Genomic DNA, 70,633 nt, shown 5'->3' with positions numbered 1-70,633 from the left:
GCATTCATGGTATTGACTATGATGAGACCTTTTCTCCGATGGCGATGTTTAAGTCCATTCGAATCATGTTTGCTATTGCAACCTACCATGACTATGAGATATGACGGATGGATGTCAAAACCGCGTTTCGAATGAAACCTGCTCGAGGATATGTACATGACACAACCGAGGGTTTTGTAGATCCACATCATACTGGTAAGCAGCATAGGTCCATTTATGGACTAAAGCAAGCTTCTCGGGTGGAATCTTTGATTCGATGATGCAATCAAACAGTTTGGTTTCATCGAAGCGAAGATGAGCCTTGTGTCTACAAGAAGGTTGTAGGGGATATAGTTGTCTTCCTCATATTGTATGTGGATGACATACTACTCATTGGGAAGGACATCCCTATGCTTGATCTGTCAACACGGCTAGGGAGTTGCTTCTCAATGAAGGACTTAGTTGAGGCATCCGCATTCTAGAAATACAGATCTATAGAGATAGATCTAAGAGATTGCTTGGCCTAAGTCGAGTACATACATTGACAAGGTACTCCTTGGTTTGCCATGCAGAATTCCAAGAAGGGATTTCTGCCGATGTCACATGGCGTGAGTCTTCGAAGACTCAAGGTCCCTCTTCTAGAGGAGAGACCGCATGGATCGGATCCCTTATGCCTCGGCCATAGGATCGATCATATACGCCATGCTATGCACTCGACCTGATGTCTCGTACGCTTGACGAGCAGATACCGGTCAGATCCGGTGAAAGTCCTTTGGATAGCGGTCAAGAATATTCTTAAGTACTTAAGAAGGACTAAAGAATATTTCTTGATATATGGAAGCAATGATGAGCTAGGCGTAAAGGGTTCATGATGCTAGCTTCGAGCGAGATGACTATAGATTCAAGATCGGGGTTCGTATTTTGCATTAATGGTGGTCTTGTGGTGGAAGAGTTGAGCGGGACACGATGGTGATTCTCTGACGGTAGAGTATATTCTTGCATTAGAGCGTGAAAGCGATTTGGATTAATAAGTTCATCATCGAACTTGGGGTGGTTCCTAGCATTCGACCCTATTGAGCTCTATTGTGACAACAATGGAGCTATATCATGACGAAGGAACCTCGCTCACACCTGTGGACCAAACACATACTACGGCCTTCCATCTCATTCGAGAGATCATCAAGAGAGGAGATGTGAAGATTTGCAGTACCACAGAGGCTAACATAGCAGATCCCTTGACCAAGACTTTGGCACAGAGGAAGCATGATGGTCACACTAGGTCATTTGGGCTTAGAGCCTACACTGATTGGCACTAGTGCTAGTGGGAGATTGTTAGCTAGAGCCCTAGAGCCAATCATTTGATGATTGTATTTTTGGACTTATTGTATCATATTCTATATAAATAAAGACATTTGGATTTTGGTTATTATACTTACTTGTATTGGTGCCAAATAAACTAAGTATAATAATGTCCTTGAGTAGATGGTTCTCACCTATATCAATCGGTTAGTTGAACCGATAGTGAGATGATATAGGGAACACTACTCTTAATCATTCCTAGTCGAGTATTAACATTGAGGGACAATGTTAATGCAATAAGACTAGCATGTAGGTCAACTCGATGACTTGATCTCACAAGTTATGGATATAGAGATATCAAGTTGACACATGAGTATACATTAGAGAATGCATACCGAATGACCCGCCATGAGAAAGTATCATGAATCGTTATATGAGTGTCATATACTTTCTCATGTGGCTATTAGTATGACTACTAGTCCTTAGACCTGAAGTCACCATAGATCCCTACATAAGGAGTTATGTACTTTGGTTTCGTCAAATGTCACCCGTAACTGGGTGGACTATAAAGGCGATTACTGGGTATATAACAAATTATGCAAAGGGATGTGAGTGATGTAGATGAGATCTATCCCTCCTATATGACGGGAGAGACATCGGTATTCTTGATAGAGTGAGACCACGAAGTGCATGGTCATGCCCAAATGAGTCAATATAGGATATTGAGCTCATTTGATTTAGTGAGTCTACTTGGAGTTCAAGATTTAGATTGGTCAGAGGATGACACGATCTATGCCTCACATTGATCAATCTAGATGTCTAGGATAGAAGGACACTTGTCATATTTTGTGAGGAGTCACAATTAGTAGTCACAAGGTGATGTCGGATCTCGACATTCTTGTAACTTGGGTAGTAATGATGTGTTGCTAGATACCGCTCATTACTTATGCTCCTAAATGGGTTTAGGGCATTGCCAACGTTACAAGAACCTATAGGGTCACACACTAAGGACAATTAGATGGAGATTAGGTTCATATGATGAACCAAGAGGATTAGATTCATTTGATGAATCAAATTGGATTAAGAATAATCATAATTGGGCTAACTTGAGTTGGACTCAAGTTGATTCATGTGTTCAATGAGTCTAATTTAGATTATGACTCATTGAATCAATTTAATTTAATGAATTAGATTTATTATATATTAAATTGGCTTGAATCAAATGGTTAGATTAGATCAACCATGGAAGAGATTTGGTCAAGTTTGACTTGACTTGAGAGGAAGATTAAAAGTCTAATTTGACTTGATTTTATGCCACCTCATTGGTGAGTTGGTATTGATGTGGACTAATGATGTTACTCCACATCATCATGGTTGCCACCTCATGGGAGTTACTAGTGAGTGCCACCTCATGGAGGTTACATTCTCTCCTTGATGACAACTTAATGCATTAATGAGGGGAGTTACACATGAGAAAGGTGGCCGGCCACATTTTGAATGGGGTGTGAATTGATTTTCATTATTTCATTCAAGTGTGAAATTTTGCATCTTCTTCCTCTCAAGCTCTCTCTCTCCTCCTTCCTTGGCCGAACCACATAGGTGCTAGCACACCTTGGTTTTTGGTCACCTCCACCTAGTGTGTTCGTGTGGATACGTGTAGAGAGTTGTCTACATTGACAACTTCGAGATCCGGCGTACCGAGGACGAGCGGGATACGCAAAAGGGCACGCAACAAGGGTAAAGATCTTTATCATGTAGATCTAGAAGTTTTGTAACTCGTCCTCGTATGTTTTCAAATTTTTCTTCACACGAGATCCGTTGACTAGGGTGATTCAGGATTTCCACGACGTGAAAAAGTGATTTTCGCGGCCCGAAAAATCCAACAGTTTGAAATATTCCATAATATAACGAGTGCAAGGTGCCTTGTTTCGTTGCTAGGTGCAATTTTTTAGGTGAAATTTTGTAATCAGGTCGACAATCACAGTGAACATATGTGAATCGATTCTGATTTAATTAATTCTTTTCGGTTATTCTGATTTTAATAATTATGTGGTTGCGTTATAATTCAATTGCTAACTAAAAGTCGGGTTACCTTACCGGATTCGATACAACCGTAAGATATACATGTCCAGCTTGGAATCAGATCCGATTCGCTAAGCAAAATCCAGCAACACCCATTCTGATTCCCAATTATCTCGTTTCTTTGGCAACTCGGCCCAAGCAGAGCCCATCACAAATCCAATAATAACTTGGTACGAATTAGAGCGGTATTTGTGGGTACAAATCCAACCTTTTCGTGGAAGAAGTTCGCGGCCGCCTCCGTGTCGGAACAATCTTTGTTCGCCCCTCTTCCGCTATATTAACAAAAGCACCGCCTCAGCCTTCGTGTCTTCGAGGAAGAGTCGTCGCCGTCGTCGGAATCCTCGACGACACTGCTCAGGTCTGTTTCCCCGGCGCTCCCTCCCACCTACTACCTTAACGTCCGGTTCCTTCTCAGTCGGCGCTTGTTCGTCGTTAGATTCATTGACTCTTCTGGGCTGTTCGCCCTATTTTCGATTTCTTGGAGCCGAATCTAGTTATATCTTGATTTTGTGAGATATATTAGGGGGTTTCTGATTCGACCCTCTAGGTTTTCTCGTTGTCTTTGCCCCTTTTGTGGATCTAGGGTTTCGTGGTCAACACCCGATTTTTAGGGTTTCTTTGGCCCCTGGTCTATGGCAGCTGGTCGACATAGTAGGTACCGAGATTATGAGTTCAGGGATCGCGAGACGCATGCGAAGCTCTCTAGGAGGAAGGATTATTACCGAGATCGAATACATGATGGTGGTTTCGATAGGGGCCGCGACCACCCCCACCATGATTTGCGTGATAGGATTGGGGTTGCTCAAGGAGACATCCAGAGGAGGGGAGTGATTAACGGTTTCTATCGCTCCCCCCTTTCTAGCAGTTCTAGCGGAGGAAGCAAGAATAGTCAGAAATTGAACCACCTTTCTGGCAAAGACGTGGATCGCGAGACTGGGGAGTTGTCCAGTGGCAGCGGATCAGATGATGCGGAAGCACCGATTTCAAAGATAAAAGATAATGGAACTACAATTCATGAGAATGGGAACTCTTACATGGATAACAGGAAGAGAAAACTCTCTCCAATCATTTGGGATAGGAATGATAGTAAGCGGTCTGCTGTTGTCACTTCCAGCAGTAAGAGCACCATGATTGAGAATGATACCCTGCCTCCACCACCTCCACAGCCTCTGGGATTTGTTCCATCACATTCTATTGACACAGTTCAACGATCTGGTACAAATACATCGCCTTCAGATGTGGATATCTCAGTTGAATCACCTCAACCACTGTTGGCAAGTAATTATCAGGAGGTAAAATTGTTGGATGATTTTGAAGATGAACCTGCTCCTGCTAGGAGTATTTCCTTCTCCAGATGGGCAGACAGGAATATTGATTCTGACGATGAGGATGAAAGTCTCAAGGTGGATGTAGTACCCAAAAATAAAAAAAATACCCCATTATCTGGTCCATCAGGGCAGCATTTGCATAAGAAAACAGTTAGTCCTGAGCTGGGTGATGTTATCATGGCAGAAAATTCTGGAGGTAATTTTTCCAAATCTTACTCAGGAGAGCATGAATATGATGGTTTAGATGCTGAGTTGGATAGGAATGATCATATGAGTGCTGCTGGTGGTGAGACTAGTACAAGTGATCAAAGTTTTGACACTGATGCTGAGGATGAAGATGGTAGGTCTAAGACACCAGAACCAGCACAACCACCTAAAAGATGTATAAACATGCTGCAAGGTTGTAGAAGTGTTGATGAGTTTGAGAGGCTTAATAAAATAGATGAAGGTACCTATGGGGTTGTCTATAGAGCAAAGGATAAAAAGACGGGGGAGATAGTGGCATTGAAAAAAGTTAAAATGGAAAAGGAGAAGGAGAAGGAGGAGGGCTTTCCTCTTACCTCGCTTAGGGAGATAAATATTTTATTATCTTTTCATCATCCTTCAATTGTAGATGTTAAGGAAGTTGTAGTAGGTAGTGATTTTGACAAGATTTTTATGGTTTTGGAGTATATGGAACATGATCTAAAAGCACTGATGGAGACTATGAAACAACCATTTAGTCAGAGTGAGGTAAAATGCTTGATGTTGCAGCTGCTTTCAGGTGTCAAGTACCTTCATGACAACTGGGTACTCCATAGGTATTCTCAAATTTCAATCTTTATGATGAGTTGATATTTCTGTCTCCATATCACTAGTAATATAGCATTGCATAAAGTTCAATGAAAGGATCGGGGCAAAATCCATGTAGCTAACCCTAATAGTTGGGACAAATATGATGTATATTACCCTCTTGTTTTTTTTCATTTAATGTATCAATTACCATTCTTTCAGGGATTTGAAGTCATCAAATATTCTTTTAAACAATCACGGAGAGCTAAAGATATGCGACTTTGGTTTGTCTCGCCAATATGGAAGTCCATTGAAACCTTACACTCCGTTGGTGGTTACATTGTGGTACAGGTATGTCGCATGTGATCTTTAACCTCTGCTTATTTTTTTCATCTAGTCTTCTTGCTGTTTTCTTTTGTGTTTGGTATTATTCTCTTTCTATGTGAATCAGACAACATCATTTCTTTTATATTGTGCATTTATGGTTCCTAATGTCCTTAATTGTTTTCTTGACAGAGCACCTGAACTTCTACTGGGGGCTAAAGAATATTCTACTGCTATTGACATGTGGTCTTTAGGGTGCATAATGGCAGAACTCCTATCAAAGGAACCATTATTCAGTGGGAAATCTGAGCGTGATCAACTTGACAAGGTCTATGTTCAAAACAACCTTGTACAGTTTTAGCTTTATGTTAATATGTTTATCTTCATTAATATAGTAATGCTTACAGATATTCAGGACACTTGGTACCCCTAACCAAAGCATCTGGCCTGGATTTGCTAAATTACCTGGTGTTAAAGTAAACTTTGTCAAGCAACCGTAAGTATTGTGTTTCTATTCTTGTATTCATTTGGTTGTTCCTTGAATCTTCAAAATGTATGCTTTTGTATGCTTCATCTTGACACCATTCTTTTCCAGGCCTAGAGTTATGGTTGATTATGCATAAGCTACATGTCTTACTTTGTTGGCTCTCAATTAGGTGAAGTGTTCTTTATTGTCTTAGTTAATTTTTCAAATTATTTTTTTTTCAGGTATAATAAGCTACGTGAAAAGTTTCCTTCCACGTCCTTTATTGGAGGTCCAACCCTTTCTGAAGCTGGTTTTGATTTATTAAACAGACTTTTGACATACAACCCTGATAAGGTAAATCCTGAAATAACGTGTATATTTTGACCAAGGCAATTCTATTACCTCATGCCACTATTACCCTGTTTGCAATATTAACTTGTCTGCTCTGGATGCAGCGAATAACTGCAGAAGCTGCTCTAAATCATCCGTGGTTCCAAGAGGTTCCTTTACCAAAGTCAAAAGAATTCATGCCTACTTTTCCTGCTCAACATGCCCAAGATCGGTGTGTAAAGCCGTTCAACAAAAATAAGCTTAACAACTGCTTCCATAGTTTTTTCTATATGTGACCTATTCATGAGTTTCATACTAATTTCAGACGTCTAAGAAGAATAATGAAGAGCTCAGACCCACTGACAGAGCAGCAGCAGAAGGAACTGCAGCAAGGTGATCTTGGTCTTTTTACCCTATTTGGATAGAGAATACTTGCAAGGCATTGCAGTAGTTCACCTATGTCTTTCTATCTGATTTGGCTAGAAGACACCTAAACAACATTTATTCGGTAATACCATATGCGTCTCGTGACATTGTGCGACTTAATGTCAGACAGCGATTGATAATCTTGTTTAGCAGGCACTTGATAAAGGAAAGTGTCTCCTTTACCCACCAAAACAACAATAGTCATGTCAAGGCCCTTTTTTCCAGCACCAACTATATAAAGTGCATCTTTAAGGTGGGATGTATTTAACTTAAACACTTTGATTAATTCCCTATGACATATAGCTCAACATTTGTCTGGAAAATTGTAACAGCTGCTTCTTAAAATTCATAATATCAAGCATTTATTGATGTTGATCATATTTCATTCCGATATTTTTGATTTTTTGTACTGTGTTTGCAAGAGTTGACTAGTCAGATGCGGTGGGTCATTGTTTGCTTCTGGTGCACGAGTGCTCTATACCTCTATTCTCAGAAAGGTAATTTAATTCACTCACTGATGCTTAAGATCAGGAGAGCGTATCACTTTTGCTACAATAGCCCAAGCTCCTTTACTTATGTTTCTTGTAGTCTGGTACTTGAAAGGTTTTATCTAAGCTTCCGTCAGTGGTCCTCTACCAGGGTCTAGTGTGTATGCAAGTATTACTGATAAAAAGATATTATTTATAACATGCAAGCTCTCATCTTGGGCAGAAAACTGATATCTTCTATGGTTATGGACTTTGGCGTTATGGAGTTTGACCTTGTGGTAGGTCGTTTATCATTGATAAATTCACAACTAATGATATTTTTTTGTTGGAATTCGACCTCGTCTAAGAAGAAATGACGCATTGAGCAAAATCTCAGTTTTTTGAGGCTGTTATTGCTGTGTGAATGCATTTTCCCTTGTTTGGAAAGCAATATATCAAATTACATGTTCCTTGATCTATTAACTGCACCAACATAATTATCAGACATTATGCAATGAACCTCATGGTCTGGTTGAAAATTCTTCAAGACTGACTACCGCAGAACTTGTTCAGCAGGAATATTAGGAGAATTTTTAGAGACTTCTGCAGAACTTGTTCAGCAGGAATTTCAGCAAAAAGGAGTACGAGGTAGCTTGCAAATAAGGTATTGCTTCATGCCCCCTTGATGATCATGTCTTTTTGGCCACCTCGGCATTGCAAAAGAATCAACGCAGATTCTCAAACCAATCTGAAAGGATACTTGGTTAGCATTCATGTTTTTCTTTTTGTTGATATTTAGTTCTATCATTTTATCTTTTTTTGATTCAATAGGCAAGTTTTCTGTCTTATGATGGATGTATCCATGCTGGCTCCTACGTCCATTTGCGGCAGGTTGTTTTAATTTTAGTTGGATCACGGAATTTATTATCCGATGTTCATTTAATTAGAGGGTTAAGATAATGGTGAAAATTTCATTTTCATTATGCTAATTAGTTTCACCTTCAGGTGGTGTCATTTTTTTTTTCATCTAGTTATGTTGTAATTGTAAAATTTTTATTCTTAAAGTTTTGATTGACGATGATCTTTGTGAGCCTTTTAACTTCTTTAACGTATGTTATGTTGGAGAAATACATTCAATTTAGCATATGTTTTTTTATAAAAATAATCGAAGTTTGGATGCCGGCCAATAAATTAAAAAGCAAAACAAAATGGATAATGGATGGAAACAACTCGATGATGTGTTTCTTAGAAAGGATGGGGCCAAGCGGATATAGTTCATGAATTTGTTCTCTCGCCGCTGGTATGGAATAAACGGAAACAGTTATGGGTTGTAGTTGTCTACGAGTCTGTAGAGGCATGAAGGACATTTTTTTCCTCATGGATGATTTAAAAATGTAAATCAAAGGTCAAATGTCAAAATAGAATTTGGTTGACCAAATAGAGAGGTTTGAAAACTTGGCAAAGATATTTTTCAACCCAATCATTTTTGCTTCAAACAATCCGATCAACAACGGAGGCGTCCCTTCATCACCTGGTGGTCAAAGTACTGACCGCGGAATGATTCTTGTAATTTTGCGTGTAATGATTCTTGTAATTTTGCGTGTTAGAATAAATCAAAAGCAAATTAATTATTAATCAATCTTAATTCAAAAGACTCTCTTTTTTAATTATTACTTTTGAAAATTTTGAAGTTCGGAAATAGCTTTGAAAAATGTTGATTTTTTAAGACATTTTTTGTTTTAATAATAATTTCTTTAACATTTCTATCAAAAATAGAAAGAGTAAAGATAAAAATTGAAAATATCTAAACCCTGAAAGAGAGCCGCAATGCTCTTCGAACTTAGTATCTGAAGAGACGAATAGTCTAAAATTGTTCTTTAAAGGGATGTAAATGTCAATTTGAAGAAGATGGCAGGGCTGATAAAAAGAAACTACGCAGAAAGAAGGAAAGAGTGAGAAAGTCCACGCTTGCCATTTTTTTTCATTTCGATCTCGCGACGCCTTGTTTTTCTTTCCCTTAATGTCGGCATCCATGATGAGCTAATCCACCTCTCTCCTTAATTATTCCGCAAGATAAGAATCCCTTAGAAGGCAAGGAAAAACTTCTTCCCCATCCCTCTCTGAGGCGTAAAGGTGAGACCTTTGCGTCTGATATCTATGCTTTGAAACCTGCCGTATTAGGGAAATTGGAATCCTTAATTACTGCGTGGTTGTTTTGGATTTGATCTGGTTTTCTATTTGGATACAAAACTGCCATTTTAGGGTCCGGCAAAGATTTTTTTTTTTTTTTTTAACCAATTTTCGGTTTTTGTATTCGTATTGATGGGTGTTACTGAGATTTTTTGAGCATCGGCGGTGGACTATTGCAGGTAAAGTTGCGATGACTTCGGCTGCGGCGTGTGCGGAGCGAGCGACAAGCGACAAGTTGATCGGCCCGGACTGGGCGATCAATTTGGAGTTATGCGACATTCTCAATATGGATCCTGGGTAGGGTTTTGGTTTGCTATTGCTTCCTTGGTTGTGTTTGTAATAGAACAAACTTCACTTTGATTCTGTATCATAGCGAACATACATGTATTTGAACATGGCTTCTACCTGTTGAACCTCCAAAGCAGTTGCTCTGATGTGTTAATGAAACGAATTGGGTAATATTAAATACTTAAACATTGTCTGTGAAGGTAGGATGTTTATGGTACCTTAGGCAATCGAAGACTGCATAATTACTTTGGCTATAATTTTCCAAGTTAATTAAGTTGATATAAATTGTCGGGATCCAAGTTTTTGGTACATGAGAAATTCTAGTTTCTACCGATATGATTCTAGGAGTAAGGTTTTATGCACATTAATTAATCTTATCTGCAAAACATTTATTCTCTACGTAAGATCACCTTGAATCTTAACAAATATGCTTGATTCGTTGCAAATTAAGAAAGACAAACAGCAAGGATATACAAGCTTACATGACATGACACTCAATATATTATCAATACATTGAGCACAATTTCTTGACCCTACTTTGTTATTTCTTTATTGCACTACTTTTACTCCTGGAAAAACTTTGTTTCATTTCCATGTGCTTTATTATAGTTCTCTTTTGATGTTGTTTGGTTCCTATGAGTGAAAATTTTAATTTTCTTCCAACCTCTCTTGTGAGGAGTAGGCAAACAAAGGAGGCATTGAAAGTACTTAAAAAGCGTCTTGGAAGCAAAAGTCCAAATGTTCAACTTCTGACACTTTCTGTAAGCACATTTTTTTTTGTTTTCTTTCAGCTTAACATTGTCACATCTTAAAAAGGTTTATCTTCAACTATTGATGCTCAAGTTTAAGCAGTTCTTTGTTGATATTCTCTGCTGAAACTATATATAGTTTTTCTCCATGCCACTTGGTTTTGTTCTGATAAAATGACAAATTCTTCTAGAGCTTTATGTCTATAGTATAAAACTGAGCACTGTTAACCTTAATCTACCAGTCATGTTTGTGCAATGTATGTATTCAAAATTATTGAAGAACGACTAGTATCAGCTTTGCACTTGAGATAAATTGCTGAAGCAAGTCTATTTAATGATAGTTTGAGAAGAAACTGTATAATTAATTCATGGAAGAAATTATACTTACTAATAAGTAAATAGATGGTAGAACAGATTATGATGAAGCTTAATATGAATATATTTTGTAGCCATATTAATGCATGTTTGCCGATAACTAAATAAACTTGCGATGAACTATGTTTTCATGAAACATTAAGTTCATGTATTTTGGTTTATTTATCTTTTTCATAGAAAAGTATCCATATCTAGGTAATATCATGTACTACTTATGCTCATGATGATAACAATATTGAAAATTCCAATTAGGTGCTGGAGACTCTAAGTAAAAATTGTGGAGACACTGTTCACCAACAAATTGTTGAGAGGGATATTTTGCATGAAATGGTTAAAATTGTAAAGAAAAAAGTAAGTATCAGTGGGAAGATATACTTTTATCAATTATTATGGCATTATTACACTTTTGCTTCATGATGCTAATTCTATTTCTAAATCATGTTGGCAGCCTGCTCTAAATGTAAGAGAGAAGATATTAGTTTTGATAGATACCTGGCAGGATGCTTTTGGAGAATCAGGAGGACGACATCCTCAATATCATGCTGCATACCAAGAACTTAGGGTATGTTTTTTTGCCTATATGACACATGGTTATTCTTAATGTCCTAACTTGTATGACAAATCATTCCCTGATTTGTTAGTTTCCATCTTTTGTCTTTATTATATATTTACTTTGATGAAAAACTTGAAATTAATCTATGTTCGACGATTCCTTATAATCTTTTAGCTCTCAAATTTCTTAAAAAATGAATCCCTTCTTAGAATTTATTTGAATGTTAACTATACTCATGTTCCAAAAAAAACCCGTAAGACAACATTCTATTTTTTGTTAATAAAGTATTTTTCTCAATATAATAATAAATTTTCATGCCCTCGTTTGAGAATTAATAATTAATAAATTCTTGTTACCATTAAGATAATTCCATTGATTCACATGCTTTGCGCATCTCAGGTTTGCTAAGTAATTTTAAATTTTGGAAAATTGTTGTTATACGAGTTTTGATTACTATTGAACTACATATTTCTTCGATTTTCTTGCATTTTTGTGCTGTATCTTTTGGGCTTGGAATGGGATATGTTTTTGTTTTTTCTTTCTATCACCAATTCCTGTCCGCTAACAAATTTTCTCACGTATGGTTAGCTTATATTATCAATAATTCAATTCCTTGCACATTTTACTTTTTTTATTGAGATAACTTATCAGTTGTGATTTCCATCAATGGAAGGTTTTTCAAAGAATCTTTCTTTTTGTTTACGTAGGCTGCTGGAGTTGAGTTTCCACCCCGTATAGAAAATGTTGTTCCATTGTTCACCCCTCCTCAGACACACCCTGTAGTGCATCAACCATCAGCATATGAAACCGCTTTAGAAGCTTCACTTCAGTCAGAAGTTTCTTCTCTCAGGTTTTTGGTTTACCTTTTCTTATCGTCTACCATTATACTGTTTAAGCTGTCTTAACCCTTCTACATGGGTGATAGTGTTCTGAATTTTTTTTTGTCGTTTATCTTTTAGATTGGTTGGAACTAAGGAGGACATTTACACACTGTTAGTTATACAAATCATTATTTCTACTTTGGAACTCCAACATTTAGTTCCATCGAAGCCCTACAGATCAAACATACAACTATTCCTGCGAATAGTTTTCGGACCCAGGCTACACAGCTGGGCCAACAGAAAATCCATGTTAATGGCTCCAACTGGTTTGGTTACTTCACATGTCAAAATTATGATAAGCCTAGGTTGACCTGGATAGTTGGTTGGAATGACTAATTAAGATAGTGACCTGAAACTATTCGTATAACTATCGTCAAACAGTTGGGATCTATGGATGTGCTGTCTTTTGGTTTCAGGAATTAGTAGGAGCTAATTAGGGAACTGGCTATTGTCTTTGTTGAAAGCAAGTCATGCCTTGATGAATTAAATTATAAAATTTGACACATGAACAAGTAAAACCTAATCAGGAAAAATGTCACCAGCCAAGAATTACAATAGCTAATGTATATACCGTGTTTTTCTAGATCATGAGCATGCAACATAATTTATTTATCAATTAGCCTTATGATACAATATTACATGGACCACTATCAACTAAAACTGCTTCAACCTTCCTCGTATCTATAATATTCAAGTTTGTTGAGTTCTATGTTTTAGAGGTAACCTATGTTCTTCATGCAGCTTGCAAGACATTCAGAATGCTCGAGGAATAGCAGATGTGTTATCTGAGATGCTTAATGCATTGGATCCCAAAAACCAAGAGGTGAGAGTTTCACTTGTAACTCTTTCTAAATCGAAGTTAGGATAATATAAACATCTTTTTTGAAACTATGTCATATTGTGCACCTTCCTTATTCTCCAAGAAAGAAAGAGGAAAGTTAAGACCTGTGGTTTTACTTATAGTGGCAATGATATAGATCATATATTATGAACATAATTTTTAATACCATAGGATGATGTATTCTCATTGCTCAGGCTAGAATGTAGAAGCTTTAAAGGTGCTTGCTTAATGAACTGTAGGAACTTGTGGAGTTGGTTTGTGGGTTAACTGCCAAATTTTAGTGGTGTTAATTTTTCAGATATTTCTTTTGTCCTCATGATATCTTACTCTTTATTGAAATCTCCAAGTTCTAAAAGAAGTTAGGCATCACAGATGAATAAATCCTTATGAATCAAATACTTTTGCATGACAGGGCATAAAGCAAGAAGCTATCGTTGACCTTGTTGAGCAATGCAATTCTTATAAAAAGCGTGTCATGGTTCTTGCGAATAATACTCGGTATGTCTATCATTGCAAAAATCAGCGAATGTATTATTCAGTGGAGAGTCCTATGAACTGGTAATGTTATTTTAATATTTTAATTGTTACAGAGATGAAGAACTTCTTTGTCAAGGTCTGACACTTAATGATGAGCTTGAGCGTGTACTTCAACGACATGATGATATCATCAAGGGAACTTCTCCCAGTGGTGTACCTCCAGTTGCTTCATCTCTGCCTTTTATTAATGTAAATCACGAGGATGATGAGCTGGAGGATGATTTCTCCCTGCAGTTGTCTCTCAGGTATCATTTATGAAGGTTTTGCATTCCTCTCTTATGCCTATCTTTCTGCATCTAGTTTTACATCAACTGTGAGTTATCTACATCATATACTATAAATTATGTTCAAATAGTTTTTATGTTTGGCTCAATTAGGACTTTTAGCTTTAAAATGAATAGTAGATTTTATAATGTCATGTATAATCCAACTATTGCTGATGTAAATACTTTTTAAGTGGATTTTGCAAATTAAATATTATGCTATTGTCCTATCAATAGTAGACTTGAGAGTTTTCACTTCTCTTTCTTGTTTCATCTCCACCACGTGGCTTTCCACCATTCCAATCTAAATGGAAGTTGCAATACTCCAAACATCAAGTTGATTATTATTGCCTTCATGTTTATGTAGTTTAGGTAAAGTTTATTTTTTTTTCTCAAATTTAAATATTTTTAACCATACCTATGTTGAAGGAACTAATATGTTTCCATCTTTTGGGATACATTTTGTTTCTGTTTTCCATTGGCACCTGCATGCTCCTTATTCCTTGTGATTCTTCACCTCGAGAAGTTGCAGATTATGATGAAAATGTGGTCTTTGTTTAGCTACTGATTGCATTTTGATGTCTTAGAGAATCTGTAGTCCATTGAGTTACTTGTAGACACATTCAAGTTAAATTAAAATGACCTCCCAAACCAAGGACTGTCATGCTGAATTGTTGCTAGCCAGGCAGGTTTACGTTAATGCAAAATGATTATTCATTTGGGTGGAGTTGCCCTCCATTTTATTAACACATGGTTTTCTATGCGCTAGCACTACTTAGGAATACCAATTATTCAGTTACAGATTAAGAGTTTGATTGTTGTGAATAATGTTTCGCTCTGATCACGCATGTACTGTTTGTCTTTCAGTTTTGGTTGGAGTAGATACTGCCTGTCTGTAAAGAATTCAATGTCACATTTCTGGTTGCTACAGTGAAAGAATGTGAAGCAAACCATCTCCTTCTTGACAATAGCTGAGACATTCTCACGTGGTTCTCTGTTTGAAAATAGCTTGATATTTCTTCCTGTTTGAGGACAGATAAACCATCTCTACATTCTGTAGAAAATGCAAAGTAAGAAAGTAAACAAACACTTCTTAATAACGTGGCCTAAAGCTCAGTACTTCTAAGATTAAATTGTGCAATTATACTAAACACATGAAACAATTTAGCTTGTTATTGATATATGTTTAAAATAGAATGATGATTCATCAACTTGGTGGACACTCTTGCTTGACTAGGATGAAGTTGTTATCTTTTTCACTGGGTTCATTTATTATCATCATATGTACAACCAGATCTGCGATTTAAACATATACTGCATGCAATTTTTGTAGCTCATTTTTAGCTTCTTAGTATCAACAGATACCTCTCTGACCAATATGCATCTTATATCATTGACAATTTTGAAAATTTATTATCAAGCAAAGTTAGATTAGGTTGTTTGAGAATTTCAATTTCCAATAACTGTTGGTTCTAACTCTACCAATGTCGATCTACAATTTATCTCCAGGGGTCCAAGGTACAATGCTACTGGGAATGGTAGTTCCAAACCACCAAGCACCCTTCTCCACCCACCTCCTCCAATAGGCAAGGAGGACTATCTGAGTGGTGATGCTTACAGATCAGAACAATCATTTGGTGCTCCTGTTAACCCACCGCTGCAACCTACTTCACCTCTGCTCAAATCTTCCGATCCAGCACCATTTCTGGAGTCTTCTCGCTTGCCCAGATATGATGAGCCTGTTCAAGCAGAGAGATCCACCGTCGAACTACCGAAGGCTCCTTGGGAATCCCAGACTCTTGGTCCCCTGCCACCCTCAGTACTGGATTATAGCCAAAGAGAGCAGGGTTTTGACCCCCCTCAGAAGCATGGCTCATCAGGTGGGGTGCCGATAACACATTATCAGAATCCCTCTTTCACTCACGATGCTTCAAGTTTGGATCCACATCATAACCAACGAAGCTTTAGAAGCCAGGACGTGGCACCGACAACCAGTCAAACCAAGCCTGAGGATGCTCTCTTCAAAGACTTGGTCGACTTTGCAAAGGCCAAATCGTCTTCATCACCCAAGGCACCCAACACTCTAGGAACCCGTTGATCAGTTTTAGGTGTGAAGGTCGTCCATTTCATTGTGTTTTGTCTTATTAGCTAGCCTTAGTGCAATTAAAGGGATATTTATCAGTTTGGTTTTGTTCAAGTCGTTTGTTCTGTGGTGTATATGAATGAAGTGAGTTGCATTGTTCTTTCGTAATCTGACTTCAAATGCTTTACAGATTTGTGCTAGTGATAGTCATTTCTGTATTACCACGTAGCAGCTCAATAAAGTGACTTTCTTCTTCTTTTTCTCATATTAATAATTCGTTGTTCTATTGGTTTCATATTCAGTGTATTCAGTGCTCTAATTATTCAGCTATTTTAGACAGTGGAAAGAATTATCGAATAATTTCTTTCCCACTGATAGTAATGTCTCGCAACATAATAATCTTCTTTTTAATAAACAATTCACAGTTCTAAGTTCTAACATGGAAATAGATAGCTTTATCATACCTCTCAGCTTATTTATGATGATTCCTGGAATAATCTCACAAACAACAGCTTTCCAGAATCAGTGTTTCAGGAATGATCAAGTTTCCTCAAAAATGGACTGACTCTACCAATAAACAAAAAAAAAAAGTTCCCATCTTGTTAAGTTTGCTTCTGATTTTCAAGGTGCTGCCATGTATGAGCTAAACATAAAACTTTATCATTAGTGTATGCTTTAAAGATGTTAATAATGTCACTTCCAGTTATCTGATCATGCTTTGAATTGGTGTTCAGAACTTCAATTTGAACCACGGACTTCTTGCGCACTCTCTTCAACTACAGTCGAACAGTGTTTGTATTCTTTATGCAGGTTGATTTTGGCTGGCAACAACTAAGATAAACAGTCCCTGTTTATTCATTATTGTTCAACAATAGATTATGAACAGCTGCACCTTGTCCCAAGGCCACGCTCTTATTATTATTATTATTATTATTATTATTATTATTATTATTATTATTTTTATTTTTCTCATAATAAAGCCAAACCACCAACTCGGTGGGTGAGATTGATCTTCTAGAAGAAGAATAATAATAATAATAATAATAATAATAATAATTCATTGCCCTATGAATGATTAAACAACCCCTTAAAAAGGCCATTTCAAGTCAAAGTTGTGTGAAAAGGTGAAATTATCTAAGTGGTCAAATCACAGACATAATCCTGAATTCAGTGAAATTTGCTAATTAATTTTGAGAGTGGCAGTTGAATGGGATGTGATGTCATTCATTTACTTACCAACCACCAACTACCTACCACAACCCAATATTGCAACCTTTTCCTTTCCATTTTTTTTTATTCTTCTTCTTCTTCAAGGTGGGCCTTCCATCTAGAATCATGGTAGTGCAGCAATGTTACTCTGAAGGTCCCATCCATGGTCAATTACAGATTTTAACTCATACAATCAAGGGAGATGTAGTATATTTAAAATGTGTATTTGAAAATGAAAATTAATATTGATTTGTAAGCATTAAATAATAGATTGAGAGTTTGTCAATTTGAGTTATTGAATGCTATTATACTTGATTTTATAGTTTAGTTTTTAGTAGTTTAATAGAGTTTAGTAAATTTTAAAGTAGTGCAATCTATAAAAAATTTAACACTAAAAAATTTTAGATATTTAAACACCTAACAGTATTTTTTTATTTATCTTTTTAACTTCGGGATTAAGCCAATTAAATTTATCTCCAGGGTTTAAGGGTTGAGTTATAGTATTCAAGCTAAAACAAATTAATATTAAAAAATTTTAGATACTTACGAGGTATATTATATATATTTAGAATATAAGATGTAAGGAAATGTTGATTTTAAAAAATAAATTAAAAAAAACTCTGAGTTAAAAAGAAAAAATCGGTCGAGGTGCCTGGATCAATTCCCGACACCTCGAGTACCTATCTCACACATGCACGGAGAAAAAGTCGCGTAGGGTATCATGATTATATATACATTTTAATTTCTTTTTGACTTAATACTATAACTCAATCCCTAAATCCTACTAGCAAAGTCTGATTAACATAATCGAGAGCTGAAAAATAAACAAACAAATAAAAAGTAAACAAAAAAAAAACTAAAGATATGTTGACATGCTGGGCTTGCATAGGCACGCACAACGCTGATGGCCAACGTATAATTATTATTAAACACAAAATCTAAAGATATATTGGGTTGCATAAGCGCATACAGTATTGATGCCTAACGTGTGTGTGTGTGTATATATATATATATATATGATCCAGTAGTAAGAGCGGGCCCCCCCTTTTTTCTTGCAAAGTCAACGCCAAGTGGAAGTCACCGGAACAGCCGCCCACCCAGAGGAGAGTGTGGTCCGACCGGACGGACGGCCATAGAGGGCCGGTCCGACTGGACTGCCGGCCGGCCGATGGAATCGAGTACCCGGAAAGGTCCGGCCGGTTTGCACTCATAGTTGGTAGGCACCCTGTCAAATCGGGGTTCCGACGCTCAGTTAAAAAGGTCATGGACCGAGCTGACCTTTTGACCGATCACAGTCATAAAGCACCCCTGTTTGTTAGTCTCCACAAAGCACAAGTAAACCACTGCGGATGTCCGGTCGGATGTTTAGGTATCTTTCCGCTCGGACTACAAGTTTGGAGCAAAGGAAATGGCCAGAGGATTTCTTTCTCTGACAACCTGTAGGTTTCACGTGTGTGTCATGCTCCAAATCTTGTGACAGGGGATTCTGCTGTCCCATCGAGGGCATGCTTTGACTGTAGCGATATGGGCCAGGTAAACTTTCTGACCGCTATGACAGCCGCATACCTAGGATAGGACAGGGGACACTTATGCACCTTGGTACGCGTGCCCAAACCTTTCACAGCTCTATATAAAGAACCTCAGGTTTCATCGACAGAGGATTATGGTATGTACTCTGAGACTTCTGGAGCCACCTTGTTCATCGTGATTTACCTGACTTGAGCGTCGGAGGGTCGTCGCTGGGAATCCCCTTCCCGGCTCGACTTCTGTGCAGGATAGCCGGAGCATCTCGACACTAGTTGGAGACCTACATCAGCGAGCCTTGGAGCGTCACGTGCCCAGCGTCTGTTGACTTCTGGTTCGGACAGGATCAAATTGGCGCCGTCTGTGGGAACGCTCCTGCATCCGAGCAGAGGCTGGACGACAGCACACGGTGACGCTTTCAAGGGAGGAACTCGACGCTCTGGTCGAGATAAGGGCCGCCAAACTCGTGGAGCAAAAGCAAAAAGCATCCGCCGAGCGGGCGGAGCAACAAGCAACGTCCGCGTCGGGGGGCCGAGCGGAAGCACCTCCAGCCACCGTCGCATTCCACCGGGCCTTATTTCGCACCCCTGGAGCCACGCCAGCCCGAAGAGATATAGGATCTTCCTCAGATGAAATGCCAAGGCGGGATGACAGGAAGGGGAAAGCTCCCCGGACGGACTCATCTCCCGAGCGGACCAACCGCCAATTTTCGGAAGCCATTCTGCGAGATCCTCTGCCCAAGCACTACGTGCCCCCTACGATCGGCGAGTATAATGGAACAACGGACCCGGATGATCATTTGGGTAAGTTTGATAATACCGCCACGCTCCACCAATACACTGATGGAGTGAAGTGCCGAGTCTTCCTTACCACGCTCTCGGGATCGGCTCAGCGGTGGTTCCGTAGACTGCCGGACGGATCCATCACAAGCTTCAAGGACTTCCGAACGGCCTTCCTCCACCACTTCGCCAGCAGTCGGCGTTATCAGAAAACAAGCGTTAGCTTGTTCGCCATCAAGCAAGAACCAAAAGAATCGCTTCGAGCTTACATCCAGCGATTCAACCAAGTGGCGATGGACATCCCAACAGCCACATCGGAAACGATGATGAACGCCTTCACACAAGGCCTTGTTGATGGGGACTTCTTCAGGTCGCTCATCCGAAAGCCGCCCCGAGACTATGATCACATGCTACATCGGGCCAACGAATACATAAACGTGGAAGAAGCGCAAGCCGCTCGGAAAAAAGAAGCTCCAACCGAGCGTGCACCTGCCGAGCGGAAGCAGCACTCCGCTCAGCAACCACCTAAAGGACCAAGGGCTGAAGCAATTCGATCTCCCCACACCAGATCGCACGTGCAAGAAGTGGCTGCCGCTCGGCCCAAGCCAAAGAAGAGGTGGACCCCAATGTTCTGCAAATTCCACCAAACGGATACGCACAACACGAGGGATTGCCGAAGCCTTCCCTTTGTGTCCAATCCTGTTCCCCGGAGAGCCGAACGACGGTCTCCTCCCCTCAACACGAGGCAAAGGACCCAGGAAGCCGACCGGACCCGCATAGAGAGGCGACATCACCATACGTCCGATCGGCATAGATCCCCAAGACAGGAGAGTCGCCGGACGTCCAGGGAACGGTCCCGACCATCCACTCGGGAGGAAGAAAACAGGAGCAATACTTCCCGGGGCGAAATCAACGTTATTGCTGGTGGGCCGACCGGAGGAGACTCCAACCGAGCAAGAAAGGCGGGCGTTCGGCAGTGCAGATCCATACGGTCAGCTGTAGCCAAGAGCGGGCAAGTGGACCGAAACGGGCCCGGAGACTTGGAAGGAGTAGAAGTACCCCACGACGACGCGCTGCTCATTAAAGCGGTAATAGCAAATTACACCATTCACGCATATTTGTTGACACAGGGCTCGGTCAACATACTATTCAAGAAGGCGTTCGATCAGATCGAGCCGATCTGCTGCCAATGACGACCCCCCGCTACGGGTTTACGGGCAATGAAGTTCAGTCGGTCGGACAGATTACCTCGCTGGGAGAAGAGCCGCTCAGGAGGACCAGGGACAACAAACTTCGTGGTGGTTGACTCTCCTCATCCTACAACGTCATTTTGGGACGGCCGGCGCTCGGCGAATTCGGGCGGTTGTCTCAACCTTCCACCAGAAGATAAAATTTCCCGTGGAGGACAAAGTTGGAGAAGTGCGGGGAGATCAACTAGCAGCTCGGCGTTGCTATATAGAGATGATCCGAGCAGAAGCTTCTTCCGCTCGGAAGGTCCCCCGAATCGAGGTACACGCCATAACCGAGAAACCTCCTGCTTTAATTTATGATGAAAAGGAGGAAGTTCAGATCCATCCGACCCGATCGGAGGCCACCACTTTCATCGCCTCGGATCTAGAGGAAAAACAGAAGAAGAAGCTGATCCAATGCCTCCAGCAAAATCATGATGTCTTTGTTTGGTCGACACACGAGTTGCCCGGAATTTCGCCTAGCCTAGCGCAACATGAGTTGCATGTCCGACCTGACGCTCGGCCAGTAAAGCAGAAAAAAAGAGATTTTAGCGCCGAGCAGAATGCCATAATCCGGGCGGAAGTAGAGAAACTTCTGGAGGCCGGCCACATACGCGAGGTGCAGTTCCCGAGCTGGCTAGCCAACGTGGTATTGGTCTCCAAGCCGGGCGGCAAGTGGCGAGTTTGCATTGACTTTCGGGACTTAAACAAAGCATGTCCCAAAGATTTTTATCCTCTGCCCCGGATAGATCAGCTGGTGGACTCTACGGCCGGTTGCTCGACGCCTACCAGGGCTATCACCAGGTACCGCTCGCCCGCGAAGATCAAGAAAAGGTGAGCTTCGTAACGTCCGACGGCACATATTGCTACAATGTGATGCCGTTCGGATTGAAGAATGCCGGGGCCACCTATCAGCGCTTGATGAACAAGGTATTCAAGGAGCAGATCGGGCGGAACCTGGAAGTTTACGTGGACGACATTCTTATCAAATCCGTCCGAGCGGCCGATCTTTTCAAGGATATGGAAGAAACCTTCCGAACACTGCGCAAATATGGAGTCAAGCTAAATCCCCAGAAATGCCTGTTCGGAGCTAAAGGAGGGCGTTTCTTGGGGTATATAGTGACCGAGCGGGGGATCGAAGCAAATCCCAACAAGGTGAAAGCTCTGCAAGACATGCTTCCTCCCGAAACACAAGGGAAGTGCAACGGTTGACCGGTCGGATAACTGCTTTGTCTTCTCCAACTCAGAGCCACCCATTCTTCAAGATCCTGCGCTACTACTTTCAGTGGAACGAAGAGTGTGACCGAGCATTTGAAGAGTTGAAAACATATCTGAATTCCCTGTCTTGCCAAGCCGATCGGAGGTGAGTCCTTGATATGTATTTGTCGTCAATGAACATCTTTGTAGGCTCGGCCTTGTGAGGGCGGCAAGAGCGGTGTATTTTGAGCCATATTTTGAAAGATGCTGAATCTCGCCGGGCTCGAGAAGTTGGCCTTTGCATTGGTTCTAGCCGCTCGACGCATTTCTTGGCCCACACAATCATTGTCCGGACGAACAGTCCACTCGGAAGAGTCCTGTTGAATCCAGAAGCGTCCGGACGGCTTATCAAGTGGACGACAGAATTAAGCGAGTTTGACATCCAGTACCAGCCCCGCTCGGCGATTAAAGCCCAATCCTTGGCTGATTTTGTGACCGAAGTGCAGAGGCCCGAGCCGGAAGCTCTGTGGAGGATATATGTGGATGGGTCTTCCACTCGACTCGGAAGCGGGATTGGGATATTACTTATCTCACCGCAAGAAGAAAAGATGCACCTATCCGTCCGGCTGGACTACAAGGCCACCAACAATGAGGCAGAGTATGAGGCCCTTATAGCCGGATTACAGGCGGCACGACATGTGGGGGCCGGTCGGGTAACTCTCCATTCGGATTCACAGTTGGCCGCTCAGCAACTTTCCGGCACCTTTGAAATCAACTGTGTTCGGATTAAACTCTACGCTGAGGCCTTTGAAAAACTCAAAGCTACTTTTCGAGAGGTGCTTATTCAGAAGATTCCCCGAACGGAGAACCAGGCGGCCGATGAGTTAGCCAAACTCGCGAGCTCAATGACGCCGGTCGCCATTCAGCAACCAATTGAAAAAACGCTGCTGGTGGCGCATGTCGACCAGATGCAAGGCCTCGCGTTTCCAAATGACTGGAGGACACCTATTATAGAATTCCTCCGTTCGGGCACCACACCATCCGATGAATATGCAGCCCGGCTCCTCAGAAGAAGAGCCGGTCGGTTTACACTCATCGGAGATCAGCTTTACAAGAAAGCTTTCTCGCGTCCTCTGCTAAAATGTGTAAGCTCGGAGGACTCATCTTACATCCTCCAGGAAGTACATCAAGGATCATGTGGAGGTCATCCGGGCGGACGCTCGTTAGCCAAGAAGATCCTCTTGGCCGGATACTTTTGGCCAACTTTACAAGCAGATGCCGCTCGGACAGTATCTACATGCCTTTCATGCCAGAAGTATCACAACTTCTCCCACCGACCGGCAGAGGAGATGAAGGCATCAACCATCTCATGTCCGTTCGATCAGTGGGGAATGGATATTGTGGGTCCATTTCCGATGGCGACCGGGCAGAGGAAATTTTTACTAGTGGCGGTAGACTATTTCTCCAAGTGGGTGGAGGCCGAGCCGCTAGCAAAGATCACTGAGCAAATGGTTAAAAAATTCATCTGGCAGCACATCATTTGTCGGTTCGGCATCCCTCGCCGACTGGTGTCCGACAACGGGCGGCAGTTCACAGGGAAGATGTTGGAGGATTGGTGCCAAAGCTACGGCATTGAGCAACATTTCACGTCCGTGGCCTATCCTCAGAGCAACGGTCAAGCTGAAGTCGCCAATCGGGAAATTCTTCGCATTCTGCGCGGAGGAGTTGGCCGGATGAAGTGCTGAGCGTCTTGTGGGCTATCCGAACGACGCCAAAAGAAGGGACGGAGTCACACCGTTCCATTTGGTATATGGCGGTGAGGTCGTCATACCGGTCGAAGTCGGCGTCGAGATCCATAACTATGATGATGACAACACCGAACGAAGAAACATGGAGTGGACTTGGTAGAGGAGGAGAGGGCAAAGGCGTCCGTTCGGTGATGGCGTACTCGGATGAAGCAAAACTACAACCGGCGCGATTCCCAGATCGTTCCAAGTCGGCGATCTTGTGCGAAGAAAGTCAAGCCGGTCGTGACGTCGGCAAGCTTGAGCGCCATGGGCGAGCCCTTTCAAAATCATCAGCTCCGCTCGCGTATTATCGGAGGATGAGGACGGACGGCGACTAGATAGGCCGTGGAGCGCGAACCACCTCCAGCCTTACCGGCGGGGTGAAAGGTGTATCACTATCACCCCATGTATTTCATTTTTCGACTAAATACTTGAAATGCAGAGATGAAAAGTCAAAGGAGCGAATATAAGGCATTATCATCGTAGCGCGAAGGCCCCCAGGCCGATCGGCCGGGAGGTTTATGTGGTTAGACTTGTAAGCAAATAACCCGTGCCGTTCGGCCGGAATTAAATTGGTCAAGCCAAACGCTCGAAGATCGAAGGCCCCGTACCCTTCGAACGGAGGTATATTATCCGAGCCAAAATACTCGATGAAGTAGATCCTGAGCCGTGCGGCCAGGAGGGCATTATCCAAGCTGGGGGAAAGGCGAAGAGCACCTCCGAGCGGAATACCGACGAGCTCCGTCGTTAAAGATCGAGAGCCGCGCCGACCGGCTATAAATATCCGCGCCGACGAGCACCGTCGTTAAAAATCAAGAGACGAGCCGGCGTCTATAAACCCTCCGAGCGGAATACCGACGAGCTCCGTCGTTAAAGATCGAGAGCCGCGCCGACCGGCTATAAATATCCGCGCCGACGAGCACCGTCGTTAAAAATCAAGAGACGAGCGGCGACTATAAACCCTCCGAGCGGAATACCGACGAGCTCCGTCGTTAAAGATCGAGAGCCGCGCCGACCGGCTATAAATATCCGCCCCGACGAGCTCCGTCGTTAAAGATCAAGAGACGAGCCGGCGTCTATAAACCCTCCGAGCGGAAGACCGACGAGCTCCGTCGTTAAAGATCGAGAGCCGCGCCGACCGGCTATAAATATCCGCGCCGACGAGCACCGTCGTTAAAAATCAAGAGACGAGCCGGCGTCTATAAACCCTCCGAGCGGAATACCGACGAGCTCCGTCGTTAAAGATCGAGAGCCGCGCCGACCGGCTATAAATATCCGCGCCGACGAGCACCGTCGTTAAAAATCAAGAGACGAGCCGGCGTCTATAAACCCTCCGAGCGGAAAAACCGGACGAGCTCCGTCGTTAAAGATCGAGAGCCGCCGACCGGCTATAAATATCCGCGCCGCGAGCACCGTCGTTAAAAATCAAGAGACGGATCGATAAACCCTCCGAGCGGAATACCGACGAGCTCCGTCGATTAAAGATCGAGAGCCGCGCCGACCGGCTATAAATATCCGCGCCGACGAGCACCGTCGTTAAAAATCAAGAGCCGAGCCGGCGTCTATAAACCCTCCGAGCGGAATACCGACGAGCTCCGTCGTTAAAGATCGAGAGCCGCGCCGACCGGCTATAAATATCCGCGCGGAAAATCAAGAGACGAGCCGGCATCTATAAATAATCCGAGCGGAATATCGTCGACACTGCGATTATTCGTATTCCCCGCCGATTCAGACCGAAGCTATTTTCCGATCGGACTCGAGGTATAAAAGGTTCGGATCGGCTTATAGCGAGCGATTCTGGCTAGCAGCCCAGATTGATATTCGGCCGGACGGAAGAGCTGGGGAAAACACTTCATTCTGGAAGAATGCACCTCGAATGCCCAAGGTATGATGTGATAGAAGACGAGCGGACCGTACAAGTGTTAGCCAGGGAACAGTGCAAAAAGATAGGGTACACGAAAGGAAAGCATTTCATTAAAATTAGAACCTTAGGTCGAGTGGCCTAAGTACAAAAAGGTGCATGTTCAGCCGAGTGGCGAAATTACAAAAATTACTCGATGTAGTCGTAGAGGTCCCTCGGAATGTTGCTCAGGAGCTCCACTTGATCGCCGGCTGGAATATTGGTGGACTCCGGAAGAAGGCCCTTCGACTTCAGATAGGTCATAGTGGCCGTAATTGCCAGGTCGAAAGCCGAGTACATCCGCTCGCAAATTTTCTCCGAGAACTCGGGCGATCGGATGTAACTTTGTCGGAGAGCGGCGACTCGGCTCGGCTCGGCATCCTGGTATTCCTTGAAGGTTGCCTGGGAGCTTGTCAGGGCCTCATTCAGACGTTCAATCTTCTCCGCATCGGCCGAGCGGCCTGCCTTCTCCCGATCGAGCTGCTCCGTCAGCTCCTTTATCTTCAACTCCAGGCCCCGGGCCTCCACGTTTTTCTTCTCCAGATCGGAGATGGCTGTGTTCTTCCGAGTGGTGGCCAGAGTTATCTTTGTGTCAAGCGACTTGACCTGTCGCTCGGACTCGGCTAGGGCGTGGGCCTGATCAGCTGTTTTCTTCTGCTCAGCAGCTAGCAGAGTTTGAGTTTTCTTCAGCTCTTTTTGCAGCTCGGAGTAGGAAGGTCCTTGGGAGCCGCTCGGACCACCTGCCGCCCGCAATTGCCTTATCTCCTCGTCCGCCATAGCCAGACGGTTGGAAACTGCTATCTCTTCCACCCACCTCTGAAACGAGAAGTCGCAGTTGTTAGAAGCCGAGCGGAAATATTTTAGGTAAAACAAAAAACAACGAAGAACTTACCCCCGTAGCCGCTTGCATGTGGCTATTGGCTAAGTTCTGGAGAGGGATCAGTGCTACGCGCGCCCGAGCGTCGGCCCACATCTCGGCGAGGGGCCCTTTCAAAGTAACAGTGTGCTCGGGCACGGTCGTCCGGTCAGCTTCTGGCAGCAACTCTTCAGTCGGAAGATGAAGAGTAACCCGTATTGTGCGGCCGTGACCAGGGATCGCCCGACCAGGATCAGAAGCTAGCGCAGAAGACCGCGAATGGATGGTCGAACGTTGGACTGAACGGCGAGCGGGGGGGAGAGTGTCGACCGGAGTGGCCTCGACCGGAGCAGTCAGCTCGTCCCAGTCAGAAGGCGTCCGGTCAGATGAAATGGTCTCAGGCACCGGCGCCTTCCCTTTCGCAGTCGAGGCGGCCCGGTCAGAGGGTTGGACCGCAGAGGTAGCCGAGCGTAGCGGGGTCTCCACTCGGCGTCTCTTTTGCAGCGGCTGATCCTCCTCCCGAACGGACCCTTCCTCGGGGGCCGTTGGTTCCCTGGAGGGGGTAGCGCCGCTGTCCACATGCTGTTGAGAGGCCTGAGCGGCCGATTCAGCCTGGGTGCCGCTTTCTCCTTCGTGAGAACCGACCGGCTGAATACCCAGCGCCTTCATTTCTTTGGCTGCCACAGCCTCCAGCGCTGCTGCCTTTCTCTTTAGAACGCCGGCCATCACCGAGTCCATGACGATGTCAGCTGCATGAAGAGAAAAAGAAATCAGTTAGCAATTAAAGCAAGTGCCAAAGCAAAGTTCTTACCGAAGCCGGTCGGGAGTGGGGTGGACTCAGCCCAAAAATGTACATCACTCCCTCGTGAAGAAGCTTGTTGATGTCAAGTCGTAGACCGGCTAGTACATTTGCGGCGTGAAGATAGTCCGGTCGGGTCTTGAATTTCTTCAGTTCGGGAGGGGGAGGTAGACTGACTTGCCACTGGGTCGGAAAGTTTGGCTGACTGGGCATGCGGAGGTAGAAATAATAGTCCTTCCAATGTTTATTGGAAGTGGGTAGTTTATTGAAGAAGACCAAACCGGGCCGAGCTTGGAACATAAAGGTGCCCGGCTCGGCTTGCTTAGGATAATAGAAATAAAAGAAGACCTCCGGTCGGAGGGGAATGTTGTGAATCTTAAACAAAACGACAACGCCGCAGAGGAGACGGAAGGTGTTTGGTACTAAACTTCCGAGCGGCACGCCAAAATAATTGCAGACGTCTGCTATAAAAGGATGGACGGGGAACCGCAGACCGGCGGTAAATTGGTCGCGAAAGACACAGAAACCACCGCGCGGCGGTCTGTGTGGCCGAGCGGCAGGACCAGCTAGGCGAACTTCGATATCCTCGGGGATTTCGAAATTGTCAGCCAAAATATCAAAATCCCGTTGTTCGAAACGAGATCGCATGGTAGTATACCATGGGCCTAAGGATTGTTCTTCGGGATGAGAAGAACTGGCCATGATCGGGGCAGAAGAAATCAAAAAGGAAGTTCCAAAGACGAAGGAATGGAATTTCAAAGACTCGAGCTAGGGGAAGAAATACGGATTAGATACCGGAAAGGAAGGAGGAGAGATCTAAAACCTTACTGAGGGGAGATGAATCGAGGAAAGGCGCCGGAGAGCGTCAGAAGGCAGCAACAAGATCGCCGGAGCTCCACAGCGCAGAGAGCAACAGTAGAGGTAACGGAGGCGTGTGAAGGCGAGAAGGAAACGAAGAATTTATAGGGTGAGGGCCGGTCGGCCTCCACCGTCGGATCCAGGTCACGGGAATCAATGCATACATCTAGCCGTTTATTTCGAATTGCTTCGGTCACATCAAAATATCATGCAACCGCCTCCGTACTCTGATGGCATTGCTCCACGTGGTAGTCAATCATTCGGAGCATTTAATGAAGGTATGATCGACATTGATGTCGAAGGTTGGCGCAGAACGCAAGGAGATCCGGCGAAAGCCATCATTGATTCATTCAAGGATACCTCTGCTGCTGACCGGGCGGAGAAGATTAGCATGGAAGAGCCGTTCGGCTAGACTCACAGTCTAGTCAGTCGGACTATGCGCCTCCTTCGACTAGACTTGAAGGGAAGGCAAGTGATCCAGTAGTAAGAGCGGGCCCCCCCTTTTTTCTTGCAAAGTCAACGCCAAGTGGAAGTCACCGGAACAGCCGCCCACCCAGAGGAGAGTGTGGTCCGACCGGACGGACGGCCATAGAGGGCCGGTCCGACTGGACTGGCGAAATCGAGTACCGGAAAGGTCCGGCCGGTTTGCACTCATAGTTGGTAGGCACCTGTCAAATCGGGGTTCCGACGCAGTTAAAAGGTCATGGACCGAGCTGACCTTTTGACCGATCACAGTCATAAAGCACCCCTGTTTGTTAGTCTCCACAAAGCACAAGTAAACCACTGCGGATGTCCGGTCGGATGTTTAGGTATCTTTCCGCTCGGACTACAAGTTTGGAGCAAAGGAAATGGCCAGAGGATTTCTTTCTCTGACAACCTGTAGGTTTCACGTGTGTGTCATGCTCCAAATCTTGTGACAGAGGATTCTGCTGTCCCATCGAGGGCATGCTTTGACTGTAGCGATATGGGCCAGGTAAACTTTCTGACAGCCGCGTACCTAGGAAAGGACAGGTAAGCTTTCTGACAGCCGCATACCTAGGATAGGACAGGGGACACTTATGCACCCTGGTACGCGTGCCCAAACCTTTCACAGCTCTATATAAAGAACCTCTGGTTTCATCGCCAGGGGGGGGGGTATGTACTCTGAGATTTCTGGAGCCACCTTGTTCATCGTGATTTATCTGACTTGAGCGTCGGAGGGTCGTCGCTGGGAATCCCCTTCCCGGCTCGACTTCTGTGCAGGATAGCCGGAGCATCTCGACACTAGTTGGAGACCTACATCAGCGAGCCTTGGAGCGTCACGTGCCCAGCGTCTGCTGACTTCTGGTTCGGACAGGATCAATAGGTTTAAGCTAATAAGATTTTTCTCTAGGCTTCATACTTCCCTCTTGCGTTATAGTGTTCAAGATAAAGAATTTTAGATACTTACAAGGTATAATATATATATTTAGGATGTTTTAAGAAATTTATCATTTTTAAAAATTAAAAAAATAGAGTTGGGTGCCTGGATCAAATCCAGTCGACCCGACTAAAAAATAAAAATAAAAAATATAAAAAACATGAATCGAGGCTCCATATAAAAGTCGTGACGTTTTCTCTCTCAGTATTCTTTGAAATTAAGTTTTTTCCTCACCGCGATGTCGTCCCTCTCCGCAAGACCCGTCCCTTGCCATCACCTATGGGCACCATCGCCAAACGCCATTCCTTCCTCTGACGCTGTCCTTTGTTGGTAGCTATTGTCCTTCTCTGCGAGACTTGTCCCTGTGAAGGATGACATAGCTGTTAGGACCTTTGCATCCGGCTAGAGGGGTGAATAGTTATTCTTCAATTTCTACCTACAAATTGTCAGCTGAAGCAAGAAAAATAGAAACGAAATAATGAAGTAATGAGAAGGCAATGCTAACTCCATAATTTACTTGATCTCCACCTCTTTGAGGTGATCAATCCAAGGCTCACACACACAATCAAGCTTCACTATGATCTTCTCCTTCTCAAATCAAGAACGAAGGTGAAGAAGACTTTACACGATGATTTCTTCCTCTTACAAGGTGAAAGATAAGCTTCAGAAGAAGAGATTGATGTTGGTGCAACATCCCTCAGGTCAAGGTTGACCTGGTTGACCAAGCTGAGTCTTGGTTTGAGTTTAGATGTTTGACAATAAGATATTGATTGAAGAAGAGTCAAGTAGGTCAAGGGAGTGACCGGATACTTGACTGGGAAGTCCTAGTGAGTGAAGCTAGGCAGATGGAAAGTCCTAGTGAGTGAAGCTAGGCAGATGGAAAACCCTAGTGAGTGAAACTAGGTGAAAGTCCTGGTGAGTGAAGCCAGGCAAGGGAAAATTCAGATGGATCAAGGATGATCGGACATCTGGTGTTGGGAAGTCCAAGTAGGTCAAAGGATTGACTGGATACTTGGCATGAGGAAATCCAGATGGGTCAAGGTTGACCAGACATCTGGTGGAAGTCCAAGTAGGTCAAGGGAGTGACCGGATACTTCACGACTAGAAAAGTCAAGTGGGTCAAAGGATTGACCGGACACTTGGTGGGAAGTCCTAGCGGGTCAAAGGAGTGACCGGATGCTGGGCATGATGTACCAAGGTCAAGGTTGACCGGGTGTTGGTTTGGTAGGCTTGGGACTTGGTTTTGGGCAAAACCAATCTTGGATCGATCGATGGATCGATCCAAGCCTTTCCTAGCGAGAGCCTCCGGATCGATCCGTGGATCGATCCGGATGTCAATCGATCGGTGGATCGATTGGGACGCTGCTGCTACGATACGTGGATCGATCCATGGATCGATCCGGCGTTCCAGAGCACGGGCGCTCTGGATCGATCCGATCGATCCAAAGCCTCCCGATCGATTGGGAACATTCGAATCGATCGGGATCCGACCGTTGGCGTCGATAAAGGCCGCAGGCGCACGATTCCTTCGGTATCGCTTCACCGATTCACTCCAGATCTCTCGCCAACTCCTCCACAGCGCTCTTGAAGCTAAGATCGCCAGTTCTTGAAGGATCTTGGAGGTTTTCCAAGTCAAGAGGCGGATCAACAACAAGAAGAGAAGTTAGGGTTAGGGTTTTTACTGCACATCTTGTAAGCTTTTGCTTATCTTGTATTTCCCTTTCTTCTTCTTGTATTGAGAGTGCTGTAAGGCTTCTCCGCCTTTGGTAGTTACCATAAAGGAGTGTTATTCATAGTGGAGGGTGTGTGCGTGGTGTGGATCCTTGGATTAGTCATCTCCGTTGGAGGTGGATACCAAGTAAACTCCTAGTGTTAGCGTGTTTGTGTTTGTTTATGTATTTTCCGCTGCATATTCTTGAAGAAACAAACAACGCCAAGCAACGTCGAGCAACGAGCGAACGCGACGAGCTATTCACCCCCCCCCCCCCTCTAGCTACTTTTGGTCCTAACAAGTGGTATCAGAGCGAGGCCGCTCTTCACCGGAATCATCGCCGGAAGGGTCAAGCATATCAAGAAAAGCTAGAGGGTGAAGAAGTTAGAGCAAATTCTTCAAACAAGACTTTATCAAGCTCAACTTCAAGATGCAATTCCAAGATGGGCTTGGATTTGACACAAGGGTGGCTCCACCGTACACTTCCACGAGCTTCGATTCTTGGAAATCAAGAATCGAAAACTTTCTTATGATGGAGATAGAGCAATGGTTTGCTCTAATGGAAGGATTTGAAGCTCCAACAAACTCCAAGGGCAAGCTTCTCAAGAAAAGCAAATGGAGCTCGGAGCAAGTCCAAAGGTGCGATGCAAATGACAAAGTGACCAAGCTTTTGGTCAACTTATTGCCAAGCACCATCCTTTGCAAAATTGGAGAATTTGAAGATGCAAAGGAATTATGGAGCAAATTGGCCAAGCTTCATGAAGAGATCCCCTCCACTGTACAAGAGCAAGAAGTATCCAGAGAGGGTGACTCTTTGGAGCAAGACCAAGAGGAGGACTCCGAGGTTGAGAGATGCTCAACCTCCGAAGAAGAGGAAATCCAAGAAGCTTCATCCTCAAAGGAATGCAACGAAGGGAACAAGGAGGGAGCATACTCCTTGTTTCATATTCAAGATGATGAAGCCTCCACCTCTAGGATTGAGGGGGAGCAATCCTTGGTGACGCCGGATCAAGAAGAAGGAGAAGTTTCTACATCCGGGTCAAGAGACGAAGAGGAGGAAGAAGATTCTACCTCCACAAGTCAAGAAAAATCAAATGGAGGAGAATCAAGGTCCGATCAAGAGGAAGCTTCTACCTCCGGATCCAAAGGAAAAGATGCTACAAGCAAAGGTATAAATATTTCAATTAATAATAAAAGTCATATTATATGCTTTGAGTGTAGGGAACATGGGCACTACAAGAGCAAGTGCCCTAAATTGGCCAAGAAGAAGGGTCAAGTGGCACAAAAAGGTAAGGTGAAGCCCAAGGAGACCATCCCCGGAACAAAGAAGAGCAAGGAGCACATTGTGTGTTTCTCTTGCAATCAAAAGGGGCATTATCGGAGTCAATGCCCTAAGGGGAAGAAGATGGTCAAGGCTCAAGGAGGAAGCTCAAGTCAAGGGGGAGCCTCTAAGGTAAAAAGGAAGGTAACTTTTATTGAGCCTACCCTTTACATTATGGTAAAAAGCATGATAGTTCTAACTTATATCATTTTAATGCTATTTACCATGAAAATAGAAAGCATGATAGCGTTAAAGAAAAACATATAGCTTTTCATGCTAAAACTACTACACCTAAGGCTAGGAATGTAGGTAAAAGTCTAGGCAAGAACTCTAAGGATTGTAGCTACAAGCCTAGAAACAAAAATGCTCATGAACTTAATGGAAAAACAAAAACTAAGGACTTAGTGATGGAAAATCAAGTCTTGAGGTCAAGACTTGATAAAATGGAAAAGACCCTAAAAAGGATGGAAAATATCCTATTAGGGCAAAAAGAGCATAACCTAGGTTTAGGGGTACAAAAGTCATCCAATGGCCATAGAGGTTTGGGATACAAACCAAAGGCTAAGAAGGATGTGCCCACTTACCATAGAGTTCCATATAGTTATGGAACAAATCCTAGGTCTAGTGGTCAAGCCAAAAATACTAGGGAAGTCATCCCTAAGAGTATTTTTGCAATAAATGTGACTAAGGCTTCTAAGAAGTCTAAGAAAGTCACAAACAAGGTCACAAGGGAGGCTATCCCTAGAGTTGACCTAGAAAGTGTGATCAAGGCCTCCAAGAAGCCAAACAAGGTCACTAGGAAGGTATCTAGGGAAGTTATCCCTAGTGAATACCTAGAGCATCCAAGGAGCACCAATAGGTGTTGGGTTCCTAGGAGCATCTTCTCTACCCCATAGATGGGTTAGAGAGTGTCAACTCCGATTAGAAGGGTAGTTAACCCAACTTTAAGGAAATTGACACTCAAGGAGCATTTTCAAGGTTTGTTAACCTTTGAAAATGAAATGGAAGTTTTATTTACTCCTTGAAAGAGTAAAATGTGCCTAATGGTGGAAAAATTGATTTTAATCTTAAATGGCACATAGTGGGAAATTCATAAGAACTACCAAGTTGGGATTTTGGTATGTTCTTAGTAAATTTAAGGCAATCCGGGCCTTAATTTAAAAGTGCTACTCTTGTGGAAAAATGAAATATGTCAACATTTGAGGATATGCTTACTTTCGACTGGCATAAATTAATCAAGGGAATTAGAAATGCCAATTTAAGCTTTGGCATTTTCTTAAAGCACTTTAGGGCAAATCTAGGTTTAAGTTGTAAGTTTAGCTAAGGTTTAAGGATACTTAGATAGTTAATCTAGGTATATTTTATTTATGCTAAATCTTGCCATGATTGTTTGCCCATCATATGCCATGACATCATGTCTATTTTTGCACTCATGTTTTATTATGCAAAAACCAAAAATACCATGTCATGACATTCATACATCATGTAGTTATAGGAATCTTTCTTTTGAAAGTTATTTTATTTTGATGTATGCCATAACATTATCATGCATTATGTTTAAAAAAAAAAAAAAAAAAAAATTAAGGACATATGGCATTAGTTAAACAAGTGGCATTTGTTTACAACAAGTGGAATAAACAAGTGACATTTGTTTAACAAGTAAATCAACAAGTAACATCCTTTGTGGATGTCTACCTCTCAAAATGCCTAGATAGATATGCATGATCCCTAGAATAGGGCAAAACCAAAATCTTACATCTCACAAAGACCTATAAGATGACTTGTATGTGTTTCAGTGCACATTAGATACAAGTGAGATGTTAGGATGATGAACAAAACTCAAGATCTTGATTTAGTGCATTCTTTTGAGTTTTAGGTGTTGGGACCTTGACGTCCGCTAGAGGGGGGTGAATAGCGGCTCACCCAAATCGTTCGCTTCCTACGTTGTTAGCTTGCGCAGCGGAATAATACAAAAATAAACAAGCTAAACAAAATACAAGACAAGAAAGAATGCAAACCAAGCTACACGATCATTTACGTGGTTCGGAGATAAAGCTCCTACTCCACGGCGTGTCCGTAAGGTGGACGATCCCTATCCGTCGGTGGATTACTCCCCGGAAGACCTCCGGCTAGCTCAAACTCCTTGTGGGTGGAGAAACCTCACCACAAACTCACCAAGACCTCTTGGACACAAGGAAAACTCTTGAGCACTTGTAGACTACTAATTAGACCTTAACCAAGTCTAATTCCGTCAACTCAAACCAAGCTCCCAAGCTTTGGTTTTATAGCCCGCGGGTTGAAAACCCCGCCTACCAGTCGACTGCTAAAACATGCAGTCGACTGCCCTCTGTGGAAATTCGACCGTTACACCTCAACGGCTCGATTTCACACTAACCGAGCGAACGGCTACAGTAGCACTACAGTACTGCTACAGTAAACCCTAATTCTTATATTTTACTCCGAGTACAATCTCTCATCACTCGTCCCTGCCCGACCAACCTAGACCTAGCCTTCTAGCCTCCTCCATCAGCCTTGCGTCCCTCGGATGCCTCCCCATCCTTCACGTCTTGCCTTCTGGAGCTTCCATCGGCCTTGTCATTGTTGTCGGGTCTTCCTTTGCCAAGAGGTCGCGCCTCCGGGACTTCATCCATTGCCAAGTTACACTTGGACTTACGTTGCCAAGACTACATGCTTGGACTTACACCGCCAAGACTCATCCTTGGACTTTCCTCCTTTGCCAAGATCACACTTGGACTTCCTTGTTGTACCTGTATCCTGCACACTCACACTGCATATCAAATACAACAATAAACCTAACTTAAACCTTTGCCCAAACATCAAAACCTAGGGTCACTAGATTGCTCCAACAATCTCCCCCTTTTTGATGTTTGGCAAACCGTTTAAGTTAGGGAAACAATATATCAATAATAATGCAAATAAACATGCAATCTACACATGCATAAATCATGGAACCTAATCCTAGGCTCCCCCTTCACCTAAGCTCCCCCTTGAGCTAGGAAACAATATATCAATAATAATGCAAATAAACATGCAATCTACACATGCATAAATCATGGAACCTAATCCTAGGCTCCCCCTTCACCTAAGCTCCCCCTTGAGTTAGGATTTCTTGCAAAGTTAAACTTCTCCCCTTTTGCTAATAAATGAGCAATCGCTCCCCTTTCACCTAAGCTCCCCCTTGAGCTAGGATTTCTTGCAAAGGTATGTAAGTTTCCCACTTAAACCTAAACTTCTCCCCCTTTGCCATACATCAAAAAGAGCTCCAACAATATCCCAATTATTAGACTCTTTGACCTCTAATGACCATAAATATCATGTATTAATCCCCATAAGATTACATACATGTTCACCTCTCTTTTAGTCATTTTCTAGTGCTGAAAAACAATTTTAGACCGTATCAGTCGACTGCAAGAAGTACCAGTCGACTGCCCCCATGAAAACGAGCTTACAGAGACATTCTGTGCTCGTGAACAGTGTTACCAGTCGACTGGTAACTGTACCAGTCGACTGGTACACTATTCATGAAAAAATCAGCCTTTTCTGGCCAACTTCAGAAATGCGCCAGAAATTCCACAGACCTCCAAAAATCCCCAAATTTTGTGGAGAGGTCTATTATATCAATATCTACTTGGGAAAAATATATATAAAATATATCTATCACCAATCCCAAGATTGACACAAAACACAAAACTAGCTAAAAAGTTCAATTGAACCTTGACCTAAAGTCCTAGTTTTGGCTTCCTCTTGATGTATTTGCCCATACTAAACCATAATGCATCACTAGCATTAGTTTATATGGCATCTATATATCAAAAACTAATTTTCATGCAATATGAACCCAATTCATATTTCTATGCATGAAACTCAACTCAATTGTGCCAACCCACTATGTTAGAGACTTAAGTCCGTCTCCTAACCACTTGGCACATTTGATAACCCATCTACCATGGGTCCCAAAGGCTCTTCCTAACCTTAGGAATCTTAACCTTAGTCACCTCCCTTGGTGACTCATCCACTATAGCTAGGTCACTTCGATGCACCTCGGGTGACACTTGGCCTACTAAACTCACCTTCTTAACCTTAGACACATTGTCTTTGATTAATTACTTCTTGTTCTTAATCTTGGACACCTCATCCTTGCTATAATTATATGCTACCCTAGCATATTCCTTCTTATTGGCCTTGGATGACTCTCCCTTGTCCTTGGCAACGCCTCCCATACCAATGTCATGTGCTACCTTAACATTTGACGTCCTTTTGGTCTTGGAAAAGATTTTTATGTTTTAAAGGAGTAACTCCCCCTAAAAACATGGTTAAACTTCTATCATTGCACCAACAATGACTTGGGGTTCCTAAATAATTAGGAAAGCCAAAACTTGAAGTTTTGAGGTTAAAAATTCAATAATGAAACTAACCTCAACCGAAACTTCACTTTGGTTTTCTTAACCAAACCATACTTGTTTTCATCATGAAAACTCATGTAGACATTATTTAGATTATACTTTATCAAGAAAAATAGTTTTCTATGAAAATACTTCCTATTTTCAAAGATTGACACAAATTTGAAAACTCTTGAAAATTTCAATGTTTTCTCCTAGTTTGTGTCTAACTTTCCAATGATGATTACTATCAAAAGATAGTCTTCACCAAGGTTTTTCAAAAGTATTTTGAAATCATTTTTAAAACCAATATCCAACCACGTTCTTTGGGCTCAATGCACATGACTTGTACATTAGCTTTCCCAATGATTGGAAGACACATAACTATGTGTTTTGATGAACCTAAAACTCAACAAGATGCACTAGATCAACATCTTGAGTTTAGTTCACCATCTTAACATCTCACTTGTATCTAACGTGTATTAAAACACATACAAGTCACCTTATAGTTCTTTGTGAGATGTATATTTGGTCTTGCCCTAAACTAAGGGATCATGCATCTCTATCTAGGCATTGTAAAAATCATGATCATCCATCTAGGATGCCACTTGATATAATCCCTCTTGTTGGGATATTTACCATTTATAATAGATGCCATTTGTCCTTAAATAACAAGGGAATTAAAGTAATGCATGATGTTACATGGCATACATCAAAATAAGCAATTTTCAAAATGAAAAGCAAGCTATAGCTACATGATGTATGTATGACATGACATGGTATTTTTGTATTTTTCATAATAAAATATGAATGCTAAATATAAATATGATGTCATGACATATGATAGGCAAACAAAACATGGCAAGTTAGCATAAATAAAATTTACCTAGATTACCTATCTAAGTATTCTTAACCCTAGCTAACTCAAAATTTAACCCTAAATTACCCATGATTTTCCATGAAAATGCCAAAACCCAATTTTGACATTTATTTTCCTTTCTAAATTTGTGCCATTTTAACTTAAATAAATTTCTCAAAGTATGGTACATTTTACTCTTTCCAAGAGTAAATGAAATCAAATTAAAACTTAGATTTGCCTTTTACCTTTTAAGAAAATATCAAAACCCCAACTTGGCATTTCTTATCCTTTTCTAAATGTGTCAATTTAAATTAAGTTCAAAACCTCAAAGTTTGACACATTTCACTCTTCAAAAGAGTGAACATCTTACATTATGACCTAGATTTTTCTTTAATTACTCTAAGAAGATACCAAAATCCCAATTTGATATTTCTTATGTTTTTCCACATTGCGCCAATTTAATTCAAACATAATTCCTTAAGATTTGCCACATGTTACTCTTTTCCAAGAGTGACAATTTGGATTAAGGTTTACATTTCCCTTAATTCCATAAGAAAATGTCGAATTCTAAATTTGGCATCACTTTTGCTTCTCTCTAGTGTGTCAATTTAAATTAGATTTAACTCCTCAAATTTTGACACATTTTACTCTTTCAAAGAGTAACACTTATCATCCTTTTCATTTTCAAAGGTTAACAATCACTTTGAAAATGCTCTCAAGTGTCAACTTTCCCAAGGTTGGGTTAACTACCTTTCCAATTGGAGTTGACACTCTCTAAACCCATCTAGGGTGTAGAGAATATGTTCCTAGGAACCCAATACCTATTGGTGCTCCTTGGATGCTCTAGGTACTCACTAGGGATGACTTCCCTCGATACCTTCCTAACGACCTTTCTTGGCTTCTTAGAAGCCTTGGTCACTTCCACTATGTCACTTCTAGAGTTAACTCCCTTTGTAACCTTATTTGTGACTTTATTAGGCCTTTTTGGAGCCTTAGTCACATTGGTCTTGCCAAAATACTCTTAGGGATTCCTTCCTAGTATCTTTAACTTGACCTCTAAACCTAGGGTTGGTCCCATAACTATATGGAACCCTATGAAAGGAAGTCACATCCTTCTTGACTTTAGGTTTGTATCCCAAACCTCTATAGCCATTGGATGACTCTTGTCTAGCTTTTCTTAGGTTATGCTCATTTTGACCCCTAAGAATATTTTCCATTCTTGTTAAGGTCCTTTCTAAATTATCAAGTCTTGTCCTCAAGACTTGATTTTCACCCCATAAATCTCTAGATTTTGGTTTTTCATTGAATCCTTGAGCATTTCTATTTTTAGGCATATATCTAAAATCCTTGGTGGTATTGCCTAAGTTGTTATTTACCTTCCTAACCTTAGGTGTGGTAAATCTAGCATAAGGAGGAATATATTTATCCTTAAAGTTATCATGCCTCCTATTCTCATGATAAATAGCATTAAGATGATAAGAGTTATTTCTAGCATGCTTTTTATCATATGTCAACGGAATGGATTCATTAAATGATACCTTGGTTTTTACCTTGGAAGCTCCCTTCTTCTCCCACTTCTTCAAGTGCGCCAATTTCTTGAGCTCTCCTCTCCTTGGGCACTTTGTGTGGTAGTGACCCCACTCACCACATGTAAAGCACCTAATGTGCTTCTTCTCCTTCTTCTTCTTCCTACAACTCACATTAGTTTCTAAATTAACTTTAGTGAGTTTAGGGTTTACCTTCTTGAGCGAAGGACACCTACTCTTGTAGTGCCCCATCTTACCACACTCAAAACATTTGATGTGGTCCTTTGTGCTCTTCTTGGTAGTTGAACTAGAGGGTTGAACTTCCAAGATCTCCTCTTCCTCGGATTTCTCTTCTTCCTCTTCACTTGAAGATGTGGACTCTTCCACTTCTTCATCTCTTGAGGATGTGGAAGATCTCTCCTCTTCCACCTCTTCCTTCTCTTTCTCTTCCTCCTCTTCCTTTTCCTCCTCGAATGTTGACCTCTTGTCAACAAAGGATTGGTCCTTCTCTTCTTGGACCAATGAGTCATTTTCCTTGGGCTCTTCCACTTCTTGGATTTTTATAGGGTCTTCATGATAGGCAATGATCTTTTTCCAAAGATCACTTGCATTTGTGGTTTCACCTACACTCAACAAAATATTAGAAGGTAGTAAATTATGCAAAATTCTCGTTACCTCCTTGTCTGCCTCCGATTGCTCTCGTTGCTCTTCGGTCCAATGCCGAGGTCGGAGGCGTTTACCCTTCTTGTCCGTAGGAGCTTCAAATGGGTCACTCAAGACAACCCATTGGTTCCAATCCATTTGGAACCATGTCTCCAACCGCTTCCTCCAATAATTGAAGTCTTCTTTGTCGTACGGAGGTGGAATTCGGATATCCCATCCGAGCGGTCCTTCGGACTCCATCTTCTTCTTCCTCTAGCTTCTTGCTCTCTTGGCGGTTAGTCCGTAGAAGAGCGACCTCGCTCTGATACCAATTGTTGGGACCTTGACGTCCGCTAGAGGGGGGTGAATAGCGGCTCACCCAAATCGTTCGCTTCCTACGTTGTTAGCTTGCGCAGCGGAATAATACAAAAATAAACAAGCTAAACAAAATACAAGACAAGAAAGAATGCAAACCAAGCTACACGATCATTTACGTGGTTCGGAGATAAAGCTCCTACTCCACGGCGTGTCCGTAAGGTGGACGATCCCTATCCGTCGGTGGATTACTCCCCGGAAGACCTCCGGCTAGCTCAAACTCCTTGTGGGTGGAGAAACCTCACCACAAACTCACCAAGACCTCTTGGACACAAGGAAAACTCTTGAGCACTTGTAGACTACTAATTAGACCTTAACCAAGTCTAATTTCGTCAACTCAAACCAAGCTCCCAAGCTTTGGTTTTATAGCCCGCGGGTTGAAAACCCCGCCTACCGATCATTGCTAAAACATGCGATCGCCTCTGTGGAAATTCGGCCGTTACACCTCAGCGGCTCGATTTCACACATTGCCGTCACGATCAAGCTGCACCGATCGCTAAAACATGCAGTCGACTGCTACAGTACTGCTACAGTAAACCCTAATTCTTATATTTTACTCCGAGTACAATCTCTCAGCACTCGTCCCTGCCCGACCAACCTAGACCTAGCCTTTTAGCCTCCTCCATCAGCCTTGCGTCCCTCGGATGCCTCCCCATCCTTCACGTCTTGCCTTCTGGAGCTTCCATCGGCCTTGTCATTGTTGTCGGGTCTTCCTTTGCCAAGAGGTCGCGCCTCCGAGACTTCATCCATTGCCAAGTTACACTTGGACTTACGTTGCCAAGACTACATGCTTGGACTTACACCGCCAAGACTCATCCTTGGACTTTCCTCCTTTGCCAAGATCACACTTGGACTTCCTTGTTGTACCTGTATCCTGTACACTCACACTGCATATCAAATACAACAATAAACCTAACTTAAACCTTTGCCCAAACATCAAAACCTAGGGTCACTAGATTGCTCCAACATTAGGTTCATCAAAACACATAGTTATGTGTTTTCCCATCATTGGGAAAGCTAATGTACAAGTCATGTGCATTATGCCCAAGGAACATGATGGGATATTGGTTTTGAAAATGTTTTTAAAATGTTTTTGGAAAACCTTGGTGAAGGCAATTTTTTTTATAGTAATCACCATTGAATAGTTAGACACAAACTTGAAGAAAACACTAAAGTTTTTGCAAGTTTTCAAGTTTGGGTCAATCTTTGAAAATATGATGTATTTTCATAGAAAACTATTTTTCCATGATTAAGTATGTCCTAAATAATGTCTACACGAAATTTCATGATTTTTGGATTTTTGTAGAATTCTCTAGGGGTTTCTGAAGTTGACTGAAATGGAATTTCAGCAACTATCAGAGCTCCGATCGATCCATGGATCGATTGGAGTGCCTGAATCGATCCGTGGATCGATTCAGAAGGTAACTCTTGTGAACAGAAGCTCGCTGGATCGATCAGCCGATCGATCCATACATCCTGAATCGATCAGTGGATCGATTCAAATAGGTTGAATCGATTGGAACCCAACTCCAATCGATCCAGGATGCTGATTTTGGCTGGGAAGGCCTGATTTCAGCAGTCTAAACCTATTTTAGTCTAGGTAACCATTCCAAACCCCTAAAAATACATTTGTATACATAAAACGGGTGTTTTCATGTGAAAACAAGGATGGATTGGTTAAGGAAGGCTAAGTTGAAGTTTAGGTTGAGGTTTGTTTCAAATTTTGAATATTTGAACCTCAAAACTTCTAAATTTGGGTTTCCTAAAGGTTTAGGGATTCCAAGTCATTGTTGGTGCAATGACAGAAGTTACCACCATGTCTTTAGGGGGAGGGACTCTTTAAAGGCATGAAAATTATTTTTCATGAACCTTGGAAGGTGGTTAACCTTCTTTTAAGGAAAATGCTCATGTATGAGTTTTTTGAACTTGAAATGGGGAGTGGATATCCTCATTAGTTCAAGTGGGAACTCACGTGGTTAGAAAATGCTCAGGGTTGAGTATTTGTCTACAATGAGGGAGAAGTTAAGGATGAATGAAGGGTATGGGACCTTCTTTATCGTATTGATCACAACGAGTGATGTTGTGAACAACGATGAGCAACTCTTCAGGGGGAGAGTTGTCAACAAATGGATTTGTTGATGTATACCCAAAATTGGGGCATGGGTTGATGTGTGCCCAAAGATGGGTTGATGTGTTTTATCAGTAGGGGGTTTGATGTGTGCCAATAGGGGGAGAATGAAAGGACTTGTGAATGGGAGTAAGTTAGGCTTTCATTACCTAGAGGGAGTTTGCCCTCTTAGGGGGAGAATGAAGAGTCTCACTTATGTGTTCATTACCTAGTGGCATGAAGAATGAGGCTATGGGATTAGCTTAACTTACATGTGGTATTGTAAGTGTTATTGTGGTATTGTCAAACATCAAAAAGGGGGAGATTGTTGGTGCAACATCCCTCAGGTCAAGGTTGACCTGGTTGACCAAGCTGAGTCTTGGTTTGAGTTTAGATGTTTGACAATAAGATATTGATTGAAGAAGAGTCAAGTAGGTCAAGGAGGTGACCGGATACTTGACTGGAAAGTCTAGTGGTGAAGCTAGGCGGATGGAAAGTCCTAGTGAGTGAAGCTAGGCGGATGGAAAGTCCTAGTGAGTGAAGCTAGGCAGATGGAAAACCCTAGTGAGTGAAACTAGGTGAAAGTCCTGGTGAGTGAAGCCAGGTGGACATCCTGGTGAGTGAAGTCCAAGTGAAGTCAAAGGATTGGTCGGATACTTGGCATGAGGAAATCCAGATGGGTCAAGGTTGACCGGACATCCGGTGGAAGTCCAAGTAGGTCAAGGGGTTGACCGGATACTGCACGTAGAAAAGTCAAGTGGGTCAAAGGATTGACCGGACACTTGGTGGGAAGTCCTAGCAGTCAAAGGGTGACCGGATGCTGGGCATGGTGTACCAACAGGTCAAGGTTGACCGGGTGTTGGTTTGGTAGGCTTGAGACTTGGTTTTGGGCAAAAACCAAGTACTGGATCGATCAGTGGATCGATCCAAGCCTTTCCTAGCGAACAGAGAGCCTCTGGATCGATCCGTGGATCAATCCAGATGTCCCAATCGATCCATGGATCGATTGGGACGCGGCTGCTTCGCCCGATAAGCGCTGGATCGATCCATGGATCGATCGAGGCGCTCTGGATCGATCCGTAAATCGATCCAAAGCCTCCCCGATCGATTGGGAACATTCGAATCGATCGGGATCCGACCGTTGGCGTCGATAAAGGCCGCAGGCGCACGATTCCTTCGGTATCGCTTCACCGATTCACTCCAGATCTCTCGCCAACTCCTCCACAGCGCTCTTGAAGCTAAGATCGCCAGTTCTTGAAGGATCTTGGAGGTTTTCCAAGTCAAGAGGCGGATCAACAACAAGAAGAGAAGTTAGGGTTAGGGTTTTTACTGCACATCTTGTAAGCTTTTGCTTATCTTGTATTTCCCTTTCTTCTTCTTGTATTGAGAGTGCTGTAAGGCTTCTCCGCCTTTGGTAGTTACCATAAAGGAGTGTTATTCATAGTGGAGGGTGTGTGCGTGGTGTGGATCCTTGGATTAGTCATCTCCGTTGGAGGTGGATACCAAGTAAACTCCTAGTGTTAGCGTGTTTGTGTTTGTTTATGTATTTTCCGCTGCATATTCTTGAAGAAACAAACAACGGCAAGCAACGTCGAGCAACGAGCGAACGCGACGAGCTATTCACCCCCCCCCCCCCCCTCTAGCTACTTTTGGTCCTAACAATTGAAAGTATGGAAGCGTGGAGATCACTTGGAAAGCTTAAACAGTGTTTTTGCATCATTGATGTTTCTCTCCAAGCCTCAAGTCTTTTATATTCCAGACTGAAAAACTCCGATCACCAGTCGACTGATGAAAACATCAGTCGACTGGTAACAAGTAATGGCTACTGTGCTGTGCAAAATCTATGGGGATTCTGTATGTCATCAGTCCAACGACATTATACCAGTCGACTGATACTTGTGTTAGTCAACTGGTAGCCGACCACAACTCTTAGTTTGCTTTGATATTGGGTATCAGTCGACTAGTGGTACCTTCAAGCATGATTTTTCATACTTGAATCAAACCCTTAACTTAAAGTTGTACCTTTAAGCATCTTCCATCAGCCTCATGCCCTTAAGATGCTTCTAAGCCCATGACTCCTCATCCTTGTGCTTGCCTTCAAGTGCTTTTTTTGGCTTCGTCATGCTAAGTCTTCCTTCGCCAAGAGGCCGCACCTCCGGGACTTCACCGCCAAGAGCCACGCTCTGAGACTTTATCCGCCAAGACTATCTTCTTGGACTTTTCTTGCTAAGTCTTCATACCTGAGCTTTCCTCTGTATCTACTTACTCAATATTTATATTAGATTATCAACATTGCCTAACTTAAATTTATTTGGCTAAATATCAAAAGTAAATAATACCTGGAGTAAAATTCCACCAATAGTAGCCACAAAAATAAACTCGAGATCAAATAGAATAAAAGTGAACTAAAATGATATCTGAGCTTAGAATTTAGTTCAATCATATAGACAAAAAAAATAGATTTGAAGAAGAAGAATATGTACAAACATCCCAAATGACTAAATAGATGCAAAACCTTGAATATTTAGGAAAATGCTCGCCGGATCGATCTTAGATCACAGTTCAATCACCAAATGGTGTTTTACGGTAGTGCTTATAGGCCGACGACGAGGAACGTCTGCCGACGGTGCCCACGGGTGGCAGCGTGGGATGGGTACGTCTCATGGAGAGGGACAGCGACTCCCGACAAAGGATGATATCTCAGCGAGGAATGATGTCCAGTGGCAATGGCCATAGGTGGCGACGAGGGACGGGTCTCACAGAGAGGAACAATGTCGCGGTGAGGGCAGTGTCACAACTAGGAAAAACCTAATTTCAGAGAATGTCAACTGGGAAAATGTCACAATTCAAAGAGTTGGGCAATGAAGATGAAAGAAAAAAAAACTAAAAAACATGTTGAATGACACCTGTCATATTAGTAGTCATCACGCACAAAAAGTTAGGTATATTTGTTTCTGATTTTAACTTTCTCGTCAGCCACTGTCATGTTGTATTCAAATAACAACACCACTGTGGTGCTAGATTTCAAAGAACAATACCAATGTGGTACTGGATTTGAAAGAACATTACCATTGTAGTGTTGATTTTTTAAAACTAACATCGCATTTGTGTTGCATTTTAAAATTTAACATCACTTGGATACTTCATAAATCCTAAAATCAGTGTCATTGTGATGCTTAACAATCAAAATCATAGTGGTGTTGTTACTTGAAATATAATAGTATAGTGGTATTATTCTTTGAATATGATACCATAGTAGTTGACGGATGAAGTAAAATGAGAAACAAATGTACTCTATAGGAAATATAAAAGTTTGATGTGTGTTTTGAAAATTCCAGAACTTGAAATGTGGCCTTTGTCAATGATCAAAAATCAAGATATGTTGGCAAACATGAGATGGAAATTATGGATGAATGAACCCAGGTGGTTGCTCCATAAATATAATTTCCTCAAGATGACCATGGAGAAATATATTTGAGATGTCCAATTGGCATACATGCCAATTGGAACTAACAACTATCGATAATAATAGTCTGACAGATGTAATCTTGATGACTGGACTAAAAGTATCATTGAAGTCAATACCTGGTTGCGGACTAAAACCTTTGGCTACAAGTCGAGCTTTGTGTCGTTCAAGAGAACCATCAGCTTGATACTTAAGACGGAATACCGATTTAGAGCCCACAACATTCATTGAGGAAGTGCGTGGAACTAGACTCCATGTTCCATTGCGAAGAAGTGCATCAAATTCTTCAGCCATTGCACTACGCCAATTTGGATCCTTGTTTGTTTGCGTAAAACAAGTTGGTTCAATAGATTTTGAAGAGACCACTAGAGCCCGTGGAAGAGGATATCGAGTCGCATTTGGTGGACAATGTTCATAAATGTCACTAATGGGAAGCATGTGACAAGGAGCATTATCATCTGAATCACTTGTTGATGGTGATGAGGAAGTAGACTGACATGGTGATGTAGATGACGGACTTGCATTATCCGAGGATCCAGAACTAGAGTCTAGAGAGCATATTATCTTCGACTGGCGAGGCCTCCAAGATTGGAGCAGCATCCTGAGGTGATTTTGATAGTATAGGGGAGTTATTAGAGAGCGGAGCAGGACCTAGGATGTCATCATTTCTGACAATATTAGGTGGTATTAAGAAGGTGTCATCTGTATCTGGAGGAGAGATTGAAGAAGATACTGAAAAAGGGAATAGAGCCTCATCAAAAGTAACATGTCGTGAAATATAAATTCGACCTGTTGGTATATGTAAGCAACGATAACCATGGTGCAAATTACTATAACAAAGGAAAACACATTATAGTGAACGAGTCAAGTTTGTGTTTAGAGTAGGGACGTAACCATGAATAACATGCGCAACCAAAAATTCGAAGGAAAGTGTAATTAGGAGTTTGATTATAAAGTGTTTTAAAAGGATATTTATGATTGAGCAATGGAGTAGGGAGTCGATTTATGAGATATACAGCAGTGGTAACAGCTTCATCCCAAAATTTACTTGGAACTGATGCATGATGAAGAAGAGCTAAGGCAGTTTCGACTATGTGTCTATGTTTTCTCTCAGCAGAGCCGTTTTGTTCTGGAGTGTGAGGACAAGAGACTCGATAAACAATTCCACAAGAGACAAGATGACGATGGAGAGCTTGATATTCACCTCCCCAATCAGAATGAAAAGAAAGTATTTTACGATTAAAATATCGTTCAACTTGATTTTGAAATTTACAGAATATATCCAATAAATTAGATTTTCTTTTCATAGGATAGAGCAAAGTATATTTACTAAAATGATCAATAAAGATAACATAATATTGGAAACCTTGGTTAGATAAAACAAGTGCAGGACCCCAAATATCAGAATGAATTAATTCAAGTGGGAAATTAAAAACATAATCTGATGAATAGAAAGGTAGCTTATGACTTTTAGATTCCATGCAGACCCTACATAAATGAGATGGACAGGAGGTAATGGAAGTAGGTAAACCATATTTATTGATGATTGACTGGACAATATGAAGAGAAGGATGACCAAGTTGAGCATGCCAAGCTGGTTTATTTGTGCGTTCACCAACAAAAGCTTTGATTGAAGAACTTTGAAGATAGTAGACGTCATTTTTTATTCTCCCATGAAACATAATAGCATTTGTTCCTTTATCTTTTATAAGATAATGATTATGATGAAACTCAAAAATGACATTATTATCAAGACAAAACTGACGGGTAGAAAGTAAATTTTTAATGATAGATGGAACATGAAAGACATTGCGCATGTGAAAAGTTCGATTAGATAAATGAATATATGTGTTTCCAAGAATAGCAATTTGCAAACCTGAGCCATCGCCTACTTGAACCGTATCTGAGCCATAATATGACATTACGTCTTTAAGGATATTATAATCCGATGTGACATGATGAGTTATTCCAGTGTCAATATACCAATCAGTAGATGAAAACTCTGGGATTTTATTGCAAGTAGGCACAAATGAGAGAGCTTTAGGATATGCTTGTGAAATAGACGGTTATCTTGAGGCTGTAGAACCGCCAATGAAATTTGAGGCAAATATTTTAGGACATAGATTTCCCGGATGACCAATGATGTGACAAATTTGACATTTTACCCCAGAGCAATCAAGTCTTTTAGGGCATAGATTTTCAGTATGACCAATGATGCGACAAATTTGACATCGAACTGAATTTTGTTTTTGGCCTCATTGATAGTATTGAGTATTTGACATCTAAAGTAAAATAACTTATCTTGTAGAGAGACTGGATCGCCGGAAAGGGGGCCTTTCGCCTGGAGAAACTCCCCTTGGAGGAAATAGAAGCTTTTGTTGGAGCAACTACTTGTTGTCGACGTCGAGATTTGGCCGGTGTTCGGTGGATAGCGGCGGTAGCACAAAAGGAGAAGTCCTTTTGTCGTCTTGTTTTTCGGTTTCAAAAAAAAAAAAAAAAAGAAAAGAAACTCCTCTTTTGTCTTGGGCGGCGACAGAAAAAGGAAGGAAGAGGATTTGTGAGGGAGAGAGAAGAGAAACAGGAGAGAGGAAAGAAAAGATTAATTAAGAGAAAAATAATAATACTAAGAGAATGGAAATAGAAACGTGATAATGTAAGCGGTGAAAGAAGGCAGACACGGTTATGGTGGGAGAATTAAGAGAAATAGAATGAACGAAGGATGATGACTCTGATACCATGTTAAAAGAAGAATAGAAAGAAGATAAAAATATGAAAGTAATAATTAATCTTATTGTTTATCGATACTTGCCCTCAAGACAATACAATATATAGGGTTTAAACAAGTACTTGATCAATTAACCAATTAATAAATAACAGAATAATTCTAAAAATTATTCTGAGAATTATTCTAATAATTATAACAGAATTATTAGAATAATCCTAAAATTAATTTAATTTGATGATTTGATCCGATAAATTCTAATAATTCTCTTTTATCTCTTTTAGTTAGATCAGCCACACAAGCCAACCAAAAAAAATATGGAACTAAGGTGTCATTTGCGATGACGCAATTCCTTCCTCCACGCCATTTTTTATCACCTTAATCTTGACCACAATTTACATATTTAAGGCTCAATCACAATGTAACTAAGCATTAAAGCCATCATGAAATCACATTAATCAGAGATCCGAGCTCTTGATACATGTGGATTATTGTAGGAACTTAGGCAGTTACAAGCTTCACCAGTTTGCATGCATGGAACCAAAATGGACACTCTAGATTTTTCGGATAGGCAAATCAAAGAAGGTCATCTACCTTCAAAATTAGTTGGGCAAATGGAGTGTGCTTGTTTGTTCCTAAATTAGTTCAGCGAGGCAGGCCTATAGAAAGATTGAGATCAAGCTCAAGGGCGCTATCTCTTTCTCTGCCTCCTTTCTCAGTAGCGGCGGCGTCTTCGTCGTCGGCAGCTCCTTTGCTCATAGTTTGGATTACAACTGCTCGATGGGGTTCCAAGGTGGTAACGTGATTGATCGGGCCATGGTTTTGAGGATCAATGCCGCGGCCGAGGAGTTTCCGCTTGATGTGCGTGTTCCAATAGTTCTTGATCTCGTTATCTGTTCTTCCTGGTAATCTCGCAGCTATTACAGACCACCTAACCCAATTAATACAACACAACCACTGCTCATGCAAGAACTAATTAACCAAAGTACTTTCTGCTATTTTTTAAAAGAAGAATATTAATCATCGAGAATGCATACTTATTTCCAAGCAAGTCGTGCAATTTGATGATGAGTTCATCTTCCTCCACGGTGAAATTGCCACGCTTGAGATCGGGCCGAAGGTAGTTTATCCACCTCAGTCTGCAACTCTTCCCACAACGAAGCAAACCTATAAAATATATACAAAAAAAAAGAAAAAGAAAGTGTATATATCATATTAATAAAGCATCAGCAATGGAGTGAAATTAACTGAACATTCAACCTGCAGCCTCAGGGAGTGATCTCCAGCAACCTTCGCCATGGGTTTTGATGTAGGAAATGAGCTTTTGGTCTTCTTCCTTGCTCCAAGCTCCTCTGTTGGTGTGAGCCTTCTCACAACATGGAGACCTACCCATGCCTCAAACACACAGATCGATTAAAGTCGACGGAAGAAAAAACTTAAGAAATGACGGAAGAAATTAGAGAAGAAGGTGAAGAAAGAGGGAGGAAAAATGGTTTGACAAATTGGAACAGAGGAGGAGGGAGAGAGAGAGAAAAGGGATGACAGTGGATTTATACGAGAGAAAGGAAAGATGAAAATAGACTTGGAATTGAATCATTTCGGTTGTTTGACTCATTTTGTTTGTTTTAGTGACATTAATGCGTTATGGCTATAAAGTAGGGGTAACTATGGGTTAGGTAGGGTTACTTTTTTGTGTGAAGCTACTGCTTTTTTCCTCTTTATTTATTTTATTCTATAAAAAAATTTGGATTTATATATTTATCCTGTCTTTTGAAAAAACATTTTACTTCTAGCCCCTCCTTATTCAAATAATCACGTGAGTGTCCATCTATCCTACATTATTACCCCATGCCATACGTATTAATAGGTCAGCTAATTATATGAATATATAATAAATCCATATTATACGATTTTATAACTACTACTATATAAATTATAATAACAATAATAAAATCATAACTATTATAATATTAATATTGTTAAATATGTTAAGTTTGTCCTATCAATTTAGAATTTAAACTTAAAATCTACTTATCAAAAAATAAAAATCGATCCAATACTTTAGTTATTTGAAGATAACTTTATTATTTTACGGGTGTGGGGTCTTTTCATTAAAAAAAAAAAAATCTCATGTGGTGTAATGATTAAAAAAAAAAAACTCTTGATTTTTGTCCTACCCATCTTCTCCATATTTAGTGGTTCTAGAAAGCCTCACTTTCACTGTTTGTGTGTATTGTGGGAATAAGATAAGAAGGGTCACAAGGCATCCGTCAAATGTGGTACAATTTGATCTTTATTTACCAGCTACTTTCCTATTTGGTGTGAAAAATTATGCACAGCTCACCATGGGACTATTGGGAATGGCATGCCTTTTGGCTTCTTGGATACTTCTCAATTAATGAATTTGTCAAATGTTTATTCTTCCAAATAGTTAAAATTAATTAGGTTTGTACCCTATTTATTTTCCTACTAAATGTTCATGGGCTATAATTTCTTTCCTAATTATTTCATTGAAACAAACAGATGGATGAGAGTGAGACATGATGATGTTAATAATAGTTAGATGTACGACTTTAGCCACTATTTTATGTGAGATTAGTGTGTGCCACGGTATTGACATGATTAAAATCAGCTCATATGATTAATTGTTTATAGAGATGGCTTGACTTTCTAATCTTTGTATTAGAAACTAGAAAGGCATGGCATAATTCGAGAGACTGAAAACAAAAGTGAACTGAGAATATTTTCTTATTCAATTGAATTGTTTTGCCAGCATAAATTAATTTAGTTCTCTTTGTGGAAGAACGATTGATTGCCACAACTATAAGATCAATCTAAAGAGCATAAGAAAAAGAAACCTATGAAATCTACTCGTGGAAGTATTAGTACAAAGCTTATGGCAGTCACATCTGAATGAAGGCCTATAATCACAACACTAAATTGCTCTTGCACTCCTCCCTCCCTTCCCGCTCACAAACTCACACAGCCTACATGGTAATGTGTCGAGACTGGTGGCTCGAGTCTTCCCATAATTTCCCATCACACCGCATCTCCTCCAGGCATGGTACTCTGCATACGCAATCGGATCCTCCGCTAGTTCTTTTACATATGAAGCCAACTCCTCTAGAGAGCTAAACTTGGATGCGTCTATTATCGAATTTGGAGGTATGAAGTCCCACACGTTAGGTGCTCCAAAATAGATGGGCACTGCACCGGCATCAAGAGCATAGTAGAGCTTCTCAGTAACATAGCTCTCAGTCATGGTGTTTTCGATGGCGAGGACAAACTTGTAATGTGACATGGCGCAATGTAGATGGTCCCACCACTGAGGAACTGACTTGTCACCCATGGCACATTCTGGGTAGAGAGAGAGTGCAACATTAGGGCCTCCGACGTTGTTCAAACATTTGCCAAATGAATGATGAGTAACGAGGGAAAAGAATTTCATGGCAAGCTGGTTTCGTTGGGGAAGGCACCTAGAAGAAGACCAGTACACCAGGACATCCTGTTACAATATAAGCAGTGAAAGAAACCGGATCAAAATTCAGCAATAAATGCAACATTGATAACGATGTCCCCTCACAAATATATTGTTTTATTTTTTTTAGAATCATAACTAACAGCCATATGAATATTCAACAGTCTTTGTGCATCACAAGGTGTCAAGCATATTGCATACAATTTTAGGATCTCTCCATTGAGAATCGCTTTTAGTCATGTGCTATCAAGTAGTTTGATGCTTGAAACACATTCCATCCTTTAGGAATGAGAAGAAATTGTTACATTCAAGCAAACATTAAAAACACAGGTAGGTCACCACTTGCATGCCATAAAACAGTATATCCCTATAGCATAATGATATTGAAGTAGCAGATGAAGTATCACAACTGAGGGATTGCTGCATGATCAGAAATAAAGATCTTGAAGTGTGAGGTGATATCTTACCTTCCTTTTCTGAGAGGACACATGGTAATTACGACTCTTGTGAAAAAGAGTCCCAGCATATGTGGATTGAACATCATCCGTGACATCGTAACCAATAAAAATATCCTCAAATCCTGAAGGTTTTCTACTGGCTTCAAGATCCATATAAACACGGAGTGGATCACCTTTCTTCCTCTGTACAACAGATATGTTTTAGAAACCAATAACTATTGTTGGAATTCAAGTGGTTACAGCAAGTATGTAGATGCACACATGAGAGGAAAATAAAAAAGGATAGTAAAGAAAGAGTATGCATACATATCTAAATAATATGAGAAGAGCAGTACCCACTGAACTTTTTAATAATGAAAACTTCTCTTGATTTATTTATTACCAATATGATATGGATTGTCAGACTGATACATCCATTAGCTCATTGAAGTTTCAAGAAAATTTAGCACAAATTAAGCGAAGCAGAATTGCAAGAACAAAAATATCGCCTTAAGCTAAAATCCCAATGAGCAAAATGAAACAAGTTGTCTCCATACTACACATCCAGAATGAACAGATTCAAAGTATAAATGTATATGACATCAAAATTGATCGGTGCAACAAACAAGATCCGTTAATGCTTTTACAAGAACAAGCACTAGTTCCTGCCAAAGAAATATATACTAGGTTCGACACACTCTATGTTTGTTTACAAGTTATTTTTTGGTATGTGTTTATCCTTGGAATAATAAATTCAACACAATCTATGTTAACATGATCAAGGTTTAAAATTTCGACCCGGGTTTCGGTTCTAGACCGGAATGATACGGTTTCGGTATCGTATCGTGCCGTGCCGATACAGTTTCGGTATTTTTTATTTATATATATAGTAATTATTAAATAAATATATTTATTGTATATAATTTAAAAATAAGTTATATATTGATTTTATATAAGTTCTCCATTATTAAACAACTTAATATTGTTATAAAAAATAATTAAATATAGTTTTTTTTTAAAAAAACAATTGATGTATAAATAACTCTAATTAAAATTGATACATCATAATATAATATGTTAAATAGAAGCAATGATTCTTGTAATATTTTACTTAGATAACCTTTATAGTTCTCCAATGTCCAGATTAAATAATCATAATTATATAAATTAATACAAAATACTATTTTATATATAATAATCATATAAATTAACTATTTATTTAATTAATTAATTAATAGTTTAAATAATATATATTTAAAATAATAAAAAATTAGAATATCAATTAAATATTAAAACAGTAAAAAAAATATAAAAAATATATAAGAATAAAAATTTGATTTATTAGAATTTTTGAATTTTTTTAGAATTTTTAAAATAATAAAAACAATTTCAGAATATTATTTAATAAAATTTCTTATTTAAAAAAAAAATAATTATTTCTTTATATTTTATTAGGATAATTTAATTAGGGTTTATGAAAGCCTCTTTAAAATATCACAATTAAGTGGGAATGGGAATTGTTTGATTTATTTAAATTGCAAAATGAATTTTGCACAGTACGCACGCCGAAACCGCGACTCGCCCGCGCCCACGCCCGCGACGCCGCCAGAAACGTCACGTCGCGACGCCTCAGTCGCCTCCGACGCTTTGGCGCGCCGCGACGCTTCCGGCTGCACGGGAAGATTCTGGCGACGCTGTCCATGTTGCCGCACGACGACGAGCGTTTGGCGCCCTGCGACGCTTCCGGCTGCACGGGAAGATTCTGGCGACGTTGTCCATGTTGCCGCACGACGAAGAGCGACGCACGACGCGACGAAATCTTCCCTAGTTCGATGCCGGTTTCGGTGCACGGGTGGAACGGTAAATTTCGCCTGTTCCGCCCGGCACGGAACGAAATTTGGGACCATGAACATGATTACCTAATGACACATCATACAATTGTCAAAGCTTACTAGTGTAGCATCATGTGATATGTCATCCATCATGGTTAGAAATAGAATGCAATTCCAAGATTAACCATATTTGTTTCAATGATAAAATCTTTAAAATTGATGTTCTTCATTTATCATGTGTGCAGTATGTAAGTCTAGTGGCCCAATCACTCAAAATATTGAAATCAAGGCACAAAGAGATTTAACACGAAATTTTCATCTAACAAGACTCTAGAACTAAAAAAATGTCTAACTTGATTGTGTAGGCATAAAGGAATATGAGTTCATAATTCACACCTCACACCACATCAATAATGGACTATAGCTACTCTTAGCCTTGTAGATTCACAGTATAACTTGGAACCTATCCCATTCTAAATGACGTGACCATGTACACTTTGCTAGAGTTAGAGATGCCATGAAGGAGTGTACACAAGCAAACATCTAAAACAAGAAATCTTGCATCTAGATTTTCTTAAAAACCTTGTAGCTCTGATCATTTTGCAGATATTTAAGTAGTGAATATGATGAATTTTTCTTCGACGGAGAATATTTTCAATTGTCAAAACAAAAACAATATTTTTTAGTTCATTATGAAATTGCATATTCCATGACGAATAGAGCATGAGTGAGGAAGGTTCATAAGTCTGCCTATATAGTGAACTTGAGAACTTGTAACCTTAAACTATCTTAATGGATAGTATCACCTAGACACTGACAGAAAAAACCCTTCAAGGAAACTATAGACTCAAACCATTATCAAATAATCCTGAACGATCTCTTCAAGGAAAGCCTCTTATATCTCCACTGACACAACTAAGTTACATGGATCAGCATCATCCGTCATGCAAAATATAAAGTTTTTATGGAAAATATTAAATTTCTCAAAATACCTGTCTTACCGTCCACTGAATAACCATATAACGTCTTTTGCCAAATGCTGTAATCAATTTAGAGGCAAGACAAACCAAGAGATGTCTTTTGAGCTAATAAAAGATCCAGCACTCCCAATATGCAGTATTAAATACAACTGATACAAAATAGAATTTATAAAGACAAGCAAGATGTACTCTGAGTCGATAAAATAATTATAAAAATAAACTTTGGCAAGAATGCCCGATACATAGGTTGAACCAGATCTAAGATGTTACTCAAAGAGAAAAACAGCGATTTCTTAAAGTTAACCTTTGCCCAAAAGATCACATGGTATACTTGTTGTTCAAAATTTAAGCTGAATAACCAATCAACAAACACAGATAAGTTATCATGGAAAGAATTGTTCATCAACACAGCACAATTACCGTGGCTGGCGGCGTCACGCTCTCGAATAAAACCGCATCGGGATTATCGGCTAGGATGGACGATTTGGACCATAGACAGGTAAGCCCACAGCGGCAGGAGTATAAATTATCCATATTGTCGGGGATCCAAGTCCAACCCTTGACAAGAACGCTGACATGGCTCGCCCCGTCCGCCCTGCAATCGCCTGCGGCGCGGCCGGCCTGCAACGCGGAGGCGTTAGCGGACCATCCTGTGTGCGCAGCGCGGAATCGGCCGCATCCGACATGGGAGTCCCAGAGATCAAAGGCGGAGGTGAGATCGGTGAAAGCGAACTTTGGGCGATCAGCGGCGGTGGCAGAACTGGAGGAGACGGGGAGGGGGGCGGAGGAGGAGAGGGAGGGGAGCTCGATGTAGCCGGAGAAGAGGAGGAGGAGGAAGAGGGCGGAGGCGAGCATGGGGGCGAGGAAATTGATAGGCTTCAATGTAACCGGCAGCAGCATGAGGGGAAGAAAGGAGAGCGAATCCACCCGATTTCCATTGAACTACCCAACCCCTAATTTTACCAAGACGACTTCTTAGAAAGACTTGTATGCGGACGCGTGCACACGTATGATGCCGTGATGGACTGAAGTAGCTCTGTTTGAATTTATAAGTTTTACGCTAAATATTTAAAGATGTCCATTTTAATATATACAAATATCATACTTTCTCACTTAATGCATTTAAGTGTTGTAATTTAATTTTAGTAGAAGATTTCATACGAATTAACTAGCAAATTGCTTTTCCCCCCTCCCGGTCAAAGCACATCCCCTCCACCTCCCCTCTCTCTTCCGCCAAAAGACGCATGTAATCTCCTGTTTATTTTTTTATTTTTTTTTAATTTTTTAATTTTTTAATTCATACTTATGTATTCATACTTACATATTTTTAATTTTTAATTTTTTATTTTAAATTAATTTTAATTTTTAATTAATTTTATTTTTATTTTTTTTATTCATACTTATATATTTTAAAATTTTTATTTAGTTTTATTTTTAAAATTAATTTTATTTTTAATTTTTTTCATTCATACTTATATATTTTAAAATTTTTATTTAGTTTAAAGTTTTAATCAATTTTATTTATTATTTTTCATTAATACTTATATATATTTTTAATTTTATTTAATTTTATTTAGTTTTATTTTTTAATTAATTTTATTTATTATTTTTTCATTAATACTTATATTTTTTAAATTTTATTTAATTTTTATTTAGTTTTATTTTTGATTAATTTTATTTATTATTTTTTAAATTTTTTAATATTTATTTAGTTTTATTTCTTTAATCAATTTTGTTTATTATTTTTTTATCAAAATTTTTAAATTTTTTTATTTTATATAATTTTTAAATTACTCACTTCCTTTAAATTACATTCCTAATTTGACACTTAAATTACCCGCATCCAACTATTAACACATGTCATAATTTTCTCTCCCTTTAAATGGGTCACTCGTTATAGGACACCAAATACATCGGGAGCAGAATTTGGAGGCAATATTGATTAAGATTTCTATTTTTATATGATTTTATGTTTTTTTTGTATTATTACATGTACTCTTCATTTGAAAAAAAAATATGTTTGTTCTTAAGTTATGAATGTGTTCATTATTAATTGGTAGTATTTTTTTTAATTTTAAATATAAACTAAAAATAAATAAAAGATTATAAACATATAAATAAATTATTGAAAAAAATAAAACTGATAAAAAATGGATAAAGAAATTGATTAAAAAAATTAATAAAAAAATAAAATTTAAAAAAATCAATTGAAAAATATAAGTATTATGAAAAAAATAATAAATTAAATTAATTAAAAAATAAAAACTAAATAAAATTTATATAAAATTGAAAAATAAAGTATTGATAAAAAATAATAAATTAAATTAATTAAAAAATAAAAACTAAATAAAATTTATATAAAATTGAAAAATAAAGTATTGATAAAAAATAATTAATTAAATTAATTAAAAAATAAAATTAAAAATATAATTATATGAGAATTATTTTTAAATGAAATTAATTAAAAATTAAAACTAAATCAGAATTAAATGAAATAAAAAAATAAAAAAAATATAGAGAAGGCTACATGCGTCTTTTGGCAGGGAGAGAGGGGAAGATGGAGGGGGTGTGCGCTCTCATTAACTAAGTGTTTAAGTTCTTACCTTTTTTTTATATTAATGATGGATAAATATACTGAACATATTTAAAATATAATACTATAATATTTATTATTTATAGATGATAATATTGATAGATAAGATCCGCAAAAGAATAGATACTAAATTTAAATCATGATGAAAAATAAAAAATTTTAAAAGTAAAAATTTTTATGTTTAATAGAGTAAAAATAGAATATATAAATGAAATAAAAAAAATTATTAATATAAAAAATGACAAGTTATATGTAACCGAGAATTTTAAATATGTATATAATATAGGTAGATGATTGAAATGAAAAACGTATCAAATGTTCTTTACGATTACAAAATACTTCTAAGATTAAAAATACCAAGCTAAATCTACTATATTATATGAAATTGAATATTGAAATATGACTCGTACATAAATAGAAATGTGCATTATAGGGATGAAGATTTTAAGATGGATGTATGGATAAACAAGATAAAAAAAATAAAAATATTAGAAAAAAATTGAGATTGCACCTATTAAGTGACAATTTGAAAAGACGTTGAAGATGATATGAAAGAAAACTTGATTAACAATAATAAAATAAAATATATTTAAATATAAATAATAATATAATAGAGAATATAATTCAATGATTAAAAAAGATCCATATAATCAATCCATGAATGAAATAAGATTTGATTGTAGCAACATATTTTAGTACCATGGGTGTTACATTTTAATCGGGTCCATAGTGAAAAAATAATCATTGTCATTTGCATCATTTGAAGATTGTGACTTGTAGGCTTTACAGTTCCTGTGCATACCATGAAGAACGTGCATCTCATGAATAACGTAAAATGCTCCACAAATTTAATTTAATTAAATGGCACATGCTCACATAATTTGCTTAGTAAGTAAATCAAGTAATTATACAAGTAATTAGGCGTGACAAATAATGTCTGCCCTGAAATTATCTGTTTCAATCTGTAAAAACTTAAAACTTCAACAATAAAAAAATCTGTTCCAACTCGTGTGGAATCGGTCTCGACTCGTAAATAAGACACTAGCTCACCTGGTCGGATAACAGGATGAGCATATCTTTACTGCAGTATCCCACTTCTTCTACCCCACCAAATGGCTATTATGAACAAAATTATGCTACCTCCTACAAGAGCTCCCACTGTTTCCTCAAACGTGATATATGGAGAATCGTACAGTGGGATGTGTATGTTTATCGCAAATATACCTGTCACAAGGATGCCAACAGTTATTAGAATGGTGGCCATGCTGAGGATGACTCCCATCTGTAGCAGATGGTTCTGCTTGTCATCAAGCATGATGTTGATGTAATCCTCAGTGTCATCGACATAGTCTCTTAGCTTTAGGAACGCACAGATGTTTGTTATTAGAAGATTACACCAGAGCTAATAATTCCAGAAAACTCAGATAAATAACAAGCTCAGTTGTTGGCTTTACAGTTAAAAGAATTGATACCGTGGATAGTTTGCGTAAAGTACCATCAACCTGCATAAAGTAAGCCTCTAAGAGCATTTCAAGCTCATGGATGTCAGCGTCGAAACCACCTGCATTCTCTTTGCCATTTGCAGCATCAGACTCCAGTTCATCACTGGAAATGGAAAGAAAAACAAAAGAACTGAAATTAAAATACAGCTCAAAAGTACATAATAATAAGCATTTATCTAGTTGTCAGACGTCTCAGAACTCTCCTAAACCCATTTTGACATGTTTTCCAGTACATGGAAAAGAGGGGGTGCAACCGCCCCCTCTCATATTTGGTTAAAAAAATAATATTGTATATTTGAAAGCTCTCATCATCATTTTAATTGATCAATTCATCACCGTTTGTTGCCGGAAACTAAAATCGATCACATATTTGGAAAGCCCACGACCTAAGTTATCCATTGGTACCACTTTTATTAGAAAATATCACAACTTGAAATATTAAGTATTAAATTTTAAAAATAAAATATATAATAATAAACAGAAGAATTAAATCGTATGACGTGAAGTGAGGGCGCTAAATTAAAATTGAATCGGGTTCAAACTAAATCCAACGGGTAAGTGCGGAGATAAGGATTATGTTGGTTTTACTGGGGATTAATTTGAATTTGATTTGGATAAGTTATAGATGAACCAAGTTTAAGGTTTAAATGAATTCGATTAATTTAAAATGAATTAGGATATTTTTTGAGGAAGCCTTCTATTCCATTTTTCTCTCTTCCTTTGTTTCAGTATGCACGTTGCAATTCCGTCGTACCATATGCCACCCCTTCGCTCATCTCTCTTTTATTTTTTCCTTTTTCTTTCCCATTTGCTTCTTCTCCTTCTTTTCTCCAACGGTAGTAAACCTACAATTTTTTCACCTTCTCTTCTAAAGCACAAGAATTTTCTTTTCTTCTGCTTTTTTTTCTCTGGCAAATAAGAAACGCAACATCAACCCTCAACCCTCACATTTTCTCCCTCTTCTCACGTTTTTTAGGGTTTTATTGGCATCACAAGAATAGCCATGTTTTGCCTTGCCTTGCTCTCTTTGTGTCGTTGCCGAGCTCACCAAAACTAGTCAAGGTTGATAATGAAGAAGGTAAAGCTCTCCTTTTTTGCTTCTTCCTCCCTATCTTTTCTTCACTATTTTTCTCAAAAGCAACGGTGTTCCAAGAGGAATAAGTTATTTCTTTCTTTTTTCATGTTTCATTAATTGAAGGATAGTTGTAAAATATAAACTTTATTTTATTAGGTTACTAGTTAGGATGGTTATTTAGATCACAATGAAGATTTCATATGTAGTAATGCTAAATATTATGAGGAAGCAAGATCACAAATGATTTTTCGACTCTGAGTCATAAATAAGCTTTGAAGATCGATGAATCGTAGTTTTAACTAGAACCACGGGCTATGGTCAAAATTTTCGAATTTAAGTTCGTTTCGGCTCCTTAAATTCAAAATTTAGGCTATTGGAGTGAAAATTGATCCACATTAATATTTGGAATATTTGAAAATCACCCCTTCTGGTTGAAATATAAAATTTTATCGAGTTGTTTCTCTCAACATTTTCATCTTGTTTATGTCACAAGAGAAGAAACCGGAACCTTAAATTATCACTCTATATACCAACACAATTGTCATTTGACTTTCTCATACTTCTAAATCGATGACATGTGCAGTTAGAGGGGGTAGTGTTATTATTATAATTATCTTTTTTTTAATGGAATTACTCTATTTTGTGCAAAGCTGGACATAGGTTAATATTAACTCTCCAACATTAGGAAGAGAAATAGAGTTGATAATTATATGAATGTTAGTATTTATATGTCTAGTCCAACATGTCATTGGATATTAAGTTATTAAGAGTTATTTTACAGACCTATATGAGTGTAATGGTTCTCTTATCATCTAGAGTTTGATACTAATTTATTCCTCTTAAGTCTCACAAATTACCATTCTAAGCTTGCTTGCTTAGGTACTGGCGCTATAAATGGAACAAGTTACTGAAGCTGATTTATAACAGATAAAAGGTCAACACATTATGCTGTGATAATATTGAATTGACAGTTATTTTCGAATGTGCAATAACTACAGAAACGGATAATAAAATGAAGTCACCTTCTTCCCCTCTTTTCTATACTAATAGAATGTTCATACCTTTCTTTATCGGGTTCAACAGAGTTTTCAAGTTTTGATGATCCCCTTTCCGACTGATGGAGGAGCTTCTCTGTCAAGTGCATTTCAGCCATGTCCATGTCATCATCCAATAAATGTTCAATTTCATCCCTTACCTATTAAAAATTTACAAAAACCATGGTGATGGAAAACCCAAATGATGGATATTGTATGAAATTTGCCATTTCAAGTCCACTAGAAGGGCATAATAACACATATGAGAGAATATGATAATAATAACAAGTATAACTCAGAGAGAGTGAAGTTACCACTCTGTACTCCATGAATACAAGTGATTAGATTAAATAAAAAAAAAAAAAAATGTGGAACCGCCACATCAACGGCCCCCCTAAAGCCGGTCCCACGGATATGGAGGGAGGTAAATGCAGGTACACAGGTGGAAAGTGCATAGCGGAGACGTTAACCCCAGGCAGTGACACCCCGGGGATCGACCCCTGGACCTTTCAGCCACATAACCATGCACTCCCCATCTGTGCTACGCCCTGGGGACAAAACTCATGATGTAAATGAAATGATGAATGAGGGTTTTCATGGTAGCTACCATAAAATAATTGATGTAACAAGAGTAAATAGAAGAGTATATGTTTTGTCAAGCTAACAATAATTGTAGCAAGCAATCATGGAGGAAGTTTGTTATTCTTCAAATTTCTGGTATATGGCAAGACAAAAAGCATCCGGAAATATGGTAAAACACTATGACTGAGAACCACAACTGTTGGAATATTTTCAATACATATGAATCTAAAGAATTTATGATATGGGCATTCAACATAGTGTTTGCTATTGTTACCAAGATCTATATCTGAACAAGAAGATAAAACATATGTAAAAACCGAGAAATGAAGTTCAGTAAAGACAACATTCCTTCATTCTAGCAATATGTAATAAGTACAGGAGTTAGACAACTTTCTCCTATCACCCTGAATAAATTTTCACCATAGCATGGAAATTTATTCTGAGCCTGAGAGAAATTCTTGATGACAACAAACACGGGTCTTGCAATTCTAAGTTCCCTTCACCTTCTGCACACGCACTGATAGTGCAACCAAATGATTTTTTATCTGTCTAACTCGCTCAAGATTCAGAGAATTGATTTGAGAAGTCAACTCATCTAAAGTTGGATATGCCTCTTTCTCTAGTTCGGAAGCCTGAAAAGAATACAAGAACTCAAGATCACTGCAATTTGTAAAACGAATGTGTATGGGGTGCAGAACTTGAAAACAACTGCATAACAAATGCTATGGGTTATGAAGTCCACTGAGCATGCTTTATGCAATAGAAGACAAATTCAGAAGAGAATCCTAATTTAGTTTTAAGCTTATTCATATCCAATCTTTTATCATGATTGGTTCCTTTAAAATCAGAATTTCAAAATATATGAGTTATTCCATTTTTTTTATTTATTTTTAATTATCACCAAAATAATATACTCTACTGTCAAATTAATCAGAGGATAAATTCTATAAAGGCACAAGATTATGAATCAAAGATATATTGTAGCATGGACTAAGGTATAAATTCAAGAGATAGTTCATTTATAGGCACAAGGTTAGAGGTTTAGCTAAGATAAGCAGTTAAGAGAATAGCTAAGTTTAACACAATGTGACCAATGCATGGAATTTATTGCAGATAATTAATACATGAAAATCGTTTATCATACAATCACTCCAGTTGTCCCTTTGTTTTAATGAACATTTAAACATCGCCGTTATTTTCTTTTGATAGTTTTATAGAAATTTAAGCAGAATAAGAAAGAGACACTTAGTCATATAGTAAATAGACCTCTGATTCTAAAAATTTGCAGGCAGATTCAAGGCACACTTCAAGTGCTCTGAATTCAAAAGGTAAAACTTTTGTCCCCATATATACTACTTCATCCGTTTTGACCCCGGTGCTGGGCTCCTGCCTATCATGAGCTGACATGAGAGTTTGCAATGTCATACAATCATTTGAAGAATCCCTCGCAGTCTGTGTGGGTGATACACAAACATCAGGAAATGGAGGAGATCGTGAAGTGCTGACATCCTTCCAAAAGACAGAGGACCAACAATTAGCCAAGGGTCCAACATTAGCACAAATTAACGAGTTAAAAAGTCAACTCAATTTTGTATGGATCAAAAAATCAACCACAAGATGGAGAAGCGCAATGCATGATCCAGACAAGATTTTTCTCGGACAATGTAACTTCTACATGCTGATGAAGGGCATATGCTATCCAAATTACAGCGATCATAGTTAAAACAAATTGCGTTACGTAGTTTTCATCATTTTTTTAGAAGAATAAGACTCCGAATTTGCAAGTGATTAATGTTTGAATTACGAGTACAGAAACAGTAAGCATAATTTCTTATTAAAATAACTAGACACTACCTGTTGGGGGCTGATCGAAGTGGAAACCCTAGATTTGAGATCCTGGACAAAGGCGGCGACCAGGGGGTCCCTGAAGTTGGGGATGAGGACCTCCGTGGCGGTGACGATCACCCGAATATGCTCCAGTTTGATCACAACGGCACGCTCCCGTCCGAGTATAGTGGAGGGGTACGACAGCAGTGTGTCGAGGACTCGTAGATCGCGGGAGGGGAGACCCATGCGGCGCATGATCGAGTGCTTCCCAACCTCCTCCTGGTACGACCACCCGGACGCCGAGACGACTAACCATTCCCTAACAGGACCAGCCTTCCTTCGCCCGGTCGTTGGGGCTGGCGGCGTTGGTGGCGCGTCGTCGACGGCGGCAACGCGAGTTGAGAGGGGGCCTTCTGCCTCGGAGCGGCGTGTCTCCATCAGCAATCGGACAGAGGGATCGCATCTGTTGGTAGTACAACATGACGTCGACGCTGGTCGCTTAGCAGGTGGACGGGCGGGGAGAGCAAGACTGGGGAAGGGCTATGCCGGGAAGCGTCGCCGTTGCCTACTGGTGAGGGTTGACAACCTACAGCCTACAGGCGGCAAACGCACCAGAGCCAGGCCGTTGCGACATATGATCCGGCCTGATCCGGCACTACACATTAACGGGCCCAAGAGCAATCCCATAAATCTGGCTGGGCCATCACTTTTCGGTTATGTTAATTAACGAAGGAAGCAACGAGGATGCATCGTGGCCACTAGGGCTACAATTGGTATGACGTAATGTAATCCAATTTATAATGTAATCAATCTTATAATGTAATGTAATGTAATCAGGATTATATTACTATATTTGGTAAAATAATTATATACTATGCATGTAATCTTTGATTACAAGGATGATTACATTCTCTTGTTTGATGTACATTTATTTTTGATGGAAATGTAATTCACATTATTATAAAATGATAAAAATAACCTTATAATAGAATTTAAATAATTTTATTCTTCCTCTCAATTAAATCAAATTTAATCCGACTAAATTAAATAATATCTTAAAATATTTTTATCTCTCAAAATGTTTTTTTAGTCCTGTTATAATATCTTAGCCGGCTGTTATCCGGATAGAAATCCATTATCAATCACACGTTCATCACATAAAATGGCAAGATCTCAATGTTATGGTCTTGACAGTTCTTGAGGTAGAAATGGTGTGTACCTTGCAACTACACACCAATGCTATGAACGTTAATTAAATTATAATAAGATATCTCGATTGATAAATAAATTGGTCAAGTACCTTGCAACTACATCACATTTTACAACAGGGGCCAAAGACCGAAAGGAATCAACTAGAGTAGCGACTGCAAATGCTTTAGCTTCCCTGTCACGTTTCGGAGGAGTCCCTGTCCGAAAAAATTTCGACAGCATCTCCCCTGTACGGCGGACAATCTGAAACTTTCTACATATCCATATACCTTAGCCACATGCGGCTGGAATAATAACAGTAAATAAAACACAACCACACAAACATCCACGCAGTCATATATAATCAAACAAAGCAGTAATACTCTGACTCAAAAATCACCCTACTCAACTACACTCGTAAAACAAAAATCCGACAAACTTACCTCTTCTGTCGTCCAGGCAGGCATGTAGTAGAACAAATCTAAACCATACGAAAATCCATCGATCATAAGAGTCCATACAATATTCAAATCCTCAAACAGAATAAGTCTAACACAGTCTAAATAACAAACCAAAAGATAAAAACAGCTTGTGGTCTGCAGGGGACTAGCAACTGACAGCATCAACCTGAAAAATAACAACAATGGAGGCGGGGTGAGTCCAACACTCAGCAGGTACAACTGATATACAAAGTAAGGAAATAACACCTAGCACTAATCATGCATACAGTCTCCTGATGTAATAAAGGAAAATGCAAACTGAAGTAAACAGGAGAATACTGTACTAACTAGGACCTGGGTATAAGGACAAACAGTCCGAGTGATATGGAAATCCTGTATAGATGTCAAACATAGGTATCCAAACAATATGCAGCATATAAATGCAACAACCACAAACACAAGCAATAAATGCATCATGCATATGATGCTAATGATGCGTTCTGGTCACCCCTGACGCCAGTCGATCATCTCACACAATAGTAAGGCCGAGTGGGTAGAGCTGTGACAACCGTGCACTCTGTCGTCACTACTCCTGATGAGTGACCGAGTGGACGGGATGCTGTCGGAGTACACCTATCCTCCTACCCCAAATCATAAATGGGGGAGTGCAATGCTCTCAACTCCCGGTACACGATGACGGGGAGGAATCCCTGCCGGATAACACGTTGTGTCACACTACCCATGAGCGGACCAACGGTGCCTAACAGAGTCCCTGCTGCAACACACTCTGCCTGAATCGACCACTAACCCATGAGTGGTGGTGTGTGCAGATCCATGTAATTGGCGATGTGCTCAATAATAATGGAGTGAACTATTGCACAGCATGCAATCATGCAAATGGTGCATGGCACTAATCACAAGATATCCTGACCTAATCCATATATATATATAAGTGCATCATAGGTCAACGAATCAAATCAAATCAAAGGTACACAAGGTATAAAACCTAGGTCCTGAACATGGTGAAGCATGGTATATCACTACCCCTACAAGCATGTATAAACAGGTAATGTATACATGAGATGCAAATCAATTAATCAATCAAGAATGTATCAAGTTTTGGGTAGTGATTAACCGAAACAGAATGAGAAACATAATTAATGCAATTTGTTATATTCACTACAATGTATATTAAATGACATAAGTTAAAAGTACCCGCCTCCAATAGGAAAGGTCGTATCCAAAATAGATCCCTCGTCGAGACACCGTCTCGAGTCAAAGTCCTGTGATATCAAACAAATATTGTATTTAGCTATATAGCTAAATAAAAATCTCCAAACCTATTTAATAACCTTATCCTTCCTTAGAAATGGAATTGATCCCATGTAACAAAACAAGCAATGGATTAAATTCAATACCAATCCAATTCTATACATAAACCTAATTCATCATGTATCAAAATTTACACGATCAATTCACAGCCCCTCTTGATGCCGGAACAAAGGGAACTGCTCACTAGAGTGTTGCTAGAACCAAACGAAGTCCCCACGAAACCAAATCCCCCTGCTGAAATCCTTCCCACTGATGAGATCATGTTGAGTTCAATAAATGGGATCGCACATCAAACCACAACCCACCTTGACCACCTAATCTTTTACCTTGCTGTTAACAATCAGACCAAGCAGGAAGAACTAAGACTTGACCCTCCTTGCTCCTGGCCGGAAACCACCTGAGCAGAGATGTGCCGGTGAAAGACCTAGGGCACGGGGAGAGATCGACACTGCAGAGATACGGCGCCAGCACTGTCAGCACTGCTCCCTTCAGCCTCAAGTGGTGGCGTCGTCCGGTGCGGCTCGGGAAGGAAGAGGAGCCGAGTCCTCGGCGGCGTCGCTGTGGTGGCAGGAGAGGATGCTAGGGCGCAGCCTCGGCAGGAGGAAGCTCGGCTAGGGCACAGGTGATTGAGGGCGGCAGAGAGGAAGAAGATGAGAAGAGGAAGACAAAAGGCTCGACTTTTGTTCACGGAAGAAGAAGGAAACCGCTGCAGCCGGCGGTTAGGGCTTGGAGGAGTCGGCCGCGCGGCGAGGGCTCGGCACGCGGGTGAGAGCACAGCACGAGTAAGGAGAGAAAATAAAGAAAAAGAAAAAGAAAAAGAAAAGAAAAAGGAAAAGAAAATAAAACTTTTCCTCATTAAAACAGGATAACCTAAACAGGCTTTTCCGGGCCACGTTTTTATCCCCGCTAACTCGTCCGTACGAGCTCCGAAAAATTTTCAAAAAATTTCCAAAAATTCTGGAAAATTCCCTTATTAATATTTGCCTATTTCCGGTATTTTACATTCTCCCCCACTAATAAAAATTTGGTCCCCAAATTTCATATCTATCATCAGCAAGTACTAACAATAAATAGAAAGTATCAATGCTGAACGGTATATTAAATCACATACCTCAAGCGAAAAGATGGGGGTATCGAGCTCGGATAGTATCCTCGAGCTCCCAAGTAGCCTCCTCATCTGAATGATGCTGTCATTCGACTTTAACCAGCCGAATAGTCTTGTTCCGCAACTGACGCTCTTTCCGGTCGAGAATCCGTACTGGAACCTCCTCATAAGTAATGTCAGGCTGAACTGGAACTGGGATATCTGCCAGCACATGTGTCAGGTCATGTACGTATCTCCTCAACATCGATACGTGGAATACATCATGAACGCCTGACAGGGACGGTGGTAGTGCCAGTCGGTAAGCTACCGCTCCGATCCTCTCCAAGATCTCGAAAGGGCCAATATACTGCGGAGCTAGCTTACCTCTGAGGCCAAATCTCTTCACCCCTTTTGTGGGTGAAACTCGCAGAAATACATGGTCGCCAACAGAGAACTCTAGTGGTCTGCGTCTCCGATCAGCATAACTCTTCTGGCGGTCCTGCGCCTCTGACATCCTCCGTCTGATAGTACGGACCAACTCTGCATCCTGCTGAACTCTATGAGGTCCCAACAACTGAGCCTCTCCAACCTCATCCCAGAGGATAGGTGTCCGACAAGGTCTACCATACAACGCCTCAAACGGTGCCATCTGGATAACCGAATGGAAGCTGTTGTAGTAGGCAAACTCTACTAACAGCAGATGGTCCTTCCAACTGCCTCTGAAATCCATAACACATGACCTCAGCAGATCCTCTAAAGTCTGAATGGTCCGCTCTGACTATCCATCTGTCTGTGGATGGAAAGCTGTACTGAAACGGAGCTGTGTGCCCAAAGCCTGCTGCAGACTCTGCCAGAAACGAGACGTGAACCGTGGATCTCTATCTGAAATGATACTCAACGGAACACCATGTAGTCTGATAATCTCTCGGCAATACAGATCTGCCAATCGATCCAGGGAATCAGTCCTCCGAATCGCTAAAAAATGCGCGGATTTGGTTAATCGATCAATGATTACCTAAATCGCGTCATGACCTCGCCGTGTCCTCGGCAACCCCACCACAAAGTCCATGGTAATGTGATCTCACTTCCACTCAGGAATAGGAATCCGCTGAAGTAATCCTGCAGGTCTCTGGTGCTCAGCCTTCACCTGTTGACAAACAAGACATCTAGCTACGAAATTCGCGATGCCTTTCTTCATGTCGTTCCACCAATAGGAACGCCTCAAGTCTCGATACATACGGGTCCCACCTGGATGGATCGTAAATCGAGAATGGTGTACCTCCTGAAGTAGCTCCTGTAAGATCGGATGAGACTGAGGTACGCATAATCTGCCTCGGAAGTATATAACACCCTCCTCGTCTCGTGTAAACTCGGTTTGCTGCCCGGAAGCTATCTGACTGCTAATGAACTGCAAATGCTGATCACCAGCATGAGCCTCTCGAATCCTCGTCCTGATCGACGACTGAGCAACCATAGTAACAAGAATACCCTGTTCTGTCGGTCCCTGCTCCTCAAGGTCTAACTCAGAGAAACCCTGAATCAAATCCGTGACCGAAGTCCGGTGGCAAGCCAAAGTCCCTTTGGACTTCCTGCTGAGTGCATCGACAACCACATTAGCTTTCCCCGGGTGGTAGCTAATGGTACAATCATAGTCCTTTAGGAACTCCATCCATCTCCTCTGTCGGAGATTAAACTCCTTCTGAGTGAAAATATATTTGAGACTCTTATGATCAGTGAGAATCTCAAATGTAATATCGTATAAATGATGACGCCAAATCTTCAAAGCATATATGATGGCGGCTAACTCCAGGTCATGAATTGGGTAGTTCTTCTCATGCTCCTTCAGCTGACGAGAAGCATAAGAGACTACTCTGCCGTGCTGCATCAGAACAGCACCCAAACCCTGTAGAGAAGCGTCGATGTAGAGTACAAATCCGTCCTCTCCAGAAGGTAAAACCAAAACTGGAGCCGACACTAATCTCCGCTTCAGCTCCTGAAAGCTGGTCTCGCAATCCTCGGACCACATGAACTTCACGCCTTTCCTGGTAAGACGTGTCAGCGGCATAGCAATACGCGAGAAACCCTCGACGAATCGTCTGTAATATCCTGCTAGTCCCAAAAAACTGCGGATCTCCTGAACTGACTTCGGCTGCTCCCAACTGGTGACAGCCTCTATCTTCTGAGGATCAACTGAAATACCTCTGCTAGAAACCACGTGTCCCAGAAAACCGACTGAAGATAGCCAGAATGCACACTTGCTGAACTTCGCGTACAACTGATGTCGTCGAAAAATCTCCAAAACTGTACGAAGATGCTGTGCATGCTCCTCCTCGGAACGAGAATAGACCAAT

At 40.5% G+C, this 70,633-nt stretch overlaps 5 protein-coding genes across 21 annotated transcripts; 2 read left to right on the top strand and 3 right to left on the bottom strand.

Moving 5' to 3' along the window:
- Positions 1-3,546: 3,546 nt before the first annotated feature.
- Positions 3,547-8,565, top strand: LOC122033641 (cyclin-dependent kinase G-2-like). Of its 10 annotated transcripts, none has more exons than XM_042592718.1 (10): positions 3,547-5,488; positions 5,682-5,810; positions 5,976-6,111; positions 6,191-6,279; positions 6,492-6,603; positions 6,705-6,811; positions 6,905-6,972; positions 7,159-7,771; positions 8,046-8,136; positions 8,304-8,565. In XM_042592718.1, the coding sequence occupies exons 1-8, from the start codon at positions 3,993-3,995 to the stop codon at positions 7,164-7,166; spliced, it is 2,145 nt and encodes a 714-aa protein (XP_042448652.1). In that variant the 5' UTR covers positions 3,547-3,992; the 3' UTR covers positions 7,167-7,771; positions 8,046-8,136; positions 8,304-8,565. The 10 variants fall into 10 exon arrangements, with proteins under 10 accessions (XP_042448652.1, XP_042448643.1, XP_042448651.1 ...); XM_042592709.1 differs by having other exon boundaries at positions 3,548-5,488; positions 6,905-7,087; XM_042592717.1 differs by having other exon boundaries at positions 3,548-5,488; positions 6,905-7,087; positions 7,156-7,771.
- A 727-nt stretch (positions 8,566-9,292) lies between these two features.
- LOC122033643 (TOM1-like protein 3) lies at positions 9,293-16,497 on the top strand. 5 transcript variants are annotated; one of them, XM_042592719.1, is made up of 10 exons: positions 9,293-9,424; positions 9,842-9,959; positions 10,633-10,711; positions 11,327-11,425; positions 11,523-11,636; positions 12,335-12,477; positions 13,250-13,331; positions 13,762-13,847; positions 13,940-14,131; positions 15,659-16,497. In XM_042592719.1, exons 2-10 carry the CDS (start codon positions 9,853-9,855, stop codon positions 16,245-16,247), a joined length of 1,491 nt encoding a protein of 496 aa, XP_042448653.1. In that variant the 5' UTR covers positions 9,293-9,424; positions 9,842-9,852; the 3' UTR covers positions 16,248-16,497. The 5 variants fall into 5 exon arrangements, with proteins under 5 accessions (XP_042448653.1, XP_042448655.1, XP_042448654.1 ...); XM_042592721.1 differs by having other exon boundaries at positions 9,305-9,418; XM_042592720.1 differs by lacking the exon at positions 9,293-9,424 and adding an exon at positions 9,431-9,605.
- Positions 16,498-49,298: 32,801 nt separating this feature from the next.
- Positions 49,299-50,479, bottom strand: LOC122034460 (myb-related protein Zm38-like). The gene is made up of 3 exons (XM_042593722.1): positions 50,159-50,479; positions 49,936-50,065; positions 49,299-49,829 (listed from the first exon to the last, which is right to left on the bottom strand). Exons 1-3 carry the CDS (start codon positions 50,289-50,291, stop codon positions 49,544-49,546), a joined length of 549 nt encoding a protein of 182 aa, XP_042449656.1. The 5' UTR covers positions 50,292-50,479; the 3' UTR covers positions 49,299-49,543.
- A 1,263-nt stretch (positions 50,480-51,742) lies between these two features.
- Positions 51,743-56,627, bottom strand: LOC122034617 (alpha-(1,4)-fucosyltransferase-like). The gene is made up of 3 exons (XM_042593931.1): positions 56,046-56,627; positions 52,844-53,017; positions 51,743-52,403 (listed from the first exon to the last, which is right to left on the bottom strand). The coding sequence occupies exons 1-3, from the start codon at positions 56,523-56,525 to the stop codon at positions 51,834-51,836; spliced, it is 1,224 nt and encodes a 407-aa protein (XP_042449865.1). The 5' UTR covers positions 56,526-56,627; the 3' UTR covers positions 51,743-51,833.
- A 2,443-nt stretch (positions 56,628-59,070) lies between these two features.
- LOC122034554 (magnesium transporter MRS2-F-like) lies at positions 59,071-64,876 on the bottom strand. Of its 4 annotated transcripts, XM_042593851.1 has the most exons (7): positions 64,266-64,873; positions 63,678-63,920; positions 62,915-63,043; positions 61,857-61,990; positions 59,691-59,823; positions 59,443-59,575; positions 59,071-59,361 (listed from the first exon to the last, which is right to left on the bottom strand). In XM_042593851.1, exons 1-7 carry the CDS (start codon positions 64,674-64,676, stop codon positions 59,297-59,299), a joined length of 1,248 nt encoding a protein of 415 aa, XP_042449785.1. In that variant the 5' UTR covers positions 64,677-64,873; the 3' UTR covers positions 59,071-59,296. The 4 variants fall into 4 exon arrangements, with proteins under 4 accessions (XP_042449785.1, XP_042449784.1, XP_042449786.1 ...); XM_042593850.1 differs by having other exon boundaries at positions 59,071-59,575; positions 64,266-64,874; XM_042593853.1 differs by lacking the exon at positions 59,443-59,575 and having other exon boundaries at positions 59,292-59,442; positions 64,266-64,871.
- Between the last annotated feature and the right edge of the window lie 5,757 nt (positions 64,877-70,633).

Source organism: Zingiber officinale, chromosome 11B, assembly GCF_018446385.1.
Source record: "Zingiber officinale cultivar Zhangliang chromosome 11B, Zo_v1.1, whole genome shotgun sequence".
Taxonomy (NCBI): Eukaryota; Viridiplantae; Streptophyta; class Magnoliopsida; order Zingiberales; family Zingiberaceae; genus Zingiber; species Zingiber officinale.
This window is presented reverse-complemented; position numbering and strand designations above follow the sequence as displayed.

Excerpts from the sequence above, each read along its gene's own strand:
- LOC122033643 (XM_042592719.1), top strand. The coding sequence starts at position 9,853 with ATGACTTCGGCTGCGGCGTGTGCGGAGCGAGCGACAAGCGACAAGTTG. Across the intron at positions 9,960-10,632 it reads ATTCTCAATATGGATCCTGG|GCAAACAAAGGAGGCATTGA; the intron begins GTAGGGTTTTGG and ends TGTGAGGAGTAG. Across the intron at positions 11,426-11,522 it reads TTAAAATTGTAAAGAAAAAA|CCTGCTCTAAATGTAAGAGA; the intron begins GTAAGTATCAGT and ends TCATGTTGGCAG.
- LOC122034617 (XM_042593931.1), bottom strand. The coding sequence starts at position 56,525 with ATGCTGCTGCCGGTTACATTGAAGCCTATCAATTTCCTCGCCCCCATG. Across the intron at positions 53,018-56,045 it reads GCGTGACGCCGCCAGCCACG|AGGAAGAAAGGTGATCCACT; the intron begins GTAATTGTGCTG and ends TCTGTTGTACAG. Across the intron at positions 52,404-52,843 it reads TGTCCTCTCAGAAAAGGAAG|GATGTCCTGGTGTACTGGTC; the intron begins GTAAGATATCAC and ends ATATTGTAACAG.
- LOC122034460 (XM_042593722.1), bottom strand. The coding sequence starts at position 50,291 with ATGGGTAGGTCTCCATGTTGTGAGAAGGCTCACACCAACAGAGGAGCT. Across the intron at positions 50,066-50,158 it reads ATCACTCCCTGAGGCTGCAG|GTTTGCTTCGTTGTGGGAAG; the intron begins GTTGAATGTTCA and ends TATATTTTATAG. Across the intron at positions 49,830-49,935 it reads CACGACTTGCTTGGAAATAA|GTGGTCTGTAATAGCTGCGA; the intron begins GTATGCATTCTC and ends TAATTGGGTTAG.
- LOC122033641 (XM_042592709.1), top strand. The coding sequence starts at position 3,993 with ATGGCAGCTGGTCGACATAGTAGGTACCGAGATTATGAGTTCAGGGAT. Across the intron at positions 6,112-6,190 it reads AGCGTGATCAACTTGACAAG|ATATTCAGGACACTTGGTAC; the intron begins GTCTATGTTCAA and ends TAATGCTTACAG. Across the intron at positions 6,812-6,904 it reads GCTCAACATGCCCAAGATCG|ACGTCTAAGAAGAATAATGA; the intron begins GTGTGTAAAGCC and ends TACTAATTTCAG.
- LOC122034554 (XM_042593850.1), bottom strand. The coding sequence starts at position 64,676 with ATGGAGACACGCCGCTCCGAGGCAGAAGGCCCCCTCTCAACTCGCGTT. Across the intron at positions 63,921-64,265 it reads CTTCGATCAGCCCCCAACAG|GATGTCAGCACTTCACGATC; the intron begins GTAGTGTCTAGT and ends GTCTTTTGGAAG. Across the intron at positions 59,576-59,690 it reads CTTTACGCAAACTATCCACG|CTAAGAGACTATGTCGATGA; the intron begins GTATCAATTCTT and ends GCGTTCCTAAAG.